The 70,835-nt window shown below is 42.2% G+C and overlaps 3 protein-coding genes and 1 long non-coding RNA gene across 5 annotated transcripts; 1 reads left to right on the forward strand and 3 right to left on the reverse strand.

The window, feature by feature from the left end:
• Positions 1-2,869: 2,869 nt before the first annotated feature.
• CUL4B (cullin 4B) lies at positions 2,870-26,920 on the reverse strand. Of its 2 annotated transcripts, none has more exons than XM_063313656.1 (21): positions 26,812-26,920; positions 25,459-25,986; positions 22,668-22,783; positions 18,929-19,032; positions 18,513-18,582; positions 17,776-17,849; positions 17,143-17,305; positions 16,958-17,047; positions 16,695-16,777; positions 16,042-16,109; positions 14,647-14,765; positions 13,982-14,174; positions 13,262-13,366; positions 12,943-13,053; positions 11,815-11,900; positions 11,363-11,470; positions 10,291-10,404; positions 9,018-9,123; positions 8,738-8,910; positions 7,745-7,897; positions 2,870-6,250 (listed from the first exon to the last, which is right to left on the reverse strand). In XM_063313656.1, the coding sequence occupies exons 1-21, from the start codon at positions 26,870-26,872 to the stop codon at positions 6,155-6,157; spliced, it is 2,721 nt and encodes a 906-aa protein (XP_063169726.1). In that variant the 5' UTR covers positions 26,873-26,920; the 3' UTR covers positions 2,870-6,154. The 2 variants fall into 2 exon arrangements, with proteins under 2 accessions (XP_063169726.1, XP_063169727.1); XM_063313657.1 differs by having other exon boundaries at positions 25,459-25,811; positions 26,812-26,894.
• A 3,458-nt stretch (positions 26,921-30,378) lies between these two features.
• MCTS1 (MCTS1 re-initiation and release factor) lies at positions 30,379-35,825 on the forward strand. Its single transcript, XM_063313391.1, has 6 exons — positions 30,379-30,548; positions 31,937-32,089; positions 32,437-32,534; positions 33,369-33,502; positions 34,273-34,340; positions 35,615-35,825. Exons 1-6 carry the CDS (start codon positions 30,538-30,540, stop codon positions 35,694-35,696), a joined length of 546 nt encoding a protein of 181 aa, XP_063169461.1. The 5' UTR covers positions 30,379-30,537; the 3' UTR covers positions 35,697-35,825.
• A 1,773-nt stretch (positions 35,826-37,598) lies between these two features.
• Positions 37,599-40,489, reverse strand: C1GALT1C1 (C1GALT1 specific chaperone 1). Its single transcript, XM_063313553.1, has 2 exons — positions 40,408-40,489; positions 37,599-38,880 (listed from the first exon to the last, which is right to left on the reverse strand). Exon 2 carries the CDS (start codon positions 38,873-38,875, stop codon positions 37,925-37,927), a length of 951 nt encoding a protein of 316 aa, XP_063169623.1. The 5' UTR covers positions 38,876-38,880; positions 40,408-40,489; the 3' UTR covers positions 37,599-37,924.
• A 25,935-nt stretch (positions 40,490-66,424) lies between these two features.
• Positions 66,425-69,571, reverse strand: LOC134504378 (uncharacterized). The gene is made up of 2 exons (XR_010068646.1): positions 69,489-69,571; positions 66,425-66,563 (listed from the first exon to the last, which is right to left on the reverse strand). It is a non-coding gene; the product is annotated as an uncharacterized LOC134504378 (long non-coding RNA).
• Positions 69,572-70,835: the final 1,264 nt, after the last annotated feature.

Below are 70,835 nucleotides of genomic sequence, written 5' to 3' on the forward strand. Positions count from 1 at the left end.
CAAGGGCTGCTTTTCCTCGGCAGGCCAGCTGGCTTTGATTTTTTAATTTATCTTTTTCCCCCCAATCGCCGCTGATTGTAAATTTGAAACACTCACCCCCCCGCGGCTGCATGAGCCCTAGCCATGGTTTGCTCCATCCAGGATCATCAGCCGAGCGCCTGCGGGGCAGGCAGCGCCTTTGCAAACCGGGTTTGCCTACGGGACTCAGCCCAAGCCGAGCAAGCGAAAGACGGCTTAGCCTTAGCCCGTCTACGGACCGACAGTGCCCGGTATCGGTGGGGGAAAAGTGGTGGCTGGTTTCTGGAGGCGGCGGCGGCGGCGGCAGTTAACCATGCAATTAAAACCTGCTCGCCGGGCCCGGGAGAGTGCTGAGCTAAGGCTCCCCTGCGGACTCACGTGAAGCCCGGTAATAATTGCAAATAAAGGAGCTGGAGCGTGTCACATTGGGATAATGGGGGAATTGGCACCAATGCTGCTTTTTGTCACACACATACACACACCTGTGTGCATAGACGTGCTTGGCCCCCACGTGCTCAGCCAGGTTTGCAAACCTGCCTCTTCCAAATTGGGAGCAAGCGATGAGCCTCCCGGGATGGGGATGGGAAACGGGAGGAGCGCGACCTGCAAACCAGACGCGTTGCGGAGTGTTTTGTGCAAGCTCAGATCCCGCTTAAACGGTTGTGGGATTGTGCCCGCTGCGTTTCATGTTGCGTAGGAATACTGGAAAGAGCTAACTGAGAAGACAAGATCAAAACTCTTGGCGAAGAAAGGGAATTCTCTCGTTTTAGACCAGTGTTTCTCAACGTTGGCAACTTTAAGACGCGTGGACTTCAACTCCCAGGATCCCCCAGCCAGCATTGCTGGTCCACGCGTCTTAAAGTTGCCAAGGTTGAGAAACACTTTAGTAATTTTCTTTGTTGTGAGCCGTCCAGTCATTGAGAGCCAGGCACCATACAAGTTTAATAAATTATTATTATATAAAAAGTATTATTAAAGCCAGTTTGGTTTAGTGGTTAAGGCGACGGGCTAGAAACCAGGAGACGGAGAGTTCTAATCCCACCTTAGGCACGAAAGCCGGCTGGGTGACCTTGGGCCGGTCCCTCTCTCTCAGCCCAACCCACCTCACAGGGTTGCTGTTGTGGGGAAAATAGGAGGAGGGAGGAGTATTAGGTATGTTCCTCACCTTGAGTTATTTATAAAAATAATAAAGGCGGGATATTAAATAAATGATTATTAAACAACATCAGCCTACCCCAGATGCTTGGGAAGGACTCGATTGGTAGACAAAAATGCCAAATCCAGTCTAAAGATCTGGCTGGCTGCAACCAACCACACCACCACCGATTATGCTATTGAGCAGCTATGGATTATACAAACAAGCCTCCACTGAAAAAAATAAATGCATTTCTTCTAGAATGTGCAGCAAATGTTAGGCCCATCCCCATCTGCTCTCGGTGAAAGCCAACAGCAGCATCTGAGGGTGATCAGGATTTTCTTGGGAAGAAAGCACCCAGCTTACCATTTCATTTCTGTTTGCTATGCTCTGTGATCTCAACACCGAATGCCAGCTGAGTCACAAAGACCTACTGCTGGTTCTTTCAGGACAGATGGATACACAATGGCTTAACAGAAAGCAATAAGAACAGTAGTTAAGAGGTAGATTATCCGTTCTTTCCAAACGTGGGCACCTTCCAGATGAGTGGACTTCAACACCTTGTATTCCCAAAGACCTGATTGCTGCTGAGGAACAAAGTCTGCAGGCCTGGAGGATACCCACATTGGGGAAGCTGTTGTTATGTTCTGTGGTCCACCTGAAGAAGAGTGGGAAGAGGCTGATTGGGGTGGAGTGTTTTTCTCATGGTGGCCTGATTTCCATCCATTCTTAAACTGCATCATGTGGTTTTAGCTTAGTGTATTGCGTGAACCAGCTGATTTATGACATCTGGATTAAGCAAGCTATGATGTAAAAAAAACAGCTGCCAAGTATTTCTTCAAGGAAACACACTTGTACAAGTAGCTGTGAGCTTCTGAAATTTGAGGAACAGGAATTATATGGCCATGTTTAGCAGCAGAGGCAGCTTGGAAGGGACGCTAAGGCATAAAACCTCAGGGTTTTAACTGCCGATTCAGAGTTTATAAACCACCTGAGCTGGCCTTACACAGCATACTAAAGCTAGACAAACTGATGATGGCTTGGCATGTGAATCCAGGCATGGACTTCATCAGATTCTGTACCCCACAAAAACCTCGTCACAGAAAAACAGGCCAGGTTGTATCTCTTGATTCTATCACTTGAGAGTTGCAGATTAGAAAGGTAGTTCTGAGGTGTTTTTTTTTTAAACCTTGGGAGAAATCAGCTGTAACTGAATCAATCCACCAACTTTTTTACACTATGCAGAAGCCCTTGTTCTCAGAGCAAATTGAGAAAAATGATTCCAATAGCTGGCTTAGCAGAACTTAAAAAAAAAAAGCATCAAGGTCATTAAAAGAGCAGACTGCTTTTTCCCAGCCCAGGAATTGCCTTCAGCATTACAACACTTGCTGGTACAGACTTTCCCATAGCAGGAGATGAAATTAAGGAATGGATTATTTGCAACTCGACGTGTACAGCATACTGTACATAGGCTGAGATGGCAACTCAGCTACTTCTTGCTATTTATTTATTTTTGTGCCAAAAGATTGTTACTTCCATGTTGGTGAATGGCAAAATTCTAACTTGGTAAAGCAGTTCAGCCAGCCCAATGGTGGGTTTTTGCATCTTTTTTTAAAGGGGAGGGAGTGACAATTTTGCCATCCCGAGAGGTATCAGCCACGCCACATTACAGACGAACACAAGCACGTTCCGTACCACACATGACCAAAGGAAAAGTTTAGCAACACAAAACTGTTTATTATTTATTAAATGACACAAAATACCTAGATAACAGACTCACTCTTTTTAAAGGACATGTATTTACATTATTTACCAAAGAGACTCTCTGAACCCATCCACTTACTTATGAAGCATTGAAATCGTTTGGGTTTGGTATTTTGTTTGCATTGAAGGAATTAATCCTGACATGTCCCGTTTGCAGACGTGTGTAAATAGAACACTTCTATGCAATAAACAAGCACAATCTTAAATAGCCTACTGAAGTGGCTTCTTAAAAGAAACAGGGTTATTTTTCCCCTCCCACTGCTGCCTGTTCCCTCCCTCCCAGCAATTCCAAAGGTATTCTTTCCAAAGAATGTGTTTATACAAAAAGTATATTACATTTTTGAATGCTGCTGTACTCTTAAGAGTTTCAAACATTTGTGGAGTGGGGGGGAGGAGATGCTTTTTTGAATATATGAAGTCACTAAAAGTAAAAGTGATATTTTCCAATGCACAAAAAAAAAACATTTTGTTTTGAAGAGAAAAGGAAGGACAAATGCTGTGTTTTGGAGAAACTGACAGGAACACACATTATGCACATAGAAATGGGGGCACTCGTGGACAGATAAAATGAGCATCTGAAAGATCAATAAAGGTAAAACCACAGCTAAAGTAATCTTAACAATTATCTATTTTTTAAATTAACTATATGTACTTTGGCACCTTTGTGTATACTATAGAACAATTTTTTTCAACACCTTTGTCATTAGTTTTGAAACAATGTGGTCACTTAAACTTAAATCAGCAAAGAAAGGAAAAAATTCATTTTGTTGGGTATAAAGTTTTTGTTAAAAAACCCTCAAACTAAAACATTTATCAGCAGAAATTCTGATTTCATAGAAAGGAGGCTGCTATAAACTGCATGCAACAGGGAAAAGATTTAAAAATGTATGGCCAGACAAGCTGTGGGTCTCGGCTTCAGCCCACGGAGGGAAAAAAGGAGAAAGTATTTTTATATACATATCTATTATAAATATTTTTATGGCTCAATAAAGCAGGCACACAATGCCAGCAGAAAGAAAAGTTGCTGGCCAATATGGCTGGAAAATAGCTATTCTCATTGCTCAGCATCACTTAGGGGAAAATGGGGGAATGCTTTGGTGTTTTGGCTTACTCTGAATATTTTCTCCCCCTTACGGAGTCTCTCTAAGGTTTACTCAGGGAGGAAAAAAAAATAAGAGCCACTGCAAGGATGGGAAAAAGATTAAAAACAACACCACCCTCCTGTGATGAATGCCTGTCTCCTTGAGTTCCTAGGCTCAAATGTGCCAGCAAGACTGCTTGCTGGATAACCTGTGTGAACGGTAGAAGCTTGTACTTAAATGTCTTTCTTATGCTGGAAATATTCCTCTCCTCTTCCAGATGAGCAGGTTAGGGAGGCCATGGATGACTAAATGTTTCCACTGGGGGTTTGTGCCAGGAAGGGAGAAGAAGGCTTAAAGTGTAAAGAGATTTTCAATTCAGAGATAGGAGGATTGGGTGATTCTGGGTGGGGATACTTATGGAAAACCATGCCAAGTCAGCTCTGATGGGCCACAGTTATGATCAGCATTGATTCAGTGGTTCAGAGAGGAGATGAACACTGAATATGAATACAGTTCTTAAAGTGTTGGGGAAAAAAAGAGGACTTTGGGTGCAACGCACACAGGCAACAATACAGGATCTTCTGGCAGAAAACAAATTCAGCCCACAGATTTGGTGTAGTAAATTGAAAACGGTGAACGTAGATTGCTGAGGCTGCCGTGAGTCAAAAGCAGCATTGGGACGCTCCTAATACCTTCCTGACCTTCTCTTGGAATTGTGTGTACTTGAAGAAGACCACCGCAGACTTCACCAAGGGGCACACTCTGGAATTGCTGGATCTGCAGCTCTCAGAATTCCCTCCTAGCTGACTGGGCAATTCTGGGACTTACAGCTGTGCTGTAGTGGGAAGGGATCAGGTGGGGAAAGGGGACCATTATGTTGGGCACCATGTTAAGCAAATCCAACCCTCTCTAGGAATGGCCCATTTCCTTTCCCAGAATCCAGCATGGCTTAATGAACAGAGAGCAGTAGCATTATTTGCGCCAGTGTTTCTCAACCGTGGCAACTTTAAGATGTGTGGACTTCAACGCCCAGAATTCTGGGAGTTGAAGTCTACACATCTTAAAGTTGCCAAGGTTGAGAAATACTGATTAGGCGACAATTCTCCTACTGGCTCTGGCTATACGGCTGGAGTTCAAGGGGACCCAGGGATGCCGGTACTTCTCTGCCGTCAAGCGAAGCTGTGGTCCAACGAGAGTGCCTTTTTATTAAGACCTGTTCAATTCCTGGTCTAACAACAAAGCATATACCATTTGGTGGAAGTAAAAAACCTCTAAATTTTGTTCGGAGAGAGGGGAGAAAACATCCAGAGCAGCAATCACATTATGCCCTTGCATTCAGTCGTTTAAGAGCTTCCTTCTCTGAAAAATGAGCTTCTTAAAATCCCTCCCGACAAAAACTAACTTTGACATCATGAATTGTTTTATTTTTAAAAGTACTTACATTTGAGGATGAAGGGAGTAAGCAGCAGCCTAATTCCCTTAAGCTTTTCACAGTAATATTGGCAGCACAAATCCAAGCACTTTAGGTACGTTTTCTCGACCTTAGAAATCCAGTCAGAGGTATGCTTTTCTTTCTAACACCTACAGAACAATTTATTACGTTTAGGAACATGAGACTGGCTTTTGCGATTCTGAAGACTGCCAATCCACACAGGCTTTGTTGTCCAATAAACAAACCCAATAATTTTATATAATAGTTAGAAATTTGCATGCAGTTTAAGCATTTTTTTAAAAAAAGGCTGTAACTTGGGGTTTTGCTTTTTAATAAAAAGGTTACACATTTTTTTATTTTTTCAAAATGGGATGAGAGCTATCTGCCAAAGAGAGACTGTCCCTTTAGACCTGAAGGAAGGGATGGAATTACAGAGACCAGATACTTCCTTACAATTTTCTGCAGTTCATACCAAGTATCATGCAAAGAGTTCAACAGCATTCTTCGTAAAAATGTAACTACTACTCTTTAAATGGGCATGTAAAAGCCACTGAAAAAGACCACTCGACTATGTTTCTCCCCCCACCCACAATCCCATTATGTTGCTTTCATTCAGTCATTGGTAGTAGAAAAAGGTTAATTTAATGGGATCAACAGGCTTGTTTATCCTTCAGTAACCAAGAACATCAGTGTGCAGAAAAGGAAAAAAGGCTCATCGTGGGTTTATGCAATGTAGTTGTACTGATTGGGGTTCTCCTTGTCTCTCTCCATGTAATCTCTGTCAATTAACGATTCTATTCTCTTCTTAAGGTCAGCAGGCTGAAAAGCAATACAGAAAGTCAGAAACAATGGCTGCCTAAGGAAAAAGCAGGTTTAAAGGAATTCATGAAACACATTTTCATTTAAAAAGATACACCATACATCAGTATACAGGCAGTCCTCGCTTAACAACAATTTGTTTAGTGACAGTTCAGACTTACAACAGTGCTGGGAAAAAGACTTATAACTGGTCCTCACACTTACTACCATCACATTATCCCCTTGGTCATGTGATCACAACTCGGGCACTTGGCAACCGGTTCGCATTTATGACCGTCGCAGCATCCCGTGGTCACCATTTTTGACCTTACCAACCTGCTTTTGGCAAGCAAAATCAATGGGGAACTGTGTGGCTCACTTAACGACCATGTGGTTAGCTTAAGGCCCACAGTGATTCGCTTAACAACTGCTGCAAAAAAGGTTGTAAAATCAGGTTGGATTTGCTTAATGACTGCCTTGCTTAGCAACCGAAATTCTGGTCCCAATTGTGGTCTTTAAGCAAGGACTGCCTGTACTGGTTTTATCTGATTCTTTTTGTATGTCTTGACTTGCAAACAGAAATGTATTCATGCTTTTGATGTCTGTAAAATGTGGGCCTGTATTTATGTCTTCCTATACAAAGAGCGGTGGCGCTGCAGGTTAAACCGCTGAGCTGCCGATCGGAAGGTCGGCGGTTCGAAACCGCGCGGCGGGGTGAGCTCCCGTTGCTCGTCCCAGCTCCTGCTCACCTAGCAGTTCGAAAACATGCAAATGTGAGTAGATCAATAGGTACCGCTTCGGCGGGCAGGTAACGGCGTTCCGAGTCATCATGCTGGCCACATGACCTGGAAGTGTCTATGACAACGCTGGCTCTAAGGCTTAGAAACGGAGATGAGCACTGCCCCCTAGAGTCGGACACGACTGGACTTTACGTCGAGGGAAACCTTTACCTTTACTATACAAAGAGCTACTTTTGACTTTGTTAAATAGAAAGGCATTTTCCTGAGAAAAGCCTCTGCCACTTTAAACGAAGCAACTTAGTTAGCAATGCGGGATGTTGAAGTAATAAATGGTTTTGTTTTCAAGAACGTACTACAAGCAGCAAAGGATGGTTGTATTTGCAGAGAATTCTGGCTTATTAGCGAGTTAGCGTGCTGGTGCTTGCCAATCTAACCAGTCTGGCTAGATCTTCTTGTTAATGGGCCCAGCTAACAGTCAGACAGCTCCACGTGTGGTAGCTGCACTGTATGCCACGTAAACGCTGGTTTGTTCCTCTCAGGAGAGGCTGAAGCCGGAAATGACGATTTGTCCTTGGCTTCAGAATCTGTCCTGTCTCGAGAACAGCAACTCAGTGTTCCTAGCTTTCACTTATAAAGAGAAGCCAATGGGCATAATGAGCAATGTGTAACATGATGATGTTTGTTTGCTGATGAGCCAAAATTATGAAGAGTTCTACCTTAAACATATCCACTACTTAAGAATTAAGCCTGGACATATAAAATAAAAGTACTCTACCTTTACTGGGAATTTCAGCTGGTTGTACACTTCAGAGACAAGCAGATTGTGGGTAAGTGTCTTGCGCATTTTCATGATTCTCACTATTGCAGCATCAATTTGGTATTGGCGGTCCTGAAAGACCCTCTCTGTAGTGCTTGCTTGTTCTTCTACCTGCAGGAGTAAGAAACAATGCAAACCTTCACCTTCTAGAAGCAAACAGGAAGTCAGTTCAGCCTTTCCCAGCCTGGTGCCAGGAGGTGTAATTCAAAAATCCTAGGAGGTGTCAAGTTAGGAAAGACTGAATTAATTTAAGTTAGTATTTCATTTATGTTTGGAATGTTTAAGGTATCAGTGTTTAGGTTTTACTGGGTACCCGTTTCCTCTCATGAGGAAATCGTTGCCTCCCAAACCCATTCAGATGAGCCATCTGTATGTATCTTATTAATTAATCTGCTTTTTAAATATTTTTAATCACAGTTTTAGAAATGGCAGCCGGGGGTGGGGGGCAAGGGTCATTGCTTGTTCTCTGATAGATGGCTGTCTCTGACTGGCTGTTTCTGCTATCACAGCTGTTGTCATGAGTAAGGATGGCGAGCAGGGGGCTCCCACCCAGACTGTCAAGCGCATGAGTAGCACTGAGGAACTGTTCAGCCATTCAAAGAGACACAGATCGGGACCGCCTTAACCCTTGGGGTTTATATGGCTGGGTTTTTCCCACGCTTCCTCAGTTTGTTAGGATTCTTGTTAAGTACTACTAATAAATATTAGAGACCAAGTCATTGTCTCAGTGTGTTTCCTGGTAATCAGGACATCTGTTTTGTGAAAGCACTGACAACCGGCTGTCAGAATTGCTGATAAAGATTGCTTACCCTTCCTGCAAAAAGAAAGCTGGAGCTGACAATTGGAAAATTATACCAACGTGGTTGCCGCTATATTACCACAGATTCACGTAGGGTGCTAGGCCAGTGCCCAGGACGCTTATAAAGGTAATCCACAAGGAAAACGAATTACCGTTTCTTTCATCTGGATCTGATTGATTTTTATCCGGAAGAGCTTATGCCTGAAGTCATCATTGCAAGTGAATTTGTCTCCATCTTCCACATCTTTGCCTTTGGGGCTTTTGGTTAGCACTCGGGCCTTGCCGCAGGCTAACGACTGGAGGGTTCGCCTTAGTTCTCCATCCTCTGCGACAGAGAGAGAGACAAACACACGAAAAGGGAGGGAGACACATACACACTTCAGCATTTGAATTGGGCGTGCTCAGACGTTACAAGCAGCAACCAATACTAACCTATTCCAGTGGCTTGTTTTATTTCTTCTAAACTGAATTCTTCACTTTCGTTAAACATAAGCAGCACTAGAGTCTGGAACAAAGACACCTGCAGCTCTTTCTTGCCCTGCCAGAAAGAAAAACGAATTGAACAAAGACGACTTGGGTGTCCCTCGTGACATGAAGTACTTGCTTTAAGGATATCTAGGTCTACGCAAACAGATGCCACAGTGCTTGCAGAAATAATGTACGTAATTATTGCTGAGTTATCATTACACTAAAGATCTTATGCTCTATGTCATCCTTTCTCAACTTTTTGACCCTGGAGGAACCCTTGAAATATTTTCCAGGCCTTGGGGGACCCCTGCACATTCAGGCTCAAATATGGCCAGAAGTTACAAAATTATTATATTTGTTTCGTGGGTAGGCTTGTATCCATGCATTAACTGTGTTCTTAAACTAAAAATAATGAAACTTAGCTCTTTAATGTGAAGTTGCCCGAATTTGAAATAATTTTTAAAATAAGTTGTGATCTCCCAGGGAACCCCTAGTGGCCTGTCACGGAACCCTAGGGTGCCACGGAACCCTGGTTGAGAAACCCTGCTCTATGTGGACTTCATGCTGGACAGAAATGGTTAATTCTGCCCTCTCCGTGAAAGGGGTCGTGTTATCCAACCAACCACCACTGAGCATGAAGTCAGCTTCCTCCTTCTTACTGAATTCCAGTCCAGACATCTGGAAGGTCCTTAAGTCAGAGATTGGGTTGAAGCAACAGAGTAGGCTTTCTGGTGCAATTACATATATTATCAGGACAAACATTTAAATTCTCATTCTTGAAACAATATGTACTTAGCCCTTTTCAACCAACCCATTGAAGAGTTTCTTTTAGAAATTGGTGTTTACAGCCAACAAAGAATAACAGATTTCTTTATAAGTACGTTTCAGTTAGGCAGCACAAATGGTCCTAACTGGCCTTTGAAGTTCATTGATTTTTACAGAGTGGGGAAAATTTCCCCTTATGTATTAATGAAAGGATGTTTCACTTTATTTATTTGTCAATTTTCTCTGCTGTCCATCTCGTACACAACGACTCTGGGCAAAAGGTATCAGTGTACAGTTGACCAATAAATAGGAAGATAAATGAATAAAGCAAGTAAAGTTCAAGGGAGTGGAACACAGTTTAGGGGCCAGAAAACATTCTCAAGTAAGATTTTCTTAAGAAACTCTGATACGTCTTTCAAATCTACAAAACGATTTCCATGTATGAAAAAAGATACCACAAAGCAAATGTTACCTCTTTAAATTCAGCTTTCAATACACAGTGTCCTAATGTTGACTGCCACTGAAGTTTCCTGCCACTGTGTTTTCCCAGATAAAAAGTCTTAAATATCTCCTGCAGCTTCACCATCTAAACAGAATGGAAGTACCAATTTTAAAGATAAAATAAATCTATTACCAATTTCTTAATGTTTTTTTCCTTTCTCCACTGTCTTCACTTTTGACTCAAGCTGAACCAATAATTGCATTTTTTAAAAATCTGAGTGCCTAGTTTACTAATTCACTTTCATACTAGTATTTTATACCAAAACCAATTAGATTTACATTGTCACCTTCGGTTCAGGATTGCTAGCTTCACCTGGGTGAAAAAGGGGAGCTATAACCAAGCTGATATCTGCAATGTAAGATTCCCTTGCTCTTCCATTACTCTTCTGCTTCAGAAAATAATTTAAGAAGATTGGACTGGCCAGCAATGCCTGCCCCACAGGTGGATGGGCATCATTGGAATTATGCTTTACATTAAAAAAAAGAGAAATAGGAGAGGTTTCAGTTCTCCTTGCATCATTTTGTGGGCTGATTTTGTAGTCTCAATTTAATCAGGGAGAAGAAAACATCCTAGTCCAGCTAGTGCTGTTTGGCCAGTACCACACAAACCAGGGAAATTCTGTCCACAGGCGCTCTTTGGACAAATCACGTTTTAAATCTGAAATGCTGGCTTCAGATTCTGGCTTGTTAAGAATGAAGCAAGAGATCACAATCCAGACACCAAGGAAATAAACTGTTGACAGAAGCTTCCTAGTTTTTTCACAGTTCCTGCTACCAGGAATAAGTATCCAAACCAAGTTTTGTTTGTGTCCTTTGCATTCAAGACATTTTATTATCAGAGCATCGAAGAAGCTCACATTCATTTAATTGTGACTTTTGTTTAAATAGCCAGCCAAAAGACAGATACTACCCCAAATATTTTTTGAAGTTTCTAATGATTAAGTAAATATATTTTAATTATTAGCTAAGGTGTACTATCCTTATCTGATCCTTGAACAGCTATGGAATTCTTTCATTTCAAACGAATTGTACAGTTGTCTTACCTCTGATGGCAGGTGGACCTCCATAGGCACGTACGTAGGCCAGTAGCCCATAGTCAAGATATTCACGGTGAGTTCAATGTTACCAGGTACATTCTGATTTTGCATATACTACAGGCAGAATCAAAGACATAAAGAATGGCTATTCAGAACTACAAATACATTTGCATTATTTTCTCCAAACCACTTAGGGTGGAGTTCTTTGGATTTTCCTCATTTTATTCTCAAAGCAGTTCTAAGGGTACCTGGGAATGGCAAGGTCAGCCAGAGAGTTATATAATGAATCAGTGACCCAGTTCTTTTATCCATGACTGCCCCACAGTAACTCCACAGCAAAATATGAAGGGTATTACAAAAGAATGAAGACCGTGGTAAGAGAATAGAAAGAAGGAGCTGTAGAGAGGAGATATGTGCAAAAGGGAAACACACAATGATGGCAGACTTTGTTCTCTTACTTGCTTAAATTGTATCATAATATCTTTAGAGAGCTCCATGTCTTTAAACATTCCTTCAAGTTTGCTGGTGAAAGCAGCACCACATTCTGTAAGAGAGCAGTTATATTAAAAGCACTGTTAAAAAGCATTTCATCCTCTTCCCTTGACACCTGATATCCTGCTTATTGACAAGCTTTCAAGTGTCCTTCTGTAACCTGATGCTTTCTGTAAGCATTCTGCTTTGGGACTGATGAAGTGTCACTCTTAGCATAATTCTGATGGCAGTTACCAAATCGCTAGAGTTTATACTTATCAGTCCAACTTCAAAATAGTAGTTAGGTGTCACATCATGAATGACAGGATAGCACCCTGTAAGCATCCTAAAACAGAGGTGGGCAATCTGTTCACCTGTGACTTCAGATGCTCTGAGCTTCCTTTGACAGTATGACTGCAAATCAGTGGCAGAGTTTCCTCTAGTCTAAGGCAGAAAACATTCAAAAACTGTAGTGTGACCCCTAAAAAGCAATGATAAACAACCCTCCCAAACTCACAAGGGGGAAACAAAACAACGTAAAACAGGTTCTGCCCCTTTTGCATTATTGTTCCTGCTCAGCCTGATCCTCACACTGGGCTCTACAAAGTTTCCTATCCTTGTTTTACAAGACTGACATATTTATTGCGTTCGGAGGGACGGTGGGCAAAGGCTGTAAATGGATTTATGACCAAAATGCAATACATTTGTAGGCATTTTACCCATTCTATGCATAGGTTACAGGCTAGGAAAACTAATTTACAGGAACTTGATTTAAGACTGTAAAAGAGTTTCAGAAAGCTCAGTCTAAGACATACGATGCAGAATGTGGAGCGATTAGCACGCCTTGACTGGGATTCCCAGCCCAGTTGATCAGACACGAATCCCACAGAAGAGGAATAGAATTTATGATTTTGATTATGATGATATGATTGAGTCCCATTTTGCAAGGAGAAATGATTCATCGGTTTTGTTTTTTACATAGGGTTTAACTTTATATCAGAAAAGACTGCATATCGAAAGAGGTAAACTGTCAGGAGATTCTTCCTCAGTTACAAGTGGCATCCACACGCACAGGCACTCAGAACGTTTATAGAAGGTGAATAAAAAACCCTTACCATGTTTGAGTTTCGACAGCATGGATTTTTCAGCATCTACAGAGGCACTTTTGCCTACTAATAGTCGCTTTGCTAGATCCTTCTTGTAAAAGGCCTCAAAGACATCTTTTCCTACAGAAAACAAAGGGTTGGCTTTGACTCCTGGTCTAAAGCTACCATCTTTTAGGACTTCGGCATCAGCCACCTGTTGGCTTTAGATTGTTTTCTGGGCATCGCCATGGAAAGCCAATTCGCCCCCGCAACCCAGCCTGCTTTGAGAAATGGGGAAGGGTGGGCTTAACTGTGGCTGATTAACATAAAAACAAAGTCCTGCTCTTACCGTAGATGAATCTAAATATGATCATTATTTTATCCAGCATTTTTTCAAGCTCCTCATCAGTAGCTTCTTTGTTGCCTGCACGAAGTTTTGAATCCACATATTTAGCTGGGGAGGAAGGAAAAAAAAAATGATGCACATCTGAATGTTGGATCCAAACATTTATTCTAGATCAGAGGTAGGGAACCTAGTCTTGGCCAAGGAACAGTCTTTGGTTCACCTAACTGACAATAATTTACCCTGATTAACCCTAACTTCCTTAGGCTGGGTGGGGGTGGGGAAGGGAGTGCAACCTGCTGCCTGAAGTAACTTTCTTTCCTGCTCCTAAAGTCCTCTCCAACTGTAACTGCTGAACAGCATCAATTTCCTGCCAGTTTGGGTGGAAACGTATGAAAACTGCCGTGCTCAAAAAGTTTTAATTGACTAAACGTCACCTCCAATTTCTTCTTCTCCCCAAAACCAGAGAAAACTGGCCTCCACTTTTGCACAAGAGACACATCAAATCACTTCAGTGCTCACAAAAGCCCTTGCCCTCCTCCCCAAATGTTAAGCAAAATCCCTTGTTTGGGCACAATTTTTTACATCACTTTTGAAAGAGAAAGGCATCGAGATGCTGAATGCTGAAGCTGGGGCATTCTCTACCCTGAACACACCCTCAGGGATTTTGAGCTACGATCTACTTAATCATCCTCATTGGGAACTCCTGAAGGAATGATGCTGTACCTATGAGTTCAGCGGGTTTATTGGGTCTTTTGTTGATGAACGTTTCAAAAGCTTCTTTCATGGCATTGACAAACTTCTCGTTTTTCAAAAAACAGATGTCGATGATGTGATCCACTTTATCCTTAAAATCTAGCAGCTCTTGGACCATCGTTTTGTCTTTTTCTGGATTAATGACAATGGTGCTACCAAATGCCTAAAGGAACACCAAAAACATTAAATGACGTTGTTCCTAATACAATCAATAGCAACTTAAACCCCCCCCCCCCAAGGATTCAAAGGAAATTAGAAAGAAAATAAAGTAACAATGGCCATTTCTATTTGTATGCTAGCATCATCGTGCTGTTTAGAGAAGCATTTTGTACTTGGGTAGAAACACTTGCAAAATACAACAAGATCTTCTGAAAACACGAACAATCAGAATGTTCCATTTGGGAGGAAAATCCAATTGATTAAACAAAGATGAAAGCTTCCCACTCAAATTCCTTGGAGGAATGTGTACAAGCTAGATTATTTCAAAAGACCAACAAACTCCTCAATCCCATGATTTATGCATGTATGTATCTGTGTGAGATTAAAAAAAATGCATGCAAGAGAGGCATCTTTTGCTTTGACCTCTAAAGTTATTACTGCAACTGAATTTAAGCAAGTTAGCCAGGCACAGCTACCTTTATGTATTCGATCCACTGCTGCAAGAGAGCCTGCACTCCATTTTTGACCCTACTGAACAACTGATAGAGTAGTGACAAATCCTGAATTCGATTCTCGTCCAGCAGATGATTTAAACCTGTAAAATTAAGATAACATGATTCTAAGTTAATGCAGGCTGATTGAGACAAAACATTTCAAGCTCAAGTTTTATCCCTGAGAACAAGACACCATTTTTTCCCAAAGCCATTTTGGAATCAAAACATTTGTCAACTAAAACACTGAATTATGCACTACAAAATTCCCAAGACATGTTTTTTTTAAAGTTATTGCAGTTATGGTTTAATCAGCCATTAAAATAGGATAAAATGGACAAAAAAATACTGTGAGGATGAAAGAACTATTTATGCCTCCAGGACTTTTTTGGAGGAAGAATATTTCAAGAATAACATTTAAACAAAATGTTAACACTGCAGGTTTGATAGAACACATTCAAGGCTTTTAAGAAGGATTAAAAAAAACACTTTTCTCTCAGTAGCATTTCTGAATTTCCTCAAAAGTTCCATTGGAAGCTCCCAACTTTAATAATAAGCATGATTCCACCAATTGCCAGCTAGAGGCTGTCTGATAAACCTACTTTAGTAACTCTCTAGGAAAGGGCCACCCTGGGAAGAAGCAGTGGGCAGGGTGATGGCAAAGTGGGGAGGCCCATGTCATCTGCATGAGACAGATCAGGATTTTTCATATTTTCTTAAAGTTTGGGAGAATTATGAGAATTCTCAGAATCATGAGTGCTTTTTTTAAAAATCTGTTGAATCTATTTTGTTGTGTGCTTCCCACCTCCAAATGGTGGGCCAGAGTCACACTTATTTTCAGCAGCTGCATTACAAAGAGGATCTGGGGCTGCAGATAAAGGTCCTGAGGGCACCCCCCCCCCTAGTTCTTGCAGAAGGAGCTTTCCCTGTGACACAATCTTTTGTTTTATGGAGCACAAAACAAAGTTTAAAAGGGAAAAAATAAAGTGCCTGTCACCTGCAAGCTTTCAGCATTTTATCTGCCCTGGTAAGGTAAATAATTAAGGCTTGGCAAACATTATGATTTAAAAGAGTAGTGCTGGCAGTTAACTCTGATGCACTCAACATTGTCCTTTTGAAGCACCATATTTCCCTCAGCTATTTTCAGCAGGAGTCTGTATTGCAAAACAGAGCCAATGGCATTCCTGTGGTTCCTTTCCTCCCATAAGGAGAATGTGACCTGCAGCTCCCCTCCAGAATACAATGTCATGGGATGCGAAGCCAAAAGGGGAGGGGTCTTGACAAAATCAGCACCTGATTGGGTCATTTCCCTTCAGCTCAGGGAACAAAAGGCCCTGAAGAAGCAGTAAACAAAGATTTCTACAAAGAGAGATAGATTACCTTTCTGTAGAATGGCTGTTAAATGTTCACCTAGCAACTGTTTTTCTACAGTGGCAATTAGAGGTTTCCTACAGGAAAAAGTGTTTAGAATTACAATCCTTTTGCTCACTCTTTAACCATTTAAATTATTAAACTAATCTGAACATTGGGAATTGTCAGAGTTTATGCATCAACATTCTCCAACATTACTGTGGCCTACCCTATTTTTAAAAAAAGCCATTTTGTGTTCTCTTTATCTTTCTTGCCTTCTTTATGTAGGCAGAAAATGACCTGAAGCAAACAGCCACTGAACGGATATGCTGTTATTAGCTTTCTTTAGGCTCAGAAAGTGACATGTGGATTACTTACAACTAAACTGACAACAAAGTCAGTTTCACACACACTTCTCCAGTTAGAAGGTATACAAAGGACCCCTTGCTTATTAAGACCATTGATATACAGGGTGCTGTAGTGGGGGAAAGAGAAGCAATATAAATAAATATAAATATAAATAAATAGGGTTCTGCCTCCAGGAACTTGGGGATTCCATAGGGAAAACCAAGCAGAGGCGAGAACGAAGCACATAATCCCACACTAGCCAAAAGCAATTGCTGAAGTAGAAATTCACTCCTGCCAGGTTCAGCAAAGCAGGACAAGAGAGGCCAAATGCTTACTGAGTGCTTTGATCCAGGTAAGTTATAATCCTGTCTGCCTCTTCTTCCAAGCGTTTATTGACATGATGGAGATATTCTGGAACCTGGAAGATTGGATAAGTTATGGAGAGAATCTTAAAATAAGGTAATGGAGGTTTCTATGGAGGGGTGGGTAAGCAGGCAGTATTTCTGGCTGTTGCAGTAACTGGAGGTATGGAAGGACATCTGCTCAAAAAGTAGGAATTAGAACTGCTCATGGGGCTTCAGAGTTATTAATAAAATACCTCTCTTTCCTGCATAAGCCTCTGTCCTTCTGCGGCATATAGACGATTTGTTTCTTCCAAGAATCTGTGCTCAAAAGAATCCTGATAAATCTGAAGGGAAGAGAAATGGATAATTTCCTTTAGAATGCTCTGCCAGCCCAGTCTTATTATTTTTAGGCAAATTTGCCATAATGGACAACTCTTACTTGTAAATCCGAAAGCATGCTTAGGAGGCTGCGGAGCAGACTCCTGTCAATAGCCTCTCCATTTCTTTCTCTCTCGATCAAGAGAAGGATGCCATCAATGGTTTTGTTCTGGACTTTCTGATCGCTAATTATATGAGTCCTAAACAATTCGAGCCCCATATCCCTGAAAAGGGGGGAAGAAAAAACAGAAACACAGAGTTGGTTGTCGTATTCACTTGCTTCGCTAACGTATGGTTTAGTAAATCGATCAACAATTGGTTGGGCTTGCACAATGTGCTGATTTATAAATTGTGGCTTATAACCACAAAGGTCTGTAACACAGGCAATCCAGGAAGCCAACCCAGACATTGCAGGTTAGATCCACATGTCATTCTAACCACCATGCTGCTGTCGCATTCATTGTGACAAAAATGAATACTGAATATTCATTACAATCCTACATTTTAATGAAAATCTGGGCAGAGGGGAAATACATGTAGGAAAGAGAACAGTTTCTAGTTTTGTAACAAAGGTTCTCTATTCACTGTGAACTTGCCGTTGCTCGATTGGGATAGAAGGGAAGAGAAACTACTAATCAATAGCTCGACAAAGCATTCGGAAGTGTGAAATCAATGCTACTTTTTTCACCCTCACCAAATTGATGGCAGCATTGAATTTTGAAGAACATAGGTTCGATCCAGGAACAAAAAGATACTTCTAATCATTATCTGTGAGAGAGAGAGAGAGAGAGAGAAACCCCAAACCGTCACAAATTGACAGATTTTAAGTTCTATATTTATTGAATGAATATAATGTAAGATCATTCACCTGCCTAAATCTAGATATGTTAATTTGGAAGGGAAGGTCATTGACTTAAGAGGACTTACTTCCAAATATATATGCTAATTGGCTGCCACTGTGGAAAGTCAAACATTTCACAAAGAATTTAGAGACTGTCCTCATTCTTATAATCTTTATGGTCAATGGCAAAGATCTTTTTAATGGTTCCACAGATAAAAATGTTTCAGGATGGTGAAAAGTATTCTCAGCTGGTCTCCCATTTTCTGTCACCAGAAAGAATACTTCTAGAAGCTTTTTGCTATTGACTAACTTTCAGCAGAAAGAATTGATACAGTGGGGGAATATCTGAATCCAATTCTTAAATTTCCCAGAATATGACCCCCCCCCAATTGTTCCTAAATACAAATTACTGGAATCCTTTTTTTGACATGGTTAACAATAAACTGTCCATGAGTGGGAAGCACTTCCATTGGCATGAATGCCCAATTCTCTTCCTCTGGGGAGCCATCTAACCCCCCCCCCCATGCTACAGATGATATCCATCTTTGGATTCAAGCTGATATAACATTTAGAAAGCAAAGAAGGCTTACCATTTGTCTGCAATGGTCTTGCCAACATTTGTCTATTTTCTTGAGGAAAAGAACACTGTCCAATGAATCCATGAGGAGGCAGTTAAGAATATTTTAAAAAACAGTTGATGCAACATCAGTACCCACTTAGTGGAAGCTTACCTATTAGCTTAATATCCCACTCCCAAATGTTTAAATGTGAGTATCCACATACATATGGAAAGTTATAATAAGAAAGTACTATATTCAGTTTAATGACTAAACTGATTAGTCGGCAGGCAACATAAATTTCTCTCCTGATGAAATATTTAAGGGACTTCGTCGCTGCCAAAAGAATCCACAAATACCAAATTTCAGAATCCACAAGTACTGTTAAAATGGTTAATAGGGTTCCAAAATGCTTTCCAGTTTTATAAAATATTTATTAAAAAGGATATTCTCTGAACTGATGAATCTGTGCTTTGATATGGTCTTCACAAATCTGCCTTAATTGCTTGTACAAATTTGCAGAAATTTTGTAGGAGCAAAGATTTTCAACAGCCTAAAAAAAAAAGAAAAAAAAGAAAGAAAAGAACATGCAAGAATCCTTCTTCAAAACATTTTCTGGACACTGTATTGCACAGCAAAATGTCTTATTTAAATAATATATCACTCTCTTCCTTATTTTGCCTAACATATTAGCACTGGAGAATGCAATTTCTGTTTGCTGCATCATGCATATGAGTGGTATAAAAGCCAACAAAGACAGAGTAGGTCTCACAAGCACAGGCTTCTCAAAGCACAGCATGTTTACAAAGGAGCCACAATATTCAGCCCTTTCTTCCATTTTTTGAGATTTGAAGGGTTTCAAAGGCCAAAATAATGCCTTACATCTTGAAGATACTTAAGGTATAAATTCTCCCCTTAACAACTTGAATTTTGTTATTGTCATAATCTGTAATATGATGGTCATGCTGACTGTATAAATTGTAACATTCTTTCAAAGCTGGAAGTGTACCTTCAGGGTAAGCTGAAGGTGCTTTTGACTAGATTTCTCATTATCCCTAACCACTGTCCATGGTGTAACATGTTACCTAGACTGCTATCCTGGAGACACCAGATACCACCCTCAAAAGAAATAAAGGCTAAGTGTGTGAAATTGACTGGGATCATATTATTCTATTCCTTTATGATGATACTATGAACTCATTTCTCCTGTGAAAGCGTCAAGCCCACGATGGAATGAGACATATTAGCAGTACTTTAAATGGACATGAATAAGCTTCAGTTGGTAGAACTAAGGGAGAGTGAAGAAGTGCAACACCCAGAAGATATTTATTTATTTATTTATTTAACCAGCAGAGGAAGCAATGTGTCAAGAAACTTATGGGTTGTCACAACAGGTGTGCAGAAATACTTTGACATGTGTTAGAGAAAAAAAAAATTGCCATGGCTTAGATAATGGTGCTTAAAAAAGCATAGTTAGAGGTGGATCCATTTATCAGTTCTGCTGGTCTTCAGGAGAACTGTTTTATTTAGTGTTCAGTTACCAGCAATGATGTGACTATTTTTAACTCAAGGTATTAAAAATAGATCCAGACAAATCATGTCAAGAGAAAATGCAGCTGCTTTGCTTTCAAAATATAGCTCTGAATACATACTAAATTAAGGGGTCTGCTAAGGCCTTGACAGAATTCCATGTGTGTCTGTGTGTGTGTGTAACCATGCACACACACACACACACAGAACCTGAACAAAACAGTGAGAAAGCAAATATAATTTACCCCATTTCCCACAAACATATTAAGTTACTTGATTAGACACAATGCTAAAAGATTGTTTTAATAATAATTATACTTTACTGATAAAGTGAATACATCCCTTAATACGACTAGCAGCTCAAGGACTACTCCAGACGTTAAATGGCTTGTCAAAGGCTGCACTTCCCAAGTGGGTATGTATAGGGCCTTCTCTAGAGAGGATTCAGCTATGAAAGAGGTGCCATAAATATCTGCGAAGTTTAAGGTCCCCATTTTAACCCATAACCCACAAACGGGTCCAATTTTTGGTTCAACACATTTTGAGGTTTACAAAATGGATGCTAATGGGCCACACTTTTTTACATCTAGATCACAGTACAGTGAACATGAGATTCATACCATTTCATTTTAAATGACAATACTAAAGTTCTTATAAAATTTCAATCATTTTTTAATCTTTATTTATTCAACTTAAAAAAAAAAAACCCAGTGAAATCCATTTTTAATAGTTATGTTTTATTTACAAAAAAAAAAAAAAAAAAACAGATTTGTCTGGCCTAAGAAAATAATGCACCTATTTAATGTAAACAGTAGTTTTAAAGATCCAAAATGCCACAAAGTTACGTAATGACCCTGATGGGTTGTGAATGCACTGTTAATGTACTGCCAAAGACATTTTTAACATCAAAAATCTGTGCTTGATACCCATGGAACGTAAAACTAAAAGGGAAGATAGTATTTCTAAGAACAAGACTGAGGGCAATTTACAGACGCATGTATAATCAGATTAAGAAGTCTTAAGCAAAGTCTTAGTGGGGTTTTGAAGTATGTTAAACTGACTGCAAAAAGATTCTTCACGAACAACATCAATAAGGCTTTCCATATGCCCACCAAATCCCACTGATTTACCAGGTCTTCAGTTAAAGATAAAGTTAAATTTAATTTAATTCTAAAGTTAACTAGTAGATCTAAACTAATTCATCTAACCAGACGTAGCATTTTCTTCATTGGCCACGTTATATAATTAAGGCAATGGAATGGAAAAAAAAAAAAAAAGTAGTCCAGAACTTTAAAATAGTTATGTTCAGTAAAATTAACACATGGAAAAAGATCTGATACTTAAACCATGAAGAAGAGAAAATAAACCTGTTAATATCCATGAAATGTACCTATAAGTAAAAACTTAGGCAGTTTAGGTTGTTTTTAAAATAGAGGATTACCATAATTTTTCAGGCAGTAAAATCTTTATTATTGGGAACATTAAATATTATGATAGGAACAAGGTAAATATCAACCCCTTAATATTTTTAAACTGTATTCAAAACTTTTATATATGAAAGCAGCATGTTTTATAACAAAATTGGCCTTTGATTTTTTTGGTCCTGCTCCTTAACAAAGCCAGTAAGATACCAGAATGTGTGCTGAGGGCAGAGCTTGAAATATTTTAACATTGCTCTCTGATTTTCAAATAAGTGGTTAAAAAGGCTTAATTTTGCTAAGGAAACATCTCTATTGGAGGCTGTGCTGTGTACTTTCTTTCTTGCTCTTTTCCCAATGAAAGAGATGCACGTGCTTGACTTGTTCAGAACTAGTTGATAATGGAACATTAATGTTATTTATATTAAAAAAAATACAAGTATATGCAACATGTAGAATTGTGGATTATCTGACACTTTTGCATGTATCAGGAGTATCTGTATGAGGGGAAAAATCCAGAAGTAGGGGAGTTTTTCTCTCACTTGATCTTCCTGACCTGCCACTCTGAGATAATTCCTATGTGGGAGTCAGACCTTTACCGGTGAATTTTATTTATTGCTTAAAATTTCACACCATCTGATTTCCTACGCACAGAATAAAAGGATACCATGATAAAAACAAAGAACAAAAGATGGCACAAACTGGAAAATAACCAAAGCAAACCCTATTATTTATTTTATTTATTTTCTATCCTGCCTTTATTATTACCCAGAAGCGGGCTTCAATCATCCTTGTTAAAGGCCTGGGTGAACAGCTGGGTTCAGCTTCATAACACAATAATTTCAGCAAACTAAGATCCTCATGCAAAACTGAACAAGGACAGCCTTTATTTCTCAAAGTAGGATTTCTGTCCTGTATCCATCAAGACAATCATGGGCCAGGCCAGCACTGCATCCTTTAAAGTGTAGCGGGCATACAGACACTCAGATGGGGGACATTTCACAAAAAGAACATGATACTGTACAATTTCTACAGTGATAAAGCATGAAGATTAGCTCATAATGAATTCTGAAGATGTTCCTGTTAATTTTCTCAAGGACTATTTATCTGAGATTGCCTCTCACCTAGTAAGTGATTATGGGACCTCAGCCACATCCTAGAAAGTGGGTAAAATCCTCGAAATGGTTGCAGGTATGCAGAGGTCTACTCATGGACTGAAAGTACCTACACCAATGCTTACCTGGTAAAGCTCTTCTAAGTTGTACTTAATTGAAGTACTGTTCTGAATAGCTTCCACAGCTTCTTTCAGTTTTTGCCAGGTTTCATCTGTATAATTTTCAGGCAGTTTAGGTTTATCTGGAAGAAGACAGAAGTAATTCCTTACAGCAAAGGTATCATTTAAAGTCACAAAAACTGATCTGCTCTATCAGTTGAAAAGCCTAGTGCTTTCAAGAATTTCTTTTGGACAACCTTATAAACCAGAATGAATGTTTTTTATACCTAGAGACAAAAAAACAAACCCTCTAAATGTGATTACCAGTTTCTGCCTTATAAATAGAATAGGTATTTGTTCTTTCGGACTGTGATATCTATTGCAGGCTTGAAGGTAAAAAACTTAAGACATTTACTCTTAAAGAGCACTTCTTAAAGTATAGCAGTTATATTGGGATTAACAAAGGCCACAGAACCAATTAGATTTCAACATCCAAGGTTACTTACCCATTCCATCCGACAGCTTGAAAATTTAATGATTGACCTTAGAATTCCTGACTGCTGTTGGCTACTGATTATTCCTTAAAATTAAAATTTGAAAAGCATATGAATAAAAGCTTTTCTTTAATTTGCTTTATCCATAACTGCCCTTGGTGATAGCTCAAATGCTTCAAACCAATGAACAAGTCAGTAATCTGTTTCTTAGTGAGGATGCACCAGTAATAGTATATTGTATTAGTACAGAATTCTGATCTTCATTCAAGATTTTTTTTTAATGCAACACTGTAGAAGTATGCTATCTACTTGAAGATTTCTTCCTTATGTCTTGCCACAATCTCTTGGATCAACTTCAGAATGCCTTAAGTACGTAATCTGTTCAGCATTAAAATCACAAGTTCTTCTTGATTGTTACTCAGCATTATTTTAAAATATAATAGAGAAAATCAACCAGGGATAGCTGATTATCCTGGCTTTCAATAGCAGACTGTACATGATGTATAATTTTCATTTAGTTTACATAAATCAAAAAAAGCGAGAAGTAAATTGTTTGTCAGCATAAAACTGATCTAACTTATGAACTGAATTATATGCTAAAATTATCCTTAGCAACCGAAAGCAAGGAAATGTACAAATTGTTTACAAAAGGCAGAAATTGTTCTACATAGCTCAATGTTAAAGTTGTCAAATAAAAATTCATTATATTTCTTAGGCTAAAATTACAAAAATAAGGTATGCCTGGGCAATTTTTAATAGACAAAAGTTATTTAACAGAGACAGCCAGTACATTATACAATGCTTTTATTACCTGAAATAGAGTTACAAAACAAATGTAGGTTTAATTCTTTTAGAACCAAGAACTATATAGGAGGGAAGTAATACAATGTATGAGAAACATATTTAAAATGTCAGTTTATTTCACATAATGTTCAACATAGTATCTTTTGATTAAGAAAAGCTTGTTTAAATCTGTCTTAAGAGATCGTCTTAAGGATTCCTCCTAGGGTACTTGACACTTATGTATAGTGTCAAGTACCCTAACTCTTTGCTCTTCAGCTACACAGCTATAGGAAACTAACAAAGAATCCAAAAGTGTTTATTTGCCTCAACTCCATTCAGAGGATCACAATATCCACCTATCATTTCATTCCATTTTTTGAACATTTTGCCAGGATAATTTAGCCCCAACTCAGGACTTAAACAAACATCAAACCCTCCCCACTCTCCAGTCAATTCTGCATGATTTTTCAGTTCAACAAGGGCAAGTTGCTGCTGAGGACTATTAAAAAATCCTCTGCTTTCTTTCTGCACCAGTTTAGGGGATGACCTCCTGTTCATTTCAAATCTGTAGCAATGACTAGTATAGACCCAGTTTGGTGTAGTGGTTAAGGCACCAGGCTGGAAACCAGGAGTTCTAGTCCTGCCTTAGGCATGAAGCCAGCTGGGTGACCTTGGGCTGGACACTCTCAGCCCCAGGAAGCAGGCAAGGGCAAAGCACTTCTGAAAAACTGCCAAGAAAACAGCAGGAACCTGTTCAGGAAGTTATCAGGAGTCAAAAACTGACTCAAAGGCATGAAATAATAGTAACAATAATTTTAAAAAATGACTAATATAATAGACGTGTGGGAAAGCACGCTGATTGTAGAAAGAGAAAACAGTTAAGTAGTTTATTTTTGTACTACTCTGCTCTAATGCAAACTAGAACTCTACTGCACAGATTCTCATATCTGAGTTGGACAAACTATGCAAGACAATATCCAATTGTCTGTAGAAAAGGATTATAATTGTTCCCAAAACTTGTAAGTAAGCGAAGTAGTTTCTTCAAGCTGCCATTAATATCTATATATTTAAGGAAGCCAAATAGTTCACCTAAGCAAGCAAAGTAGTTTCTTCAAGCTGCCATTAGTAGCTCTATATATTTTAAAATATATCCTTCTGTCTCTTTTAAAAATTCATGATTCTGCCATACTCTCCAGCTACAGGAAAAAAATAGAAATCCTATCAAGGGTGTACAAACGAAGGGAGACTAGCCCCATCCTCAACGGTTCCAGCTGACTGCTATCCAACAAAAGGGCTAGAATGCAGGTGAGAAAGAACCCCGTCCACTTCCCCAAAATAACTAGGTTTGAACCTCTGAACATGTCTTCCTCCCATATAGGAAAACTAGCTCCTTTGAATGCAGGCAGAAAACCTGCCACACTTGGGGATAAAGCTGCAGAGGGCTGAATCTCATGGCAGGGGCTACTGTGAAAATGTGCCTTACCCTGCAATCTCCCTTCAGATATAGATGCAAGAGATTACGAATGACAGCAGCAGGTTACCTTTAAAGTTCTTGATCACTAACTTCTTGGCTGACCCAGGTTTACTGTTTGCAAAACTGGAGACTGTGGAGGAGGCAGCTTTGGTCAGGCCATTTGCGTGATGCCCCACAGCTGAGGAAATTAAGAGGCTTTTGTTTTTGAGCTGCTGGTGCTGCTGCGAAGATGCAGCAGGTGATGATGAGGACGACGAGGAAGACTCTTCGGCCATCTTCACATCAAGTCCAATAAAATCCAAGGAGTCCTCAAAGCGCAGCTTCTTCTGCAGGTGATGGTTGGAAGAAGCTACCCCTGAGGAGGAACAGGAGGCAGTGGAGGCGGTGATAATGAGAGCAGGCAAGGATGAACTGCTGTTTCTAGAAAGAAGGGACGAACAGGAGGAGATGGAGTCAACTTCTTCTTTCTCACTACTGTTGCTATTACTATTTAGCTTTCTCTTCTTGGTGGAGGAGGAGGAGGAGCTGCTGCTACCATCCGTGGCAGGTCTGACCTCCTGAGCTGCTGCTGCTGGGGGGTTGGGGGAAGTGAAACCTGTGGGAAACATGAACACCACAGAGGTGAGCAGGCTGAAGGGCATCAAATCCTCCTGGTGTGACAGACACGCAGAGAGGGGCGGGCGCAGAGCTGGTCACGGAAGGTCGCTGCCTCGTGGTCGGGGTCCAAAGGGACAGGCGAGGCCTCCTTCCCCGCCGGTTCCACCTTCCTCCCCTTTCTTCCCTCTCGCGAGGGGGAGGGAAGTGCTTATCCGTCTCCCCTTCGCCTTTCGGGTGAGTGTCCCTCTCGCGCGCTGTTAGGGACCCCCGACGGGGCGGGTCCCTCTTCCCTACCCCGCCCCCGACTCTGGGAGGCCTCGCTCGGCAACTCTGCCCCTTCCTCAGCGAGCAGAGGGGGAAAGGGTCCTCTCGGTCTCTCTCGCCCGAGGGCCGCCCCCTTCTCTCTCTCGCCCGGTCTCGGGGAGAAGGGGGTCGAGCTCCCTTCCTCCGCTCTCGCTCGCTTCCCCGCCGCCTCTTTCGCGGCCCGGAGAGGGGAAGGAGGGCAGCCGGGCGAGGACCGCAGCTTGTTATTGTCAATACTAGAACGGAGAAAGCAGGGGGCCTAAAGATGGCGGCATATCCGGCCGCTCGGCATGCCGGGAGGCCATCCGTCCGGAAGCGCTGCCAGGAAGCTCGGAAAAGACGCCGTGTCGCCGCCCGCCGCCGCGCTCGGGCAGGGAGGCCGGGAGGAAGCCGCGGGGGCCCGGGGAGCCGGGGGCCGGCCTACCGCTCCTTCCTTTTCCCACCCGCCTCCCCTCCCAGGCTCCATCCCCCGCCTCACCCCGCTCCCTGGCACCCACTTCCCCTCTGCCCTCTGCCCTACCGGAAGTGATTGTGTCGCCGGGCGGCTGCTGAAGCGGCGGGTCCCTCGAGCGCCCAGCCATAGCGCCGCGCTCGCGGGCCGACAAGCTGGCTTTGCGGCGCGGCGGCGGCGGCCGCTCGGAGCGCTCTTTACGGCGAGAGGAGGCGGGGCGCCACCGAAGGCTCGCCGGCTCTCGTAGCGGCTCCTCGGCCTCCTTTCGCTCGGCGTAGTCCCGATGGCGGCCGACCCCTTGGGACTGAGCCCTGTCGGCTTCCTTAGCTGGGGGGCCCCCACGTGACGAAGAGCGGAAGCGGGGAGGGCGAGCAAAGGCGACCCGCTTCTTCCTCCTCCTCTCCAGCGAGGTGGAAGAGGCGGGCCCGCCCCCCTTTTCTTCCCAGCCGGGAAGGGACTGAGGAAACGGGGAGGGGAAGGCGCTGGTCCCCGCCCTCCGCCTCTCGTCGGTTTGCCTGTCGGGGTGGCGCGCGCCTCCTCCTCCCCTCCTCCCGGGGGTGCCGCCTCGTCCAGGCTCGCCGTCCGTTTCGGGGGAGAGGAGGAAGCGGCGGCGGGCAGCCTCGGAAGGGCGTCCGTTTGCCCGGGGGCGGGCGGGAGTTGGTGGTCGGACCGAGGGGCCGCTGGGACTGGATGGTTACCCATTTCCACCTCGTCGAAACTAAACGGCAGCCCGTTTTGGTAAAAGGCTCCACGAAAGCCGCTGGAGCGAATTTTGGAGAAGACGAGAGAGAACAAAAGCGACGGGCCTCTCGCTGCCAGTAAAAACCGGGATGGACAATAATTCCTAACTTATGTCTTGTGCAGTGTTTAAAATTCCCACCGGCGCACCCGTGGAGTCTTCCTGTTTTTTTTTTTTTTTAAGCGCAGTTTAATACTATCACCCAATCTAGGGATCTAGAAGGGTTGCCTTTTTGAGTACTCTTTAAGTACTCAAAGTACTTAAGTAGAAGTAAGATGGTTTCAGATTTTCACAAACTCAGATCAGTTTCAAGATAAGAGATTTTTGTTTCTTCAATCTTTTAACAAGGTAAATGTTTTAACCTGCCTTGATGTTCTTTGTGCTCACTAGAGCAGAAATGGAGGATATAAATTAAAAAGTGCCCACTCTTCAAATTATTCTATGTATTGAAGTTCTGTTAGTGCTAGTATTATTCTGATTTATTCAATTTTCAGTGTGTGGAAGTATGGCCTGGAAGATAGTATATATATATACCGCCAATAAATAAAAACTGTTTTGTTTTTGGAGCCAGTCAAGTCTACTAATTATGTTAATCCCTGATCTAGTTGACTGGAATGAAATGAATTTCTTTTATCATGTGATGTGATGTATATATTTTTTTCATAATTAAGGGATATGTATTCTTCTGATTTCAGTTTTTTATTTTTTTTTCTAATTCGATTTTTATTCCTTTAAATATACCAGCTAGTCTAATTTCATCTGTGTTGGTTTTGAAGTTTCTAGGACTTGTGTATCTAAAACATTATTTTTAAAATATAAGTTGCAGACTCGACTTTGAATGCTTTTACTATTAAATATTATTTATTGACTTACCCATCCTTGGGAACACCTTTTTCTTAACATGGAGATAAAAACAATTATGCAACAGTGATAATCTAACTTCAGATTACATTTTTGTTATTACTAAACTACTTTCCCCAGTTTAAAAAGGAATTATATTACATTTTATAATTGTGATTACCAGCATTCAGCTGCTGTTACAATCTAAGAGTGATATTTCCTGTGAAATATTCTGTGCATCAAAATATTCCTATTATATAACAAATTTATTTTATCCTATATCCTAATCATTGCATTCAAATATATAATACCTCAGATCTGTATATAGAAATTGTTTGAAGTGTAGTAGGTAAAACAAAACTTGAATTAAAAGTAACCCTCAAGGTTCTGGCAGAATGCATAAAGATAAAATAATCAGATTCTTTAATGATTATAGGCAGGGGGCATGAGATAGTAGCATAGTTTGATTACCAGCAGTTAAAAAAATCCATTAAATTACAAGGTTCAGAAATCTAACAGTGGTTTGGAATGCTGATTTTTTCCCCCATTACCATTTATTGATTTATCTATAATTACTAATCAAGTTAAACAAATTCTGTGAAGGATTGTAGAAGCATATTTTGTGTTGCCGTTGTGCAATCCACTGGATTAAAGACATATGTCTTTATGTTAGACAATTTTGCAATATTAGTGTTAATATTTTGTAGTGTTAAGGGCTGTAGTACTACAAACACTACAACTTGTAATAAATAGGTATTATGTGATCATGAGTGATGTTATATCAGGACCTGACATTTATTTGTGGAGTATCATCATATAACTTTACAAAACTAAGAAATTTTTCTGAAGCTGCCTGTGACTGAAAAAAGCATGAATATGATGCACTTTCAGGTACTGAAAGAAACATTAATATATAATTTCCTAGCTGAAGAAATAGCATTAAATCAGCATAGCCAGCAGTCTTTCTATGAAGAACGTAATAGCCAAATTGAAATAGAAATATTTTTGGGATCCAGAAAAAGTGGAGTCAAATTATAATTTCACAAGCTAGGGGGAACATAACAAACTAACTTTGCATCCTCAATAAACCTAAATGCACTGATAGTGGGACTGGAAATAAGGTCTTTATGGCTGATTTCAGGGCTAAAGTCAATGCCACCTGGCCCTTAGGTAACCAGGTCCCAACCTATTTAGGTTTCTAAAGATTAAAACTTCGGGTTTGGAAGCAGATAGCTAGTCCTGTTGATACCGACTAATATCACAGTGCATTAAGCCACGGTTTAACCTGGAATGAACTGTAATTGGCCTGGGTTCATGCAATGCTCTGCCACCCACCGTAGCTTGCAAACCATGGGCTGGGTGGGCAGGGTGCTGTCAGAGCCATTTGAGTTACATTTAGCATGTTGGAGGCCTCCAGGCGGTAAAGTGCGTGTAGCGACTGATGGCGAATGGGTGGCTTTGGAGGTGCCCAAAGCCGAGGACCAAGTCTCCTTTGTCCCTGGCTAAGTTGCTCCCAACTTCTTGGCCCTTTTGAGTTTCTCTCTTGAATGAAAGCTGTGGTTGGACTTCAATTCCAGTCGACCTCTTGGATGCACTTTATACCTTAAGGTAGGGTTCCTCAACCTTGGCAGCTGTAAGCTGTGAGGACTTCAACTCCCAGAATTCCCCAGCCAGCAAGGAATTCTGGGAGTTGAAGTCCACACAGCTTAGAGTTGCCAAGGTTGAGGAACCCTGCCTTAAAAGAACATTGGGGATCACGTCGAGAGGCGGTACGCACCGATGGCTCATGGAGGCATGCTAGGAATATTTAAGGCCCAATCTATTTATTTTCCCTTTTTCCGCAGAAGCCCTTTAGAAGACAGAGACACGCAGGGGAGGCCTAGTTAGATGCGTCTCCATAGTAACGGCCGCTCCGGCCTGAAGCGCCTGCTCAGCCCTCCGTGGCGCGCGGCCTGCCGGGAATAATAGTTTCGAGGCCCACCGGGCCCGCCCTTTCGGAAGTCGGGCGCTGCCTTCGCTCGGCGCAGGCGGTTTGCGACAGCCGTAAAGCGCCCCCGCGTTCCTTTTCCGGCGGGCGCAGAAGAGAAGGAAGGGCCGGGGAGGCCTTGCGTGAGCGCGCGAGGAGGGACGACGCGGGAGCCCGGGGTGCCAGTCCCCACCCGCCCCAGCTCTCGCTCCGCCCGGTCTCGCGGGGAGCAGCGCCCCGGCGCCCCAGGATGTTCAAGAAGTGAGTGGGGAGGCGCGCGGGAAGGGCCGGGGAGCAGCCCCGGGGGAAGGCGGGCGAGAGCGCGGCGCGGGGGACTCGGAAGGGCCGCCCGGCCGGTGTGGACTACACCTCCCATCATCGCGGCCTCCCTGGCTGTGAGGGGAGGGGCAGGCCCAGGCGCCTGCAGGGCTCCTCACTGGCTTCGTATAGTAGTAGTAATAATAATAATATAATAATAATAAAAACAACCACAACAACAGCTCCTCAGTGGCTTCGAATAGTCACACCTTAACGACTGAACAACAACAAAAAATAATCTGGAGAAAATCACAAAATACAAAGACGGCAAATAGAACTGGAAGGACTGTCTAGTGGTTAAGGCAACGGGCTAGAAACCAGGAGACGGAGAGTTCTAGTCCCGCCTTAGGCCCGAAAGCCGGCTGGGTGACCTTGGGCCAGTCACTCTCTCAGCCCAACCCACCTCACAGGGTTGCTGTTGTGGGGAAAATAGGAGGAGGAAGGAGTACTAGGTACAGTATGTTAGCCATCTTGAGGTATTTATAAAAATAATAAAGGTGGGATAGAAAATAAATAAATAAAAGAAAGCAAATATAGTACCAATAGTAATAGGCACCTTGGGGGCCATTCCAAAACATCTGGAGCACCCCAGATGGTATTGACAAAATCACCATCAGTCAATTGCAAAAGGCAGCTTTACTTGGAACAGCTTACATCCTGCAACGATACCTTTAACAATATCAAACAACATCTGCCTATCCCAGGTCTTTGGGAAGGACTTGATAGGTGGATAAAAATGCCAAAAGCAGTCTCAACATCTGGCTGGCTGTGCAACCAACAATAATAATGATATATTAAGTTTGTATGCCATCTGACTCCCTGGGTGATAAAGGTTCCTGGAAGCTGGTTGAAGGTGGGGCGGGAGCCCACATCCATACAGGAAATAATCTGTCACTTTCACTGACAGCACTTCTGCCTATTTTCAACCCTTCTAAGGAGTTCAAAGTAGTGTAGGCCACCCCTCTCCAATTTGCCTCCCCAGATATGTTGGGTTCACGTGACTATTTGGGGTTGTTGAGGAGTGTAGTGGTACAAATCTTGGGAAAATCCAGCATACGTTACTTTAATATGTTCATCTTTGAGATGTACCCTTGGAGTCCTGAACAGATATATCCAAAGTATAGTGTGAGTAAAATAGAACCTCTGTATATGTTTCTTGTTATATGTTTCTTGTTTGTGTGTGTGGTTTTTTTTTTTTGCCTTCTGGCTTGGACTAATCACTGCAGTTTTGTTGGCAAAGAAATATATGCATAACCACATTGTAAATGGATAAAGAAGTAAGGAATTGTGGACCCAAAGCTGTTTCTAACATCATATTACTGTTTTGTCAGATTTGATGAAAAGGAGAATGTATCAAACTGCATCCAGCTGAAAACATCTGTTATTAAAGGCATTAAGAACCAACTGATTGATCAGTTTCCGGGTATTGAACCATGGCTAAACCAAATTATGCCAAAGAAAGATCCTGTTAAGATAGTACGATGGTAAGTTCTTTCTTTCCTCCTGGTTCTTCAAGTTATTTTTCTGTATTGTTAATTTTTGGGTGTGAGTAATAGGTTGATAGACTAAATAAACTGCTATTGTGCTGGTCAAACTGAAAGGAAATGCCTAAATATTTCCAAGATATTTAAAGTTCTGAATTGGAGGCTACCAGAATATTCACATTTAATGGGAACACTAATCCTGGAGAGCTGTTTTGTCCCTTATCCAGATGATTAGATACACAATTCGAAAGATGTAAACTTTTCTCTTTTATGAGTATTCTAAATGGTATTAGAAACACTTCTCCTTATTAAAAAAACCCCACAAGCGTTAATTTTGTATATTTCAGTCATGAACATATAGAAATTCTCACAGTAAATGGTGAACTGCTGTTCTTCAGACAAAGGGAAGGGCCCTTTTATCCCACACTGAGGTTACTACATAAATGTAAGTATTTTAGAGGAAAAATGGTTGTGGGTTGGAGAGAAATCAAAGGATGGACAAATGTGAGACTAATAAAACTTAAATGTTTATTATATTGAAAAGGAATTCCCAAGCATTTAGTAGAAAAACAGAGCTAGACAGCCAATGCAGTATAGAAAGAGTGTAATATGTTGGTACATTCTATGCAGTATTTTCTTTTGCTCTCTCCATGCGGTGTACCTCTTTCCACTGTGCAATCTGACATTTTTCCTATTTCAATTGAATTGTCTGATTCTTTGTCTCTCAAAAAGCATTATGCTGTTATGGTTATGACCTTTTTTTCTTTATTTTCTGTTCATTCCATTCTGAATTTACATGTTTTTCAGTATGAGTTTCTCTGTGGTAGCATTCTGGTGGAATTGCTTTTCCTGGAGTTATTCATCTATGCTTCAAAATGGACTATTCCATTTTGCCTGATGGATTGTGAGGGGCAGGCCTGTTTTTTGGCAAGGGGGTTTACAATTTTATTTTGTTAATCCAGGAAGCTCTTTTTGGGGAAAAAAAGCAGCATAGCTGGATTTAGATTTCTTCAGGATGGACTGATACTTTTTAAGTGGATTAAACATCTACCTAATCAGAACACCATTCAGAAGGAAGTTTTGGAATGTTGTGTTTTGAAAGCCTATGAGAAAGGTTAGAGAACTGTATTAGGGATCTAATTTTTCTTTTCCACTTCATGTATCTGGAAAGGATTTGCCTGCTGGTGTAAGCTAAATGATCAATGTGCTAGATGTTCTGATACTCTATTAAACCCAGTTGCTGCTGTATCTACTCTATTAACTTTTTTCCACTCCATAGATCCATTCATTCTACCACATCAACAAGTTGATAAAGGAGCCATTAAATTTGTACTTAGCGGAGCAAATATAATGTGTCCTGGCCTGACGTCTCCAGGAGCTAAACTTTATCCTGCTGCTGCTGATACGATTGTGGTATCCTTGGATAGGCACTGTCTATTGGTCACACTTGCTTTTTCAGAATGTGATAGAACTTAAAGCAGCTTGGATCATTAATTTGATGGATTACCAGCCTGGAAATAAGGAATCAAAAACCTATCATAGAGAGCCATCTTAACTATTTGCTAAAATTGATGTTCGTGTTTAAAATGATGTTCCCTGAAGCGCTTTGACTGCAAGGCAGTGTTTGGAAATATTTATTTTGTGGTTGCTAGATACCTCTAGTGTCACTGTGGGAATTATGGGTGAATATGAACTGGTTTATCATGATGTAGGCGTAGTAGCCATGAGTGCAGAGCTCTGCTTTATCGTCTAACAGTTACTTAGCTTCACCGAATATTTAGAGTTTATAGTTCAGGTTGGTGACAGCTTTTTCAGAACAGGCAATTGCTCATTAGTTGACAGTTGAAGAGGGCCCAGTGAACTAATACTGTAGTGCTAGAACTAAGCAGTTACGAAGGGGACTGGATATAGCTCTCACTGGGCACCTATCCCAAAGACCAAAGGAAAAAATGTTACACGTGAGACACACTGAAATCTCATTATTGTGGTAAGCACTAACATAGCTTAGAGATTTTTGCTTAACGTAATGTGAACGGGGGGTCAGTGAATAAAATGTGATTTGCTTTAGCCTGCCAGCAATTTAATTTTGATGACTGTTTCTTCCTGTTAGTAGTTTACCTGCTGATGTTGTAATGATTTTAAATTACTACATACAAGATATTTTCCTTAGCAGACTGTTACAGGCAATAATGGCAGAAGGAAAGCAACATGCACTATGCGTTGGAGTCATGAAGATGTCAGCAGATGATATGTGAGTCTTACTTTTAAAAAGGAAATCATATCCCTCTTTAACGTTGTTCTCCAGATCCAATTAGTAGTTAACACCGCAAAGAACTAAACTCTTCAGACTTCTAAACTGAATCTGCCCGTTTCTGCAGATGGCAGGTTCTCCAAACAGTTCAAATAGGTAACAAGGGTCTATCTGTCAAAGTTGGGCTGGAGTCCGGAGAAATTTTATTGTCATAAGAATTTGTCCTACTTATTGTATTTTTATTCCAACTTCCTTCTTAAGAGCACAAGAAAGCAGCTATGTTTTCTCTCCCTTATCCTCATTTTATCCTTCCAATAATTTTCTGAAACTGGTGACCTAGAGCTGTCTAGTGAATCTGAGATGCTTAGACTTGAAGCCTGTTGATCCTTTCAGTGCTGCACTGTGTTCCTTTCTAGATAAGGAATTAGCAAGAGGCGGCTGTTGTGAGAAATGTTGCTCCTCTCACTAGCAACCCAAAGGCAAACAAGTAACCTGAAAGAAAAAAAAACAGCATTTGTGGTATTAGATTTGAGGGCACAGTTGATAGGGAAAGGTTCGGTCACCATCATCCCCCCCCGTTTCTGGTCAGGATCGTAGATTTGGCACTGCATAGCACCAACCTTTAGGGTAGCCTTTTGTAACCTTCTGACCCTGGAGGAACCCTTGAAATATTTTTCAGGCCTCAGGGAACCCCTGTACATTCAGGCTCAAGTATAGGCCAGAAGTTACAAAATTATTATATTTGTTTCATGGGTAGGCCTGTATATATGCATTAACAGTGTTCTTAAACTAGAAATGAAGAATGAAACTTACCTTTTTAATGTGAAGTTGCCTGAATTTGAAATATTTTTTTAAAATTGTGATTTCCCAGGGATCCCCTAGCGACTTCTTGTGGAACCCGAGGGTTTCATGGAACCCTGGTTGAGAAACCCTGGCTTAGATGGACTGTAGTACCTACCTTTGTGAGCTTTTAAAAGGGCAAGTGCTGTGGGGTGACCAGAGGCCATTATTAAACACACTCTTTTTTCTTCTCTTCAGTATTTGCATACATTTTAAAAAAGGCTGAAAAGTCCAGGATTTTTCTAATGCTAAGATCACTAGGCTGATAAATGTACTGGAAGAAGGTAGAAAGGCTTCTCAATTCAGCTTTCATCTGTTGGCTATAAACACATTCTAATTTGAGGAATAGCTCATGCCTATTTACATTCTAAGGACTGGTTACCCTGAGCAGAAAACTGATCTTTCCTTGTTTTCTCCACCTCTCCCTTCCCCAGAGAGAAAGTCAACAAAGGGATCGGCATTGAAAATATTCACTATTTAAATGATGGCCTTTGGCATATGAAGACATACAAATGAAAACAGCAGGAAGTATGCGACTTGCTTCCTGCTTGCGTGGACTACTCTAATTCTGTTTTTAAATGTGTACCTGAATGTACAAATTTATTTTGTTCTGTGGCTATGCTAATAAATCAAGTGAATGCTGAAGTCCTGTTAGCTTTTTTAAATATATATATATTTCAGCTGATCTTAGAAAACAAAAGGAGATGGCTTTAGTGATTGTAAGCTGAGAAGGGAAGGAGAGATTTAGGATAAACAGTTCTATCTTCTCCTTCTCTGGTAACGGGCAAGTGGTGTACAGAAATGGTGGCTGTGCACCATCCATGTAAAAGAAATTCATGACTTGCAATGTTGCCTGCTCTGTCTCAGAGATGAAGTTGTAGTAACAGACTGCATGGTATCTTTTTCTTGTGAAAGTTGCTGTTCTAGATAACACTAATATGCCTTGATAGGGTAGAGCTGGAAGTTCTCCCCATGAGCTAATGTTCCTTCAAAGGCTGCATTCCAAAGTACAGGACAGTAGTAGAATAGTACCAGATAGCTGTCCAGAATTCACCTGTTTTTCTAGAGAAATTAAAGCAATTCCCCCCCCCCCCAGTACTGTTTGAACAAGCTGAATAAAAGCAGACAGCAACCTAGCACTGAAGCAACTTCTCCATTTGAACTGCAGTCAGGAAAAAAAAGTTAAATTGTTGCTAGGATGTTATCAGTTTCTTAAGAATGCGCTGTTTTGAGTAAAGTGCCTGTATTGGGAAATAGCTTTAACAGTGAGGTTAATTCGCTCTTGAAGTGTTGCTTGTAGAACCATGCGTCTGCATTCAAGTTATTTCCAGACTCTACTCTGTTGGATGAAAGCACTTCACTTTGTGCATAAAAATAATAAAAACTCCAGTTCTTTGCCCTGAACTCCAGCAGGATATTTATCAAGTTGTTGATCAAGGGGATCAGAACATTTTCTCATATTCAGACACTGTCATCTTACTAGTAGCAGCAAATAAAAAGAATCTTTACCTTGATCTGTATAATTTTTTATCTCTTCATCTTAACTACTGGGAGCCAGAATTTCAGAAGGCCAAATCAATCCTGAGCAAAAGGTTGAAATTCATTTTGAGTGGTAGAATGAATTACAGACTTTTCTTAAAGAGTCAGGTCTGAAAACTCTCAGAAGAAATTGGAAAGCTGCCATAATAATTTGAGAGCAAAACAATGACCTCCCCAAGCTTTCATATTGCATATTACTCCAACTGCATGAGATTAAAAGATTTTTCAGTCTTAATATTGTACTGCTTTTTCTGCATATATTTACTGCAGCATACAATTGATGCTTGAAATTCATTCAATCCTATATTTGTGGCCTGGATAGAAAAGATCAAAAGGTTCAGAAGTGACATAGCCTATAGTTAGTATCCAAAGGAAAAAAGGCTTTAGCAGACATGTTCCAGATCTTAAAGTTCACTTAAGCTAGGTTCTCACATCACACTAAACCCTGTTTTGGTTTGCTAAGCAGGTCACAAGGAATGAGTTTACTTGCACCAAGCCATAAACCATGACTGACCTAGTGCAGTGACTAGGTTTACATAATATGCTAAAACTAAACCACATTATGGTTAGTGTGATTAGAGAAGCCAGCTGTAAAATAGGAAGCAAGTGTAGATAAAAACTGACAGGCGGATGGCAACCTTCCTAATCAAAGTAGAAGGGAACAGCATCATTTTAATGGAATATTCGTCTTTTCTGTCTCACTGTAATGCTCTAAAGCAGCCTTTCCCAAGATGGTATTGTCCAAATATGTTGAAATGCAGTTGCTATTATTCCCTTGCCACAAATGTTGAAAAGGAATGAGGGGTGCTTAGTCTAATATACATGAAACACAACAGGTTGAGAAAGGCTGTATTAAAGAACAGAAGACACAGGTTCCCCCCAACTGCAAAAATAGATTTAATTTACAGTACATTAATTTTGATTTTAAATATTTACATAACTGCTACGCAATTGTCAACAAAGAAATCTTCGAACTGTTTTTTTTTTCCCAGATGACATTCACATTTGTATAAAAGGGCTTGTTGGTTTTAAAAAGATGACCCCCTCCCCCTTTCCAAAGATTACAAAACAGATTGTGCAAAAAAAGGAGCTAACACCAATACTAATAAATGCAAATTTTGAGCCACCCTGCATACATGCTGCTTGCTGAGGGACACTACATGTTAAGACAGTGTGTGTTGTAGGCAACTTTTGTGCCACCGTCTTCAGTCATTATCTGAGCCTGGAGGAGGTAGGAAAGCTAAGGCATCATTAAAAGTGTGGCCATATGCTCTGAGCCTGTAAACACCGTACATCATGACATGCATGTGGTTAGGCAGCAGACCACTGAACGTGACGGCCATATCTGAACAGCAACCTTCCACCACCTCCCGCGGGTGGTTAGCCATCGCTTCCTTAATGAGAGTGCCCACTGACTTGGTGTTGAAGACGTCCTTTTTTTCAGAATCTTCTGCATTTTCAGCATGCACCCCCGTGTATTTTAAGCAGATTGCTAACTGTTTATCTTCCGAAAGCTTCCAAATCATACCCCCATGTTCAGGACACTTATCTGGATCCTCAAAAACTCTGTAGAGTCGCCGCAATGATTCCACACTCAAGACGATTCCTCCCCCGCCATTCACATACTGCAGATCTCCTGAGGTCTCAGTCTGGCCTGTGTAGAATGGCTGGGAGGGGTCTTGCTTCAGCAAGAAGTATTTTAGGTTTTCAATAATAGCAAAGGTGCTGGGGTAGGTGAGGAAGTACCAGTTGTAGCTGTCTCTGTAATTTTCATATGCATGTTTGTATGCTTTGCGCATCATTGTCCACATGTCATCGGTGTTGAGCACAATCGAGTCGAAGACTTTGACGTTCTCAGAGCTGTAGAATTCGGCCTTGTCGCAATGCTTGCTCCAGGTTTCTTTCACAGCTGCCCAGTGTCCCAGATCCTTTGGTCTGACAAGGATTATGCAGTAGACACGGATGCTCTGTGTCAGCTCCAGGCGCTTGTCTTCAGAGAGGCTGAGAATGTCCTCCTTTCTGGGGGCTTGGAGGTGTCGATGCTCATGAGATTTTGTATTGTGACCCACCTTAATATGTCCCAGAAGGGTAACCAAGATGCAGCAGATTCCTCCAATCACCATGCCCTTTACGAAGGAGCCACTTTCAGAAATCATGATTCCTAGATAATATAGGGAATGGGGAGAATGCAGATTATTAAATGAACATTCAACAAGTTCCTTGTCTGAGCATATAACCAGCTATAGCCACACTAGGCTAAAATTGTGCAAACCTGGGCCACTGGATTAATTGAGAATCATGGTTCAGTTAACACCATCATGGGTAAGTGTACTGTGGAAACACAGCCACTGTGGGATTTACTAGTAACAGATTACAGTATACGGCAGAGACCATTATGCATGGATTTGCACCATTCTAAGGCAAAATCAAACAAGCTACATATTTAGTTGAATAAACTGCAATGTACTCGGCGCGTATAACATATTTAGCTATAAGTCACAATGGCTGCACTCACAGAACAAGCTTGGCCAAAAGCAAACACATATATGTTCTAGCACATTATGCGAGCTAGACCTCAGTACAGAATGGGGGTCCAGGAGAAACTAGGATGTCAAGAGTAGAATCTTTCAATACAAAACTCTGGTAGAGAAAAGTAATTTAAATCAGAGCTTAAGGGACCACAACTCTTTAAACAAGCTTTTTCCCACCTTCTAATACATCCACAAGAATTTTGAAATAATTTCTGTTTCCAGTAAGCAGAGCTTGTTGTGTAGTTTGAACACAGCAAACAGTGGTTAGCTAAACTTTAAAGAAGCAGTCCCTTTGTAAAATCTGGGTTTTACAGTGGATGATTTGATTGCTAAGGCTATCCAGGTTCAGGCAACACGGCAAAGGACAGTTAATACAATGCAAAAATAAAGCCCTACAAACCCAACTGGAGGCTAGTCTCAGAAAGTATATCTGTCACTGATCAGGCAAAAGGGAATTTAGACTGCAATCAGCACGGTATTTTATATTCTGGTTTTGCATTCACAGCAGGAAAAGAGGCCAGAAGAGCTGCTCCCTGTAAGATCAGTCTCTGATTAAAGGCCTGGGACACCTGAAATTTTTTTGAATCTACACTCCCACTGTCTCCCTAATTTGGGAATGGCAGCTTTCAAATTAGGGGCATGAAAGAAGATAAATTCCTTCTCACTTTCTGGTGGGCTATGGTGATACAGCATTGGATGCTGATCCAAGAATATCCCTCTGTGGCAGTTTCTCAACCTCAGCCACTTTAAGCTGTGTGGACTTCAACTCCCAGGATTCCCCAGCCAGCGTGGCTGGCTGGGGAATCCTGGGAGTTGAAGTCCACACAGCTTAAAGTGGCTGAGGTTGAGGAACACTGCTCTATGGTAACAACACCAGGCTTTTCCTCCTGGAAATTGAGACCACAGAACAGAATCCATAACGTCCCGGGCTTGTGACCTGCTCCCCAGATGGGAAGCGACATAGAGCCTCCATGTGCTGGGGCAGTCTCTCTGAACCCCAGACAGTGCAGGGGAAATCAGTGCTGGGCTAAGGGGAGATGAGGCTGCAGAAACCAGCAGGGCTGCGGAGGGAGTCGGGGGAAAGCTTCCAAAGAGATTCGGCAGCCCCCTCCCGCCCCCTCCTAAATCTGGAGTCAAATCACAACGCCATCACTCACCTGCCCGCCAGCAAGAGAATCCGGATCTACTTCCGCTCTCTCCCCGTCTCTCTATGGCGGAACCTTCGTCTCCTCTGGCCGCGCCTCCTCCTGGCGGGCGGGGCAGAAGAAGAATGGAGCGTAGCGTGCGAGCCAGTGCTTTCCTAGAGACCAGGAAGCAAAATCAAGGGACCTGCAGATAGCACGTCCGGCGCTCACTCGACCGCCGGTGTTGGGGAGCGGAAGGAGACCAAAGTGTAGTGGCGTCTTCTTTCAAAGGCCGCGGCCGTTCCTTTGGGAGTATCCACCCAAACTGAGTAGTGTCCCCGAGCGTGGTTCTGTGAGATGGCTGAAGGTTGGGAGAAAGACGCCGGCCCAGGCAGCTTGGCAAGCCAGCGCGGGTTTGAACCCGGAGCCTTCGCCTTTTGTCGTTCCAGATGTTCCAAAATGCGGAACGTGGAGAAGTGGTCATTTTCCCCCACTTGCGTCGCTGACTCTCAACAGTCCATTGATAATCGGAAGTGTATATAACCTTCTTTAGATCTACTCCCCTTTAGGAGTAACCTCATGCCGTGAGGCTCGCCTCTTGCGGGCACATTTGCGCATGCGTCATTTTTGGGGTTTTCCTCTTCCTCGATCTTTTTCTCTCTCTTTGGGGTTGTTGTTGTTTATTCGTTCAGTCGCTTCCGACTCTTCGTGACTTCATAGACCAGCCCACGCCAGAGCTTCCTGTCAGTTGTCGCCACCCCCAGCTCCCCCAGGGACGAGTCCGTCCCCTCTGGAATATCATCCATCCACCTTGCCTTTGGTCGGCCCCTCTTCCTTTTGCCTTCCACTCTCCCTAGCATCAGCATCTTCTCCAGGGTGTCCTGTCTTCTCATTATGTGGCCAAAGTATTTCAGTTTTGCCTTTAATATCATTCCCTCAAGTGAGCAGTCTGGCTTTATTTCCTGGAGGATGGACTGGTTGGATCTTCTTGCAGTCCAAGGCACTCTCAGGATTTTCCTCCAACACCACAGTTCAAAAGCATCGATCTTCCTTCGCTCAGCCTTCCTTATGGTCCAGCTCTCGCAACCATATGTTACTACGGGGAACACCATTGCTTTAACTATGCGGACCTTTGTTGTCAGTGTGATGTTTCTGCTCTTAACTATTTTATCGAGATTGGTCATTGCTCTTCTCCCAAGGATTAAGCGTCTTCTGATTTCCTGACTGCAGTCAGCATCTGCAGTAATCTTTGCACCTAGAAATACAAAGTCTTTCACTGCCTCTACATTTTCTCCCTCTATTTGCCAGTTATCAATCAAGTTGGTTGCCATAATCTTGGTTTTTTTGAGGTTTAGCTGCAAGCCAGCTTTTGCACTTTCTTCTTTCACCATCATAAGGCTCCTCAGTTCCTCTTCACTTTCAGCCATCAAAGAGGTATCATCTGCATATCTGAGATTGTTAATGTTTCTTCTAGCGATTTTAACTCCAACCTTGGATTCCTCAAGCCCAGCATGTTGCATGATGTGTTCTGCATACAAGTTGAATAGGTAGGGTGAGAGTGTACAGCCCTGCCGTACTCCTTTCCCAATCTTAAACCAGTCCATTATTCCATGGTCTGTTCTTACTGTTGCTACTTGGTCGTCATTCAGATTCTTCAGGAGGCAGACAAGATGACTTGGTATCCCCATACCGCTAAGAACTTGCCACAATTTGTTATGGTCCACACAGTCAAAGGCTTTAGAATAGTCAATAAAACAGAAATAGATGTTTTTCTGAAACTCCCTGGCTTTTTCCATTATCCATCGGATATTGGCAATTTGGTCCCTAGTTCCTCTGCCTTTTCTAAACCCAGCTTGTGCATCTGGCAATTCTCGCTCCATGAATTGCTGAAGTCTACCTTGCAGGATCTTGAGCATTACCTTACTGGCATGTGAAATGAGTGCCACTGTTCTATAGTTTGAACATTCTTTAGTGTTTCCCTTTTTTGGTATGGGGATATAAGTTGATGTTTTCCAGTCTGATGGCCATTCTTGTGTTTTCCAGATTTGCTGGCATATAGCATGCATTACCTTGACAGCATCATCTTGCAAGATTTTGAACACTTCAGCTGGGATGCCTTCGTCTCCTGCTGCCTTGTTGTTAGCAATGCTTCTTAAGGCCCATTCAACCTCACTCTTCAGGATGTCTGGCTCTAGCTCCCTGACCACACCGTCAAAGCTATCCCCGATATTGTTATCCTTCCTATACAGGTCTTCCGTATATTCTTGCCACCTTTTCTTGATCTCTTCTTCTTCTGTTAGGTCCTTGCCATCTTTGTTTTTGATCATACCCATTTTTGCGTGGAATTTACCTCCGATGTTTCTAATTTTCTGGAAGAGGTCTCTTGTCCTTCCTATTCTATTGTCTTCTTCCACTTCCACGCATTGCTTGTTTAAAAATAATTCCTTATCTCTTCTGGCTAACCTCTGGAATTTTGCATTTAATTGGGCATATCTCCCCCTATCACTGTTGCCTTTTGCTTTCGTTCTTTCTTGGGCTACTTCTAGTGTCTCAGCAGACAGCCATTTTGCCTTCTTGGTTTTCTCTTTCTTTGGGATGTATTTTGTTGCCGCCTCCTGAACAATGCTGTGAACTTCTGCCCATAGTTCTTCCGGGACCCTATCTACTAAATCCAGTTCCTTAAATCTATTCTTCACCTCCACTGCATATTCCTTAGGAATATTAGTGAGTTCATATCTAGCTGATCTGTGGGTCTTCCCTAATCTCTTTAGTCTGATCCTAAATTGTGCAAGAAGAAGTTTGTGATCTGAACTACAGTCAGCTCCAGGTCTTGTTTTTACCGACTCTATAGATCTCCGCCACCTTTGGCTGCAAAGGATGTAGTCAATCTGATTTCAGTGTTGTCCATCTGGTGAAGTCCATGTATAAACATGGGGTTACCATGGAAATACTCAGCATCACTAGCCTTAGCCTGTTGTCCTTAAAAATCTCAACAGGGGATTTTTTTTTAACCATTCACATATAGGGCTCAGTGATCTTGGGCGTGAGTTCCTTCCCCTAAGTAGAAATTCACCCTGTTCTGGGGATCTCTGAGCATGTACAGAACTCTTTTCTACGAGTTAAAATTTACATGGGACTGGGCATCTCTGAGCATGTCAAGAGTTCTGACCAATCAAGATGATCACTTTTATATATAGATATAAGTGTGTGTGTGTATATATATATAATTGTAGTAGTATTTATTAAATTGTTTTCATATACTAAATGTTTGGGAGTTGATGAAGAATCTGAAACTTCATAAGGGGTCGATGAGCTAAAGAGTTTGGGACCCCTGTTCTAAGTCTAAGAAAACAAACACATCTTGGAAGAATGCAGGGTCAGAACCCTTCTCCATTGGGCCAAGAAAGCTACGTGATCGTGTCCAGAAGTGCTCGGGAATTGGGCTCATCTTGATGGAGGTTACTTGATTGCAAAGAGATGGCTCCCTCCATGCCTATGGACCTGTAGCCTTTCCAAAACAACCCGGGGGTCTGCAGGATGTGGTCTAAAAATGTGGTCAAGATGGCAGCTATGATGGTGCGATTGAAGCTCCAGCTGTTTATTTTTTTATATTTCAATTTTCTGTCACTGCCCATCTCCCGCAAAGGGGGACTTATGTGCATGGTATCCTTTGACCAAAGTTGGTCATAGCATGACCTTTTTCCTTTATCTGTCTCTCTTTCCACCTAATAAAATGGCTGCTTAAAAAAGATTTTATATACAGGCAGTCCTCATTTAGTGACTGTCTTGTTAGTGACTGTTCACAGTTAAGACAGTGACAAAAAAGTAATTTTGTGACCAATCCTCACATTCATGACCTAGGAAGGTCTGTAAAGCAAAGGAAAGCTGAAGTCAGATTGTAAGCACAGTCATGGTTTCACTTAGCGACTGCTTTGCTTAACAGCCGAGTTGCTGGTCCCAACTGTGTCGCTAAATGAGGACTACCTGTATGCATCTTGGCTATAATATGTTTCTGACACACCACAGGGACTTAGATCATCCATCCTTGTCTTTCTACAAATCATTTTGCTCCAAAGCTCCCAAGAAAAATCTTGTCTGGCTTGGTGACTTCCAGATGTGTTGGTTTACAACCACAGGCTGCAATCATTGTGCTGTGTGGGGATGATGGGAGTTGTAGTCTAGTACAGCAGAGATTGGAGAGAGCTGGGTTTTTATGAAGGAGAAAGGGGAATGAATGAAGGGAAAGAAGAAATGACAGGTTGCCATCTAGTGGCCAAAAAGAGACAAATGGAACAGTTGCTTTTTTTTTTTTTTGCTGTTTAATCTGTTCTTCCAAGGAACGATTCCTCATCATAAGGGTCATCCAACAAAAGTATAATTGATTGATAATAAAAGTAATAAACACTCCTTGTAATTTTACAGTCTAAAAGGGCTGGACAGTGAACAAGAATCAAAAATCCCACAAGAAAAATAAACAGCAAAGCAGCAGAATCCAATATAACCAGGTGCACCTACCCTGTTTTTTCAGGCTAACCTGAAAGTAGGCCCCAGTTACCGCATTTTGACTGTGAGGGGAGAATTGGGGGGGAAGACCCTGTAGGATTTTCACAATGCAAATAGCTTTAGGGATGGTGGGTTTGTGGTGGTGCATTGGGTGTCTGCATTCAGTTCTACTTCAGGCAGTGAAATGGCTTTGCTTGGCTGGCTCCTCAGTTGTGAAGAGAAGAAACAGCCCCCCTGGGCCCACTTCCATTCACGCTCCTGGTTCTTTGAACGCGAGGCAGCTATTTTTGAATGCACTCAAGCGGGGGCACCAGGTTGCACACCGCTTCCCCGTGATTGCTGCCAAGAGCTGCCAACAGCGGCTGTCAGATCCGGCTGGCACGAGGTCAGCTCTGAAAGGGCGCATTATACATTTCCTGCTCTGCATCATCAAGCCCATATTTCAAGTTCTACTGCAGCAGCTGTTGAATGTGGAACAGGATGCTGGGAATGGTTTCCAATGAGTTGCAACTTACTGCTTCAGCAAATTGTTTTCCTGCCGGGCCTCAAAGTAGCTATCGCCGTCCTTGACAGAATGATAAATTCAGCGACAGATTCCGTGTGTCAGTCCAATAGATTTTCCCTCCCCGGCCCTCAATCGGGACAGAAAACGCCAGGGAAGAATATTGCAATCCTGCACTGGCTGACTCAGAACGGGTCCCCTTCCATTCTGCTTCCGTAACCCCTGGCTGATGAAGGGGCTGAGGGCTGCCGCCCCCTTTGTTTTGAAACAACCATTTCAGTTTCTCTAACTCAGAGTAATCTAAGGATTGCAGTAGGACCTGTCCTAGCAGTCAGGAACCACGCCGAGACGAGGAATAGGTCTCTAGTGTTTTATTACTGCTACATTAGATGGAAAATCCTAACAAACTGAAGAAGCGTGAGAAAACCCATACAGATAAACCCCAAAAGTTAAGGCGGGTCTGTTCTGTGTCTCTTTGAATGACAGCTCAAATTCTCACTACTATGCATGCGTTTTCCCCCCTGGATAGGGGCCCCCTCCTGCTCACCATCAGTGCTCATGACAGGACCCCAAACTTCTTTTATTTCTAGTTTCTGATCATCGCCCCCCCACCCCCCAACTGATGGGTAGCATAGACTCTTCCCATTTTGGAGGGAGAAACACCATTAAAAAATGTAGGGTTTTTTTCCAGACTGCATCCGACACCCTATTGATGGCCCTTTTTTGCAGTTTTTCACTGTGGTTTTTTTCATAGATGCCAAGGAAGCTAAGCAGTTAGTGTGTCCTCCTTTCCCCCCATTTGTCCTCCTTTCCAATTGTCCATGTCCTCCTTTGCCTGTTCAAATTTCTGGTAACCCTCAGCTCACCTGAACCGTGTGGTCCACACCTGGAGAGACAATGGTGCAACCTGTTAGATCAGTGTTTCTCAACCTTGGCAGCTTTAAGATGGGTGGACTTCAACTCCCAGAATTCTCCAGCCAGCAAGGCTGGGGATGCCTCGTATCTCTAGGTGAGAAGGACCTACATGGCATGGGACCAGGCTACCTGAGGGACCATCTCGTCCCCATTACATTGACCTGTCCCACCTGGGCATGCAGACAGGGCATGCTATGGATCCCATCTGTTAAAGAATTTCATCTGGCGGGATCGCGGAAGTGTGCCTTCTCTGCAATAGTGCCTGCCCTTTGGAACGCTCTCCCCCCAGAGTTGGGGCAGGTCCCCTCACACCTGGACTTCTGAAAAAAATTAAAAACCTGGCTCTGTCAACATGCCTGGGGTGGGAAAGAGAATAGTTCTTCTTGGGGATGGCTAGCTCCTTAGAACTGCCCTGCTTGCTTGCAGATAGAGAGAATATTTTAGCCACCTGGATTTTATTATATTTTAATATATTCACATTTTTATATTATTGATATTACTGTATATTTTTGACATTATATTATGGTTAAATGTTTTTACTGTGAACTGCCCAGAGTTCCTCCTTGTGGGGGAGATGGGCGGTGATAAATTTGATAAATGAAATAAAATAAAGGACAGCTGTGTCTGCTGCCAAGGCACATAACATATCTATAGGGTGTCAGTAGGGTTGATTCTGCTGATCTGGCTGGTGAGGGGGGTGTCCTCTTTCTTCCTCACTGCTCTGTGTGTGTCCCTCCCAAAGCTGTGTGCTTGATGGAAGACAACGACATCCCAGATAGAAGGAGGGCACTATACCCATAATATCTGCCAAACCAGTTCCATCTGGCAGGGTTGGCATGCTCCGGGTTCCATCGATTAAACAATGCCACCTGTCAGGGCCCTGGAAGTGCGCCTTCTCTGTCACAATGCCTGTGAGGTCCCCCCACCTCCTCCAGGTTCGAACGGCTCCCACCCTGTTGGTGTTTCAAAGGGACTTAAAGACCTGATTTTTCACCTAGGTCTTTGGAGAGGATGACTTTGATCATGATGTTACCCAGTTGGGTAATGAAACATCTGCAACCAAGCTCGGAGAGCAGCAAGGACTCCACGGAGCTTTATTTCCTCCAGTGCGGCCACCATCTATATTTTTTTGACCACACCTCTGTCCCACAACTTTTGGGAAAGCAGACTTTGACACTCAGAGACCCATGTGAAGTTCTTAACATGGAAAACTTTGTAGGCAGTTTCTCCTTTCTCCTGCACCATTAAAGAAACAGTTTGGTAGACAGAGATGTTGCCTCCAACACTATGGATTTTATTGTGAGCTCTTAGAAGACAGGTGGGCCATAAATGCAACAAATAAAAGATATAGCTTTGTTCCAGGTTAATATCAATGTGGTGGTACTACTGAGCATATAGTGATTTGCTCACAAATAATATTAAATACCGAGGATAGTTTCAGCCTTCACTCTTGCTGGTTGTCTATGTGGTGATCCTGGTCAGCAGTCATTCTGCATGATGGCTTTTATTATGATGCCTTTTGACTTCCCCATGGTATTTCCTGGCTTCACAAGGTAGTGTGCAAATGTTGTACTGTTAACAGTGCAACACACAAACTTATCCTGAATACCAACTCATTAGCAGAGGTTCTGGTTTAACCTAACAGGAGGGAGATCAATTATTTGGGGGGCGGGGGATAGGAATCTCTCCTTTCCTTGGCTTCTATTCTGAACAATCCGGCTTGGAGACAACCTTTTTCTTTTCAATGTTCACTCCAGCTCATCTTCTTTCCTGAAATTACTTTTCGGGGTGAAAAAGGGAACAAAGCTTTGGTGGTGGAACTGGGTTGTTCTAAAATCTCCCCACGGACTGAAATCAGGATCAGAGAAAGGAACTTGCCAACAGCTTTGAAAAACAGCCCTGCCTCTCCCTTTTCTTGGGAAACCATTTTGTTACTTAACAAGCAGCCGTTGGCAAAAGATGCTTGTGGGCCTGTGCAGTAATAAATCACTGAAATATAAAACATGCGGTTGCAACTGCTGGAGGGCTGATGAGAATCCCATTCAGGAATGAATGAATGAATAAATAAATAAATAAATAAATAAATAAGAGGCTTATGCAGTTTTCTAACTAGAGGAAGAAAATACACAGAAAGCAATTGGTCCTTTTTTTGTTGTTTTGGGGAAATTCAGATCAATAGATGCATTGATCCAGCCTTTCTCCCCCACCCCTTTTTAGGGAGGGGTACATTGGACAGGTTCCTATTCCAAACATGGTCAGTGTTTGAAGTGAATGAATAGATCAATATTTTCAATCAAGGCAGAAAAAATGAATCAGTTAAAATAATTGTAGGAGTTATTTCACTATTTGGATTTTGCCAGCTCACTTTTCTATACCGTCATTGACTTCGGTGGGTCAAACAAAGAAAGCAGAAAGGGCGACGTTGACAAAGGGCGTTTGAACGAACAGCTCATCTTGCGGCCTCTCAGAGTTTGGCTGAAAAAAATCCGGTTAAGTGAACAGAAAGTAATAAAACTAGCGAGCAAGATGGATTTAAGAAGTGGAGACCCCTGAACAAAAGGTGAAATATAGTCCAGTTATGTATGTCCAATGAATTGATTAGGTTTTGCCATTACAGCAGTTTTGATTGATAAGAAAGATGTGGTACTGTCAGCCCTTCAAGGCAGACCAGACTAGGAAACCAAAGACATGCAGAATAATACTACTTTTATTATGAAGCTATAGTAACAGAATCTCGCAAGTCTGAATGCACTTTCCCCCTCCCTCCTTTTATCTTCATGAGAACGAGGGAGGGTTTTGCCTGAGATACTTTCTCAGGTTACAGTTCTGTTCCCGACTCAGCTTTCTTTTATCTGACCATTGTCTTGGCGGTGGCTCTTCCTCCCGTCCTTCAAGGCCATTCCTTCTTCCCACTACAGGGACAGACAAATCAGGCAGCAGATCTGTGAGCGTAGATATTCTCCAAACTCTGCCTCCTAGAAAAAGTATTTTCTTATCAATATCCCCTTCAAAAGGAAATGATGTTCCCCACTGGGACCTGCCTACATGCATCATGTCAGAACCAAAGAAAAATGAATTCTTCTAATGGCGGATTGTTTTATTCCTATGATGCCCTCCATCCATCAGTGCAAACCTTGATGAATTCCTATGTTTCGGATGCGACTGCTGAGCGAGATCTTTAGCCTCTCCGTCATGTGCTGCACAACTTGAAGCTTCTCCAATTTCATTGACTTGTAAGGAAAAACACACCTTGGCAGCAAGATCTGTGCAACAGTGGAACTGCCTGCCTGTGAAGGTGGTAGGTTGTCCATCTCTGAAGGTTTGTAAGAAGAGGTTGGGTAGCCACCACTTAAAGATGATTTAGTTGGTTTTCCTGCCCACTGCAGAATGTCACTTTGGAGATGGGCCAGGTCAGGAAATGGACACCAAAAGGAATGCTAGAATTCTACTTGATGGATGTAGGCTATCTTAACAGAACCTTGGAAATCTGTTAGTGTTTCCCCTTCCCTCCTCCTAATACTAAAAAAAGTCAAGGCGGGGCAGTTCTGAGTTTCTTTCTCACCCTTTCCTGTTTTCCCAGCTAAAGCCCGTGTTGTACCAATGGTGGCTGCATATTTTCTCCAAGGTCATCTCCATATTCCTCTACACATAGGGTTGGACTAGATGATCCTTGGAGGTACCTTCCAACTCCACAGTGCTGCAACTGTCCCCAGCTATGGCTGGAGAGGGGTGATGAGGGTTACAATCTGGGGGGCACCAGGTCAGGAAGGTGATATACATAACATATATATTGCTGGAGTGAAGAGATTAAAACTAATCATTGATCTGTCCTATCTATCTAGTCTCACCTTTCAGCGATCTGTGTAGCAAGCCTTTTCTGGGATGGAGGGCTAACTGGAGCTATTACAGTACTTTTCATAAGATGGATATAAACAGAAGCTTAATTAAGCGGGTGGCCTTTTTAATGAAATCTTCGCTTTGGGGCTTGAGAAGTCACTTTGCATTTCTCAGCAGTTCTGAATGGAATATTGATCGATCCTCTTCTTTCTTCTTTTCCTTTCAGCGAGTTGATTTTTCCTAAATGAAGGAGGTCGATTCCCAGGCTGAAAGAAGAGGGGCCACCAAGGCGTCCACTGAGATGTAAACTGGGGAGGAGGTAATAGCAGCAGAAAACAATAGTCAATTTCTTGCAAAGCCTTTGATGTGGGAATCAGGTGGGGAGAATGATAGGGCAATAACCAGAGTACTATCGTAGGGTTTCCTGATTCTCAGCTCCAGAAGGGATGAGGGAGAAGAACTGCTGTCATTAAGGTGAGCAAGAATAAGGAAACATTTTCCCCAAAATCAGGAATCTGGTACTGCCTTTGTCGACTAACACATTTTATGAACAGGCAGAAGCTTTCCTGGGCTCAATTCTCAAACTTCACAGTGAATGCTTTCTTCCTCCTCCCTGGATTAAAGCTGGAGTCACATTTCACTCTTACAGCCTAAACGATGGATGTCTCCTTAGTATTTGCAAGAGGACAGTTGCCTTATCTTAAAATAGCTTCAATGAGCATGCCAGAGAAATACAGGTTATGGATCTTACACACTCAGCCCTCCCAAGCATAAAGAATTATAAGCTTAGACATATTAGGTTAAGAAGTGAAAAGAACCTTACTGACTTTATTCTTCGTTGTTCTGTTACACCCAACTTGGTGGAAAAGATGAAGTTCCTTTGTTCTTCTTTTCTTTCTAAATACTTAGTTTGCCCTAAACTCTCAGCCCTACAGCTGCCAAGAGCTGTGTGGAAGAAAGGGGCAGAATCCTTCATTAAGGCCTGAGCACATGGCCCTGATGAATGGAGAGCAAAGCAGCATGCTTGCTTCTCTCTGGGTGGAAGAAGAAGGAAGAGAGAGAGAGGAAGTGGGAGTGGCAACAAACAGCTTCCTCAGAGTTTCATTGTGGGATAACTCAATTTACATGCTAATTCACATGCTAATGAGGCATGCTGGATTTGCCAGGACTTCCAACAGGAGCCTCATTGAGCATCTTTGCTCTGCTTTCTGCTCTACTTGCTGAGTCCAATGACTTGGAGGTAGTACATCATCATCAGACTGCTCCAGCTGGTCTGATGGTACCTGTGTTTGATCAGCCTCAGGTGATCCCTGGCTTGGTGCCTCCTGAGGCAGACAGTCCACAGGTTCAGCTGGAGCAGCTTCTTCAGAGTCAGAGTTTAAGTCTGAGTCCTGGGCCATGACAAAACTCTTTATCCTGATGCCATGTACATTTTGTCTGCAAATGTGTACATTTCATGTCCTCCTTCCTCCTTTATTGGCTGGAAGTTTATGAGATGGATATTAGGACATTGGGAGTGACAACAAGGCTGGAGGACAGGAAAAAAACCTGCTCTCCAGGCCCTTAAGCTTCCTTACTGAAGGGGTGTTGGGGATCAAGAGTGGACAGATTTCCAGTTCTCTGGATCTACAGTGGCTGAAATTTTTTGGTCTCTTCATTTTAACAAAAGCTTTGGTTGTGAAATGCATCACCTGAGCCAGCCGTAGAAGATACAGGGTGCTTCAGAGAGATTGCCTTCCTTAGGAAAATTTAGCAGGGCTTCTGAACTTTGTCATCTTCAGTCTGGAACCTGTTTTTACTCTTTTCCCATCTTTTTTTCCCTTGCTGTGAAAAGTCCATCAAGGAATCGGTTAAGAAGGCCACTGGCATTCCAATAAATTGTGATGCTGGAGGGAAAGAATTTGACAGAGGGATGTCTTTTGCAGAACTGAAACAAATCAAAACAACACACCCACAAACACCCACCAAACCAGGCAGGAGCTGATCCTTTGCAGCTGCCTACTTCTGTTTTGTTTAAAATTAAAGCCATCTTTTCTCATTCTTAAAAGCAGAAGGGCATGACAACAAGAGATGCAGGCACATTGGGGAGTGGGGACCCTGAGTTATTTTTCAGATATCCTGCCTTTTGTTCAGGAGTGCAAAGCAGTATCCCCAGCAGTCCCTCCCTCCGATTTTTCCCAACAAGAACCTTCAGAGGCAGGCTGAACTAAGAGAGAGAGAGTAATTGGCCCAAACACACCCCGGAGGCTTTTCCACCTAAGGGTGGACCTAAGCCCAAACCCTTAACCCAGTGTTTCTCAACCTCAGGAACTTTAAGATATGTGGACTTCAACTCCCAGAATTCCCCAGCCAGCCATACTACCTGGGGAATTCTGGGAGTTGAAGTCCATACATCTTAAAGTTGTTGAGGTTGAGAAACACTGCCTTAACCACTATATCCCGCTGACTCTCATAGATGGTGATCTCAGCCCCAAATTTTGGGTTTGGGAAAAAAGGATATCCCTTCCTTTCAATGATCAGGATTGCTTCCCCCTGCACTTTCTGCTCAGTGGAGTTTTCTTTTCCTGAAAAAAGAAGGCAATTACCTTCCTCATTTGCAGTTTCCTCTTAAATCAGTGTTTTTCAGACTTGGCCACTTTAAGCTGTGTGGACTCCATGCTGGCTGGGGAATTCTGGAAGCTGAAGTCCACACAGCTTAAAGTGGCCAAGTTTGAAAAAACACTGCCCTAAATTGTCCTCCTTTGTTGAGTACTGCTGTTTCCACCAGGGAGGATTAATGGGGCCATTATCTTCCAATTGTTGTTTATTCGTTCAGTCGCTTCTGACTCTTCGTGACTTCATGGACCAGCCCACACCAGAGATTCCTGTCGGTCGTCAACACCCCCAGCTCCCCCAGGGACGAGTCCATCACCTGTAGAATATCATCCGTCCACCTTGCCCTTGGTCAGCCCCTCTTCCTTTTGCCCTCCACTCTCCCTAGCATCAGCATCTTTTCCAGGGTGTCCTGTCTTCTCATTGTGTGGCCAAAGTATTTCAGTTTTGCCTTTAATATCATTCCCTCAAGTGAGCAGTCTGGCTTTATTTCCTGGAGGATGGACTGGTTTGATCTCCTTGCAGTCCAAGGCACTCTCAGAATCTTCCTCCAACACCACAGTTCAAAAGCATCGATCTTCCTTCGCTCAGCCTTCCTTATGGTCCAGCTCTCGCAGCCTATGGGGAACACCATTGCTTTAACTATGCAGACCTTTGTTGTCAGTGTGATGTCTCTGCTCTTAACTATTTTATTGAGGTTTGTCATTGCTCTTCTCCCAAGGATTAAACGTCTTCTGATTTCCTGACTGCAGTCAGCATCTGCAGTAATCTTTGCACCTAGAAATACAAAGTCTTTCACTGCCTCTACATTTTCTCCCTCTATTTGCCAGTTATCAATCAAGTTGGTTGCCATAATCTTGGTTTTTTTGAGGTTTAGCTGCAAGCCAGCTTTTGCACTTTCGTCTTTCACCTTCATCATAAGGCTCCTCAGTTCCTCTTCGCTTTCAGCCATCAAAGAGGTATCATCTGCATATCTGAGATTGTTAATGTTTCTTCCAGTGATTTTAACTCCAGCCTTGGATTCCTCAAGCCCAGCATGTCGCATGATGTGTTCTGCGTACAAGTTGAATAGGTAGGGTGAGAGTATACAGCCCTGCCGTACTCCTTTCCCAATCTTAAACCAGTCCATTCTTCCGTGGTCTGTTCTTACTGTTGCTACTTGGTCGTTATACAGATTCTTCAGGAGGCAGACAAGATGACTTGGTATCCCCATACCACTAAGAACTTGCCACAATTTGTTATGGTCCACACAGTCAAAGGCTTTAGAATAGTCAATAAAACAGAAATAGATGTTTTTCTGAAACTCCCTGGCTTTTTCCATTATCCATCGGATATTGGCAATTTGGTCCCTAGTTCCTCTGCCTTTTCTAAACCCAGCTTGTACATCTGGCAATTCTCGCTCCATGAACTGCTGAAGTCTACCTTGCAGGATCTTGAGCATTACATTACTGGCATGTGAAATGAGTGCCACTGTTCTATAGTTCGAACATTCTTTAGTGTTTCCCTTTTTTGGTATGGGGATATAAGTTGATGTTTTCCAGTCTGATGGCCATTCTTGTGTTTTCCAAATTTGCTGGCATATAGCATGCATTGCCTTGACAGCATCATCTTGCAAGATTTTGAACACTTCAGCTGGGATGCCGTCGTCTCCTGCTGCCTTGTTGTTAGCAATGCTTCTTAAGGCCCATTCAACCTCACTCTTCAGGATGTCTGGCTCTAGCTCCCTGACCACACCATCAAAGCTATCCCCGATATTGTTATCCTTCCTATACAGGTCTTCTGTATATTCTTGCCACCTTTTCTTGATTTCTTCTTCTTCTGTTAGGTCCTTGCCATCTCTGTTTTGATCATACCCATTTTTGCGTGGAATTTACCTCCAATGTTTCTAATTTTCTGGAAGAGGTCTCTTGTCCTTCCTATTCTATTTTCTTCCACTTCCACGCATTGCTTGTTTAAAAATAATTCTTTATCTCTTCTGGCTAACCTCTGGAATTTTGCATTTAATTGGGCATATCTCCCCCTATCACTGTTGCCTTTTGCTTCCGTTCTTTCTTGGGCTACTTCTAGTGTCTCAGCAGACAACCATTTTGCCTTCTTGGTTTTCTCTTTCTTTGGGATGTATTTTGTTGCTGCCTCCTGAACAATGTTGTGAACCTCTGTCCATAGTTCTTCCGGGACCCTATCTACTAAGTCCAGTCCCTTAAATCTATTCTTCACCTCCACTGCATATTCGTTAGGAATATTAGTGAGCTCATATCTAGCTGATCTGTGGGTCTTCCCTAATCTCTTTAGTCTGATCCTAAATTGTGCAAGAAGAAGTTTGTGATCTGAACTACAGTCAGCTCCAGGTCTTGTTTTTACTGACTCTATAGATCTCCGCCACCTTTGACTGCAAAGGATGTAGTCAGTCTGATTTCGGTGTTGTCCATCTGGTGAAGTCCATGTATAAACATGTCTCTTAGGTTGTTGGAAGAGAGTGTTTGTTATGCAGAGTGAGTTGTCTTGGCAAAATTCTATCAGCCTATGTCCTGCTTCGTTTTGTTCTCCCAGGCCATGCTTACCTGTAATTCCAGGTGTCATTTGACTGCCCACCTTAGCATTCCAGTCTCCTGTGATGAAAATAATGTCTCTTTTAGGCGTGTTGTCCAGTAGGTGCTGCAGATCCTCATAGAACTGATCTACTTCAGCTTCTTCAGCATCTGTGGTTGGGGCGTATATTTGGATCATTGTGATGTTAGATGGCTTGCCCTGAATTCGAACTGAGATCATTCTATCGTTTTTTGGATTGTATCCAAGCACTGCTTTAGCCACTTTACTATTAATTATGAAGGCTACTCCATTTCTTCTGTGGTCCTCTTGTCCACAGTAGTAGGTCTGGTGGTCATTTGATGTGAAGTGGCCCATTCCAGTCCATTTCAGTTCACTGACGCCCAAAATGTCTATCTTTAATCTTGACATCTCACCAATAACCACATCCAATTTGCCCTGGCTCATAGATCTTACACTCCAGGTTCCAATGGTGTGTTGATCCTTAGAACATCGGATTCGCTGTTCACCACCAGCACCGTCGGCTGCTAGCCGTCCTTTCGGCTTTGAGCTAGCTGCGTCATCACGTCTGGGGCTAGTTGAGCTCATCCTCTGTTCCTCCCCAGTAGCATTTTGACCATCTTCCAACCTGGGGGTCTCATCTTCCGACGGCATACTGACATATCTCTGGTTGTACTGATCCATTTAGTTTTCACTGCAAGAATACTGGGGTGGGTTGCCATTGCCTTCCCCAGGGATCGCATTTAGTCTGACCTCTCTGTCACGACCTTCCTGTCTTGGGTGGCCCTTCACGGTTTAGCTCATGGCATCATTGAGGTGCTCAAGCTCCAGCACCACAACAAGGTAATGATCCTTTGCTGAAGTATCTTCCAATAATATCACCTTAATGTTTGTGGTGGCTTTGCCTCATTCTTGTGGAATGAAAAGCTTGGTTTTGATTAAAAAAAAACTAAAGGTATGTTTATCTTTTGATTAAAAACATCCAAAAATACTGTATATCTACAGGCTGGAGGCTGGAGAGGAGCCATTGACAGTGGTGGGATAAGTGAAGGCATCATAGAAAGAGTTTATCTTTGAAAAATGGAGATTGGGGATATCCTTAAGCTGGATGTGCCAGACTACAATTTCCTTCCTCCACAGCCAACATAACTGCAGGAGGAGGTTCCAGGCAGCTGCATGGCAAAGTCTGTGTCAGCCTTCCCAGGTAAATGAGACAGGAAACACAACCAGATGAGCTAATTCTACTTTATTGTAAGGCTACATTAACAGAATCTTGCAAGTCTGAAAGAACAATTCTCCCCCATTTCCTTTACATCGTGATAACTTAGGGAGGGTCCCTTCTGAGCCTCTTGCTCCTTCCACTATGCAGCTGTGGGCTATGCTTCCTCTTATCTGACCATTCCCTAGGCAGCATCTCTTTGCCTGGTTTCCCACGGTCATTCCCACATACCATTGCAGTCTGAGATGGTGTGTACATGGCTTTAAATCCTATTCTGGAATGCCCCAAGTGGGGCGATGAACTACAATAGGCTATGCATCCTCCCTAGAGACTGTCAGGTCCCATAGCTCCCTCCCTACTTTATTTTAGTTTGATTCTTTTAATTTTAAAAGACTTAAACAAGAAGCTCCCTTCAAGTTTGCATTTTATTTCTAAGGTCATTTGGAGGGCCTGCGCATGCTCAGGAAGTGTTACCAGAGAGCCTTTATGGACGTTTTGCTGAAAATGGAAAAAAATGAACTTGTGATTTATGGGTTTGATGACTTGAAAGGGTAGCATATGGAAAGAAGAGAGCCACGATATCACTTTAGAGAGTGAGAGGATAACATATAAATGCATTTATAACTGCTGTAAAGATCAGAAGCTGCTTCTTTATATCTTTTTCTTTCCTTTTCCTTCCTTCTTCTCTCCATCCCTCCCTTCTTCCCAAATTAAGCCTGAGCAGTTATTTTTCAGTAAGAATCACTGTACACAACTTATAGTCATTATTCAGTAATATCAGCCAATAGTTTCTTGTTAAAGTCAAATCTTGTCCCTCTTTAGGTATTAATGCAATATTAGCCTCTTTTTAGCTGTCCAGCATCTTTCTCCTCTGTAAAATGGAGTTCATCGTATTTTGTAAAGGTTGTACAAAATGGCCTTATTTATATCTTTCTTTAAATCATTTTTTCTTCTCCTTTTTTTCTTTTTGCAATTTCCCTTTTTCTTTTCTCGCTTTCTCTTTCTTCGTTTTCGTTCTGTTTTCGTTTGTATTAGTTCTTATTATTGTTGTTAAAACTTTCAATAAATATATATATAAGTAAGAATCAAAACCTACATCTCTGGTTAATTTTCATCTGTCAATTAACTCATGGGTGCTTGCCAGGCCCATGACCACCTGCTGGGTGGTAGAAAAAAAAAAGGGCCAGTGTTTCTCTCTACCCCACTCCTTTTGCCATTAGAACACAACACCTCGCGGGGTTCGTGAAAACTGCAGAGGGGTGAAGATCAGCAAAAGTTGTATTTTGAGCTTCATCCCTGACAGAATTGGTTAAAATGGAGAACTGCTGCAGCGTGAAGATCAGGCTTAAAGACGCTGGCAAAGTGCAGGAGGTTTGCATCAGCCTTGATTAATCCATCATCGTTGATTTAAAACTAGAGTGCACAGCTGTCAAAGTCACCCTGGAGAAGGCACAAAACCAGAACTTCAGGGCCAGCCTGGGCCTGGCTAGCTGCAATGGTCAGATTAAAATACTAGGTGGCACTCAGGCTGACCGAGGCATTACATTCCCATGCTCATTTTTAATTTAAAGCATCAATTAAAGCACTCTGGCAAGGCTTGACATTTTTGGGAGATGAGAAAAAAAAATGTTTCTTGGATACCCTGACTCTAGAACCTCTCCAAAATTTGCCACCATGCTGTAATTTGTCACACGGCAGAAGGCAAAACTGCTTAAATATATGGGGAGCTATCAGATTAACTGCACTGAATTTAGGGGGGTCCAGAGCATATGGACAAGAAAGTCATGATGGTGGCCATGATGTTGCAGTCAAAGCTCTGCCTGTTTTTTATGTGTGAGGCACATCATAAAGAAACGGGGCTTTGATTGGTCTGTCATGGCTGCCATTTTGATTTTTTTGATCACACCTGTGGACCCCCCTGACTGAATTAATTTAACTTTGATGATATAGAAAGTTAGTTTAGATTGAATTGGATGCTTGTCCTTTTTAGGCTTGGCTGTACCACGTTTCTGGAGAGTGGCCCCTAACTAGGTATGACTTTTGGTGTTAAAAAAGTTTGGGCACCCCTGAATTTAAATTATAGAAAAAAAACAGCAAGTATCCACAAAGAAGCCAGAGTGCTTGACTGACTTTGAAAAAGTAAAGCTGTACTTGGATGGCAGTAGGCTGCAGTAGAAAGTTGAAAATGTATTCCGGAAGAAGACAGTCACAAACCATTTCTTGGTTGTTATCAAGATATGGGGATGTGTCCAAAGTTACTAGAAATTGCATTTGATTCTCTTTTCCCCCCTACATTGTATCATCTCTGCTATAGTTATCTGAATGTTCAGGTAAAAAACATGTGGGTTGAATTTGCCTAAAGTTTGCCAGGAGTTATAAAGATGGGAAGTCAACGTCTAGTTCAGTGTTGCTCAACCACAGCAACTTTAAGACTTCGGCTCCCAGAATTCCCCAGCCAGGAATAGGTCTAGATTATATTATACTGTGGGAAAGCAAAGGGTTGAAATGTAGCAGGCTTTCAGCTGGCCCTACCATTAGACAGAGGAGATAGATGTCTCAGGTTGCAGAAGGCATGGCAACGCTGTGCTGCAGTTCTTGAGACAGACTGCCATGAAGGCATGGTTCTTTTGCCAAGACCAAAGAAAAACTGACCTGTTGTTCTGGTCAAAATGTGGACCCAGAAGAAGAGGGGTTCCATTTTGGTTTTTCAGTTTGGGCACCTCAGGATGATCCTGGGACAACATCAGGGTCAGCCTGGTGGGACACCAACCCAGTTGCTTGCATATATGGGAGGCCGTATGAGGCCCTTTTCGCTCATTGTCTTTTTCTTCTTCCTCCTTTTTTTAACTTCCTGCTCTCTTATTCTCCCTAAACAAATAAGGAAAAACACCAGTTCCTCTTGTCCACCTCTGTGTATTCCTATGCTTCTGCTTAGTGAGGGAATTTTTTTACATTAACGTACCAAAGGAATTTGGGCAAGTTTGTACTTTTCTCAAGAGTTTTTTTTTTAAATAAAGGATACAGTAAAAAAGTTATGCACTTCATTCTGCAAAAGACTATTGTGGGAAGTTAGTTAGAAGAAGCTATTGCTAAGTCTAAACAGCCTGTCATAGGTGACTTGATGGCCTGGTGAAATACAGCTTTCATCGCTCCAAAGAGTGTTTTGCTTTTACAAAAAAGTCATTGCTTTTTAGAAAGTGCTTTCCTTGCAAACAGCACACACACTGCTGGGTATTTTTTTTCCTTCTCACCATGGAAGGAATTTAATTTACTTTGTGTCAGAAGGATGACGTGTCAAAGAAGAAACTGGTGCATCAGGGGAACTAGGCGGAGGCAAGGTTATTTATCATGTCTTCTAATTTGTATTCCCTTTTTGTGGGGAAAAAAGTTGCAGTTAAGGTGATTTCAGGGGGCTTGTGGGTGGTCTGCAGCCTGTCTGAGCTTATACCTTGGCTTGGAAGGTTTTGTATGTGTTTGTATGTGTGTGTGAATCTGAAACTTGGCAAGATGCTATCAATAGCCGATTCCTCCCCTCCTCCCCTTTATTAGACAAATAATATGCCTCGAGCTGAAGATTCCTGGGACAAGCAACAAAGCTCCTGGCTGTTTCTTCCCTGCTGATAGTTCTTCCATTGTTGGAGGACAGAAATGCATATGTCAAATCTGCTGCAAGGGAAAAGTCTCTTATCCTTGGGATGGGAAGGGGGTGTCATCTTCTATCTGGACCCTGGCAGCAAAATGCCTTGGACCAGCTCTAAAAGGCAAAGAAACTATAGGTTGGAAAATCTCTCAGAATGGTATATACCAGTGTTTTTCAAAGTTGGCAACTTTAAGATGTGTGGAGTTCGACTTCCAGAATTCCCCAGCCAGCATGCTAGGGAACTCTGGGAGTTGCCGCCCAGAATGACTCCCAACTTTTATAAAAATTCTACCTAGAAGTTAGAGTTTATTGGCAAGTTTGTAATTATTTTGATACGCCATCAGCCAGACTGCCATCTCCCACTCTAATGAAGGTGTAAGATGGGATAAATCTCTGCGGATTGACAAACCAGAGAAAGAAGAATCGAGCGTTTTGCCTCAATTTGATGTTGTTGGCCAGGATTACTTTTTGACCTTTCCCCATTAAGTGAGGTTTTTCTGTATCAAAACCTCACTTTCTTTTCCCTTCCTATGTTTCGTCTCTGAAATGCACGTTCAGAAAAAAATGCAATTTTTAAATTCACCCCCCCTTTCCCATGTCTGTTGAAAAGGCATCTGATGAGACATGTGCCAAATTTGATTTACTATTCCCATTAGCAAGTCCCATCGTTAATAAATACAATTAAAATAACAGTGGGAGATTGACAGAGCTGTCAAATTTTAATAAATGTATTATCTCTCCCCTGGCAAGTTAGAGTAGCGGTTTTACACACTCATGGCTGTTAGGGCTGCTAGTGTTACTGATAAAAACAATTAGATTTTTAAAAATTTATCCAGGCAAAGAAATAAAGCTCTTCATAACTATGATATCAAAAATGCTATTGAAATATCTTTTGCAGAAACAAAACCTCTCAATGCCAGAGTGATGTGAGTTGTAGAGCATCTATGCAGGTCTAGTAAAGACTTAAAAAACAACTCAAAGGATGAGGAGCAATGTTGATTTTGTTCTGTACATGGTCTGGCTACTTCTAAGTACATACAGCTGGAATTGCACTGTTAAAATTGAGATTTTTAATGCTATCGAACTATAATCCTCAGACTGCTTAGGAGAAAATGGCTGTTTAGCTGGTGAACAAAAACAGTCTAAATTATATTGTAGATATACAATAAAAATGTTTAGAATTCAGAATGAAGGTAGAATGGCTAACAGAGATGAGAACACATTCCCTTCAAAGCTACCTATAAAATAATTCAACGGTTTACGTAAAGGTTAATCCCCTGCAGCACACCACAGAAAATGTGTTGTGAGATCCAGGAGATGAAAGAATGAGACGGCAGTTTTGAAAATTAAAAGAAAGGGAAAACAAATGAAGAAAGAGTCACCAGAGGCTATTGATGAAAACCCCGGACAAAATCCTGCAATGTATTTATCTTAGAATGAGATAAACAGGATAGCTGTTAGTAGGACTTTAGAATAATGATCATACATTAGTTGGCAATGCTGAAAATGGTCCAATCAGTCTGTTGTTCTGCCTGGCTCAGCAGAGTCTGTCCTGGATCAGCAATGCAGATACCTTCCTTGGGGACCACCAGGCTGCCTGCCTCCCCTGATTTAAAAAGTTTTTGTAATTAAAAAAAGGGAAACAAATAGGAAACCAGCATGCCACAAAGCGAGGCACCATCCTTAGGCATCATATTTATTTTTCACAAAGGTCCCACTGGGTGAGAAAAAGCATCCTAGGAGACTAACCCACCTTCTGGCACCTGGCAGCATTTTTGAGTGGGCCCATCCGTCTGCCTGACTGGTGTCTGAAAATTGCATTCCCAAAATTTCCGGCTGGTGGCAGGACAGGGAAGGATGGCCTTCACTAATCAGCATTGACTTGCCAGGATTTTACTCATGTGCCTTTCAGGGATTACAGCTGGAGTTGGAGATGTGAACCCCAAAGCACTGATTCTTCACTCTTCATGACCTACTAACTTCAAGGGGGCAATGGGGGTAGATAGGAAGAATTTGCTCTGGGTCCCCTCTTTTTGTATCCCTCTGCCAGCCCTTTGTCTAAGAGTGTTTCTCAACCTTGGCAACTTTAAGAAGGGTGGACTTCAACTCCCAGATTCCCCAGCCAGTGTGGCTGGCTGAGGAATTCTGGGAGTTGAAGTCCACCCATCTTAAGTTGCCGAGGTAGAGAAACACTGGTCTAAGAGATTGCTAGTCTGAAGTCTCTTCCTTCCGCCTTTCTTCGCAGGCACACATACACAAATCTTCTTTCTCTTACCATTATCAAACCAGCTTCACTAATCATTGTTGTGGCTGAATTCCTGCTTTCTGGAATGCTGCCCTGTGCCCACAAAGCATCCCTATCTCTAACACCTGGGACATTCTGCATTCAAAGCAGGTCCTCATCTACCACTGAGCCACTGTGTGTGTCCCTGTCATTTATTCTTGTTGGCAGTGAATGCTTCCTTACCTTGTGAGTTATTAAATTTAAACTTTTCCTCCCTAAATGCAATTACTGGTCTAATTAACAATATGATGAAAAGTGCCAGCATCTGCTGGAACTGGTATAATTAGCCAGGACTTTCTCTCTGATGCTTCCTTTTTCTTTTTTTCCCTTTTAATTAGCTCAACAGAGGAAGCAGATATAGATGGTTGAAGGCGATGCTCAAATGGTATTTGAAGAAGGGGAGTCAAAGGAATGACTGGCAATTAAGAAAGGTAGAAGCATCCAGGCTAGGAGGAAAAGATTATTTATTTATTTATTGGTTAGATTTTGTTATACTGCTGCCATCATAGGACTTGGATGTGTATAGAAACATGAGTATAAGCATAAACTAAGATCCATCATATCATCATCCTAGCAATGAAAATGTAATACAAAATTAAAATGCTAATGATAAACCTAAGGGGGGCAACATAAAATAGTCCTATGACCATCTCTAACTGGTTAGAAAAACCCTTCAGCAGAGCTCATTTTAATCTGTTTTTGGAAGGCTCACAGTGTCAAAGCGAGCCCAACTCTTAAGGGAAGACTGTTCTAGAATGGGGTGGGGGATGGCCACACAGAAAAACATCTCCTGGGTTCACCCCACCCCCCCGATTTGACAGGAGGAGGGAATTGCAAACAATTTCCCCGAGATGTTCGTATCAGATTTATTCTAGCTGAAGGAGGCAGGTATAGCTGGGTAAAGAGATGGCCTTGGAGAAAATAGGTAGATTCTGTCAGTAGAACATGAGCCTAGCTTGGGAAAACAGGAAAGTGTGAGAAAGGAACTCAGGAATGGCCCACCTTGACTTTCTTCGGCATAAGAAGGAGGGAAGGGGACATGCTGTCAGGCTTTCAGGCTTCTATTATTATAGCTTATATCAATACAATAGAGCTCTAGTATTTCTTGTGGGTGCATCTTTCCTGACATGGCTTCCCTCAAATGGCTGGAACAGCGCTGAAGGAGTGGAAGTTGGAGACAGAACAATAATCGTGCAATGCAGCTGCAGCAAGCAAGGACCCCTGAAGGGAAGCCTGCTCAGAAGAATATTTACCAGGCACTTCCAGCCAAGAGGAAAGTGGCCTGACAGGCCCCTGAAGTCTTGGGTAAATGTTCTACAGCAAGCAAGGTGCCTTTTGGGTATATTGGGAGTAGCCCCACTCCCCCAAATCCAAGCATGCTAAGAATTCTGGAGATACAATCCCAAAACTTTTGGAGGGTGAAGGTTGGGGAAAGGTATTGCCCAGCATCCTGGGGCCTTCTATGCTGGTCTAGGTGCCCCATCAGAAATAAAGTTGATGTAGAACTGATAGCTATTTATTTTACTCCTTTAGCATCTTAAAAACCAGAAATCCACAAGTCATGCAGCAGATGCTTTAGAGAGGCAGGGTGATGAAGTAAAGGTGTTAGGCTAGGCCAGAAAGAACCAGGTTGTTCAAGACCATCTTAAATCACTGAAACTTCCTGGATGACCCTGGGCCAGTTGTTCTTCCTTGGCGCTTATTTGGTGATAGTTGGCGTGGGGGGGGTGTCCAACTGAGCACCATGTATGCCATCTTAAGCTCCTGGAGCAATAAGAAAGTAGTAAAAAGTGCTTGATGGGGATGGTCCTTTCCTTGAAGGCCTCCTGTGAGGGCTGAAGCTGGCAAGGGCCAAAGCAAGGGACCTGAGAGGACCTTTATCGAGACCTGAGATAGGATCATTATTGAAGCACTGTGCAAGTGCCCTGAACATCCAAAGCTGAGAAATGGGTGGCAAAATGTCCATAATTACTTAAAATCAGGAGAAAGAACTCCTAAATTTAAACGCTGGAGCAGACATACACATTTGGCTCAACTGCTAGATTCTGCACCAGCTGATCTCATTCATTAATTAGAGCTTCTTCCATATCTATCATAAAATCAATATCTATTCAAGCCTTGTGCTTGGCTTTTGTGCTGGGTGGGTTGGAGTTTCTAGGGGGAAATTTATTGCAGTCTTCCCCAGCAGTGTGGAGGTCCTCCTTGAATTGTAGTCATGTTTTTTTTTAATTTTTTCATTTCATTTCATTTCATTTTCTATCCTGCCTTTATTATTTTTATAAATAACTCAAGGCAGGGAACATACTTAATACTCTTTCCTCCTCCTATTTTCCCCACAACAACAACCCTGTGAGGCGAGTTGGGCTGAGAGAGAGGGACTGGCCCAAGGTCACCCAGCTGGTTTTCACATCTACGGCGGGACTGGAACTCACAGTCTCCTGGTTCCTAGCCTGTTGCTTTAACCACTAGACCAAACTGGTTTTGCCTCTTTTATTTCTTTTGGTGGGTGTGGAAATTTGCATTTCCTTTTTTTGTGGGTGATGCGTGAAAAGCATCATAACAGCATTGGACAGAGTAGTTATTTAATATGGAATATTAATCAGCACTGACGTCAAGGGAGCTTGACCATTCACCATACATTCTAGGCTGGTGTTAGCCTGGACTCCATGTACAAGGCGTGAGGAACAATGTGGGTATGTTTGGGATGCACTAATGTCCTTCTTCTGGAAGCCCTGTCTGCTAGCATCTGCACTGCAGAAAAATCTCTTCCCTGCAACGCAGCTGTAGATGTCACTGTTTAGCTAGCAGAGTGTTCCATCCACTGCTTTGTGATCCTTTCCTTCTGCTTGTCTTTCTCTGTGCTGGCTTTCCCCCTGCAGTGGAGACAAACACTTTCCTAAAAATGGAATCCACAGCTGACTGACAGGAGCACTGACCTGCAAGAAAGCATCAGACCCCAACTCTTCCCCACTGCCCGCAGTCCTCCCAGGCTTTTTACAGTTTTCCCTACCACTATTCCCTCTGTGGTGCTTCAGCTCTGCTGAAGACCTTGGGAAGAGATTGTCTTCAACAGAATACGTACTACCGTGCAATCTACTGGATATGCAGATATTTTCCTTCTTTAAAGATGTTCATGTTCCAAAGAATGTGAGCTGAATCTGGGGGTGCAGTGCAGATATTTTACAGCCTGGGCTTCATGGTCTTCTTAGGGTACCCCCTCCTTTAGCTGGAAATACATATTGACTTGACTTCAAAACATGGAAAGCCATCCCTGTTGCACTGGGAGATTATTTTAAAAATGGGAAATCAGGCATCAGTCCCAGAGATAAAGACGGACACATTGCAGTGGAGGTTTGCAGCAGAGGGACAGCATTTTGGTTGACCAGAGCTCCTGGTTTGAGGAACCTACAGCCCTCCAGAACTACAGCTCCCATCATCTCTAGCTGGCAGGGGCAATAATGACAGATGATGAGAGTTGTAGTTAGAAGCATCTGGAAGGGTTGGCGATTCCCCACCTTTGTGTATTCCATTTTCACACTCCGATTTCTGGCTCTGGTGCACTTCCTTCCTCAGCCAGTCAAGCACACAACATCTGTCCAGTGTGCTCTCAGTCAGTTGACATTAGCAATGGTTCTGAGGCAAATGGGGTCCTACAGATTTTGGAGCCAAGCAAATACATGTGCTCACCACCTCCAGGAACCCTTCTAATATATGCATAGTTTAACAACTTTGGGCTTTTGGTCTGGGGAGAATGTAGATTTAAGTTTTAAGCTGTCAAAGCCTGAGAGGTAAATATTGGATTGGGTTGGGTCAAAGCTGCTTTGAAGATATCCAATCCTGACCACACACTGAAAGTTATAAAAGGTAGAACCAGTGATTGACATCTTTGGAGAGCTTGCCAATGCTTCAGCCTCATATGTATGTCTTTTGTTTTCCGAGCATTGCCTGAAATACAATTTGCTTTCTTGGCAGCCTGGCATGAATTGAAGTTTGGTGCCTTTCTTTCACTCACCTTTCAAGGACTGTCTGTGGTGACAGATGGGATCAGAAAGCTCAAGACACACGGGGCAAATACTGGTCGATCAGAAGAGATTTCACAGCAAGGATGTTTTCCCAGCATCTTGCAGGTCTTTTTATTTACAGCAAGACTCTGTTTTGGAAGGGGAAGAGGTAAAACAATGTAATATTGAAACGTGGATGTTTTCTTCATCAACAGTCTGGCCACGTATGCATTGCCCCCCAAAGGGAATGTGGGTATCACCTCTAACCCCCCCCACGCCCCCAGAGGCAAGAGGATAAAGATGTACAGAAGATTGGCATATGCTAACTTACAAGAGAGACAAATGTAGAAACAATAATAGTTTAAATAAAAATAAAATGCATTTCACTATAGTGGGGAAAACTGGTGTCCAGTTATTGGCTTGCTAGACTTAGGTATCTTATTCAGATGTCTAGGTCTACTTGTAGTGGGAGAACTTCAAGGTTCTCCTGTCTTTCCTAACTGTTCCTTGCTTGTCAGTTGGATATGGATGGGGAAACCTTTTAAACAGAGGAGGGCGTGTACGAATTAAGATTTCCCTCTGACACCCTTTCAAATACTGCCAAGTGCATACCTTGAGATTCACAAGACCACACCCTGCCCCTGAAACTCCAAAAGTTATCAGTGAGTAATCAATTTAATGCAATTTTTAATAAATTGAAATACCAAGTTAGCATGAATCAAATTTAAGTATTGTTTTGCCCCACTAACTTTTTGGAGGATGTTCCATAGCTTGTTATTGGCCTGAAATAGTAAAGAAGGCTATAGGGTCATCCTTTACATTAGACAAGTTGCATTTGAATAAGGCTGTGTCCCGGTTAATGCAAGTGTGCAAGGCCATGTGGCTGGGCTGCTAACAGGAACTGGGGATTAGCAATCTGCTAATGGTTTGTTGAGAAGGAAAGAAAGCAGGCTTACTCATCTTCCCATGTGTGTATAAATGGGTGGGTGTGTCCATGTATATGGATATTTGTTCCAACTCAGCAACTGCTATGACCCTTGGGTTGGACCCCCTTGCCCTAGTCCTCATTTCCATATCTACTCATGAGAGTGAATGTGGAATATTGGATAAAATATTATTGTACTGATAGCACAGAGGTGGGTCCTGGGCTATCATCAAAGGAAAGCACGTTTCTGACTTCAAGAGAGAACGTATCCAGAAGCCTCAACCTTTTGCTCTTCTCCTGCCGGCATTTTGCTCCCTGAAACTAATTGTTCCCCTTCAAAGAGCAATTACTTGCTTTTAAACTCCAGCCGTGCAACAATTATGGAACAGAGAGTCCATGCCCAAGTGACAAATGCTATTTGCCAAATGGAAAATGCCCAGTAGTTGATACATTATAGAAGCTACAGTAAACGGCAAGGCCAAGGTTTAAACAATCCCGCATAGATGCAACATGCATAAACCTGCATCCACCCTCCCATCCACCCTCCTTTATTTTCATTTCTTGCTGCTGAATGCTGAGGGATATAGGTCAGCTAAGGTATATGATCCAGAGACATTTAGGAACATTCTTACATTTGATAATCACTAATGCTAAAATAAATGGAGAAAGAAAAGGTCTTTGTCTTGGGGATGGAGTGCAAGTAAAGATCTTCATATTTCCTCCTTGATACCTCTAGTGCCAACAACGCTGGGCTAGAAGAACCCACAATTTGTAAGGCACACTGATCCCTTATGAGCCCTGTTTGGAACTTGAGCAATAATTCTGAAGGGTGGAAAACTGAATTGTAATCCACTGTTCCTGCTGTGTTCTTTTACTGAATTCCAGTACAAGAACCATAAATACATGTTGCATCTCCACAAATTCGTGTTTATCCATAATTAGTTGTCTCTTCTCTTGGTGTCTTGCTACTTCTCAACTTTTTCTCCTTTGCATCTTTAATTCTTGGCCAGAATTTGTGAGTTATTAGACCTTAGCTGGGTCTCCATGGAGATAAATATTAGATTTCTGGAAACTGGTAGTTATTTCATGACTAACCAAGGCAGACACTTCAACTAGAACTTCTGCTTTTCGAAATTCAGATGCCATTTAAAAGACAGGAGACTTGAACATTATTTAGTTTACATTTAACCCTTTAGAAGGGCTTTTTTTTTTTTGCCAGAGGAAGAATCTGAAAGATGTACCCATGTATTCTTTGATAACAGAACATCACAGTTGAGATTGTGGATGGAAGGGATTTAATAAACATAATACACAGAGAATAGAGGTTCTACACTTTTTGGAGTAGTTAGCACATCTGGAATTTTGTAAAAGGGAGCCTGTACCATCACAAAACAGCTGCCATTCAAGTGCTCAGGCCATCTTTGACATGACGCTCCACTCTTTAATCAGAATCTTACTATTTTTAACCAAACATTATGGTCCCAATCAAGAGAGCATAGCTAATTGTTGAGCCCAGGACCAGGATGGTCCTTTGAATGGAAAGCTGGGGCTCACACTCCAAAAAGGAGACCAGATCTCAGCAGAAGAAACATGGTTTCTTTTGCTGAAACGGAAGTAAGAGCAAATAGCATTTATAGTTAATAGGATTATTTTCCATGCACTTCATAATGTTCTCCTTCTGCCCAGTCGACATGATAATTACACTTTTACAGGACTTTGTTCCATCCATCTGATGAAATCAACAGAATCCACAAAAGCTTATGGTATAATAAAATAATCCATTAGTCTAAGGATTCCCAAGACTCTAATTACATAGCAAGAATTAAATTATAAATGTTGCACCCAAAGCTCCTAGGGACCTTTTGCCAGCTTGGAGACCTCAAATTATGTGTCGCTGATGTTGATTCTTCTTCTCACAGAAACTGGGTGGGATGTGGGTAAGGTTTTTTTTTCCTCCCTGACAAAGGATACAGGCAAGCCATTGCAGTGTCATGACTGAGTGGGGACTTGAATCCAGCCCACTACCAAGCCTGATTTCACACTCACTCCCCCTTCTTCTATAGGCCTCCTTGGGTAAGCATCTCGCCCAGGAAATAACTCCAGTTGCTGAAGTAACTGACATGCTTTGTGATCTGAAAATACTGCTGACCTTTGATCTGCCATGTTCCAGTTTCCTCTGTCTGATACGGGCATGTTAGCGAGTCTGCTGGAACCCGACTTGTTAAGAGAAAGACGGCGGATCTGTATCAGTAACATTAATGATTGCCTGGGAGCTGACACACCACTGGGAACAGCTTATTACAGCTCAATTTCAGTCCAGTTGTAAGATGGGATTAGATTGCTCAACCATGCCCAAGGTGGAAGTTTGGGTGCTCTTGTAGGAAGTGCATTTTTCTCCTGCTTAATGCAGCGGGCACTCTCTTTTCCAGGAGATCTGCTCCTAGACAATAAAAAGGAGATCCAGAGCAAGATTAGGAAACTGCCTTCTGCATTGGGCCTTTCCCCATTACAGAGTTATTTTATTGATTTATTTTTATTTTATTGATTGCATTTATATAGCTGCCCAGCTCATGCTTGTGGCTCTGGGTGGTGCACACAATTAAAAGAACAACCCCCCCCCAACAGTCAAAATAATTGAAAACAAACCAGTAAAAGTACAGCTCATCATCATCATCATCATCATCATCATCACCACCATCACCATCACCATCACCATCACCATCACCATCACCATCACCATCACCATCATCACGTAAGAGTGCATTCTGAACTTACACACAATGCAATCGTTTAACGGGCTCCACACTACCATGAGATCCCCAGGTCTACTAGTGATAAAAGCATTTAAAGTGTTTTTAAAAATGTTTAAAATGAATTAAAATGCTCCCCATTCATCCTTGAGATGAGAGATACCAAGCAGGCATGACATTTTCTGCTGTACCTCTTGCCGATCCTATCTTGTCTCTGTTGTCCATCTCTGACAGTTCCCTAACTTCCCTACAAGGTCACAGGTGGCAAAGCATGACATATTTTATGTATCTCCAGGCTGCTATTACAGGGACTCAGTGGCACTGTGGGTTAAACCGCTGAGCTGCTGAACTTGCCGATCGGACGGTCGGTGGTTCGAATCCGCATGACGGGGTGAGCTCCTGTTGCTAGTCCCAGCTCCTGCCAACCTAGCAGTTCAAAAACATGCAAATGTGAGTAGATTAATAGGTACCGCTTCGGCGGGCAGGTAACGGCGTTCCAGTTAGTCATGCCGGCCACATGACCACGGAAGTGTCTACGGACAAACGCCGGCTCTTCGGCTTTGAAACGGAGATGAGCACCGTCCCCTAGAGTCGGACACGGCTGGACTTAATGTCAAGGGAAACCTTTACCTTTACCTAGGCCGCTCTTGGACAGCATCCAAATAAGGGGGGAAATGCTACCTTCACATTGATAGACTGGCCTGTACTATGGTACATGCGACTTTTCCCATGCAGCCATGCAGAAG

Source organism: Candoia aspera, chromosome 12 (genome assembly GCF_035149785.1).
Source record: "Candoia aspera isolate rCanAsp1 chromosome 12, rCanAsp1.hap2, whole genome shotgun sequence".
Classification (NCBI taxonomy): domain Eukaryota; kingdom Metazoa; phylum Chordata; class Lepidosauria; order Squamata; family Boidae; genus Candoia; species Candoia aspera.

Excerpts from the sequence above, each read along its gene's own strand:
- C1GALT1C1 (XM_063313553.1), bottom strand. The coding sequence starts at position 38,875 with ATGATTTCTGAAAGTGGCTCCTTCGTAAAGGGCATGGTGATTGGAGGA.
- CUL4B (XM_063313656.1), bottom strand. The coding sequence starts at position 26,872 with ATGGCTGGGCGCTCGAGGGACCCGCCGCTTCAGCAGCCGCCCGGCGAC. Across the intron at positions 22,784-25,458 it reads AGTGATCAAGAACTTTAAAG|ATAAACCTAAACTGCCTGAA; the intron begins GTAACCTGCTGC and ends GTCTTCTTCCAG. Across the intron at positions 8,911-9,017 it reads AAAACAAGCCACTGGAATAG|AGGATGGAGAACTAAGGCGA; the intron begins GTTAGTATTGGT and ends TCTCTGTCGCAG.
- MCTS1 (XM_063313391.1), top strand. Across the intron at positions 32,090-32,436 it reads CCTGTTAAGATAGTACGATG|TCATGAACATATAGAAATTC; the intron begins GTAAGTTCTTTC and ends TGTATATTTCAG. Across the intron at positions 32,535-33,368 it reads ACTGAGGTTACTACATAAAT|ATCCATTCATTCTACCACAT; the intron begins GTAAGTATTTTA and ends TCCACTCCATAG.